General features: G+C 43.8%; 1 protein-coding gene across 1 annotated transcript; it reads left to right on the forward strand.

The window, feature by feature from the left end:
* The first annotated feature begins 2822 nt into the window (after positions 1-2822).
* Positions 2823-52217, forward strand: LOC138961857 (AT-rich interactive domain-containing protein 2-like). Its single transcript, XM_070333531.1, has 21 exons — positions 2823-3346; positions 3450-3543; positions 14086-14183; positions 14782-14933; positions 15304-15522; positions 16555-16625; positions 16961-17033; positions 18292-18371; positions 18915-18991; positions 20296-20377; positions 22228-22324; positions 23039-23248; positions 23763-23939; positions 28033-28111; positions 32087-32221; positions 32733-32860; positions 42255-45651; positions 46209-46344; positions 46870-47058; positions 48144-48235; positions 49037-52217. Exons 1-21 carry the CDS (start codon positions 3255-3257, stop codon positions 49140-49142), a joined length of 5784 nt encoding a protein of 1927 aa, XP_070189632.1. The 5' UTR covers positions 2823-3254; the 3' UTR covers positions 49143-52217.
* Positions 52218-72089: the final 19872 nt, after the last annotated feature.

Here is a 72089-nt window from a genome sequence, read left to right on the forward strand (position 1 = left end):
TGAAAACGGTCATACACGTAAACATCCACTCGTGTAAAAACACGAGTGAACGTGGGAGTTTCAGACCATGAACGAAGGAGAAGAAGAGATCTGGCCAGCTTTTTACATGGGGTTATCTGGTAAGACCATCCCTCCAAAGGGTGACATACCAACAATCAATACCGTGAGTGTTTCCTCGGCCGGTGAGTTGGATTTTGTTTTTGAATGAATTTATTATTTAAAAAGTGGGGCGGGGATGTAGCTGAGTCGGTAGCGCGCTGGATTTGTATCCAGTTGGCCGCTGTCAGCGTGAGTTCGTCCCCACGTTCGGCGAGAGATTTATTTCTCAGAGTCAGAGTCAACTTTGTGTGCAGACTCTCCTCGGTGTCCGAACACCCCCGTGTGTACACGCAAGCACAAGACCAAGTGCGCACGAAAAAGATCCTGTAATCCATGTCAGAGTCGTTCGGTGGGTTATAGAAACACGAAAATACCCAGCATGCTTCCTCCGAAAGCGGCGTATGGCTGCCTAAATGGCGGGGTAAAAACGGTCATACACGTAAAAGCCGTGGGAGTTTCAGCCCATGAACGAACAAACAAACAAAAATTGTTTAAAAAGTAACAAGTGACTGTTACGAAATTAATTCATAAAAAATCCCCAATGTGCACAAAGGGCATTCATGCCGCTGTTCCTTTTGGTGCGTGACAAAATGAAGGGATGGTCTTATCCCTTGTAACTTGAAATCCTTGTAAAATCCTTGCCAGATCAGTCTGAGATGGAGAGCCAAACTGTTTACAGGAGCCGGGAATAGTGTTCCTTTCAAATGACTCACCCAACTACATCATTGTTGGCCAAAAACAAAAACACCACCTTATGAATCAATCTTGGTTTTCACGTTCTGGGGGATGGTCACAGGCGGGGGGGGGGGGGGGGGGGGGATGATGGCTCTCTTGGTGGCCATGTCGAAGGATGGGTAATGGTCTGCGCTATCAGGCATCCCGGCGTGCACTGACCAAACAAGACATCTGCCACCCTGGGTCGAACTGGTGTATTCGGTATGAACTGACTAATATGTTCACTTTTGTATTTAAAAAAAAAGAGTTGATATTGTGTCAGCTCTTTTGTTTTTTATGTTGGGAGCGTGACAAGAGCAACTTGATGGATTGCTATAACTCGGCTTGCATCGTTATAACGACGTCAAAATTTTCCGAGCAATCATGTTGGTTCGAGCAATAGAGCATGATCAGAGTTTTGTACAATAAAGGTTTGATGCCACGTGTATTATTGATGCTCCTTGCACACACACACACACGGCACACTGCACACTAACTACACACACACACACACTCAGTGACAGACACTGACACGCACGCGCACACACACACACACTGACACACACACACACACACACACACACACACACACACACACTGAGTGACGGACACACTGACACGCACGCGCGCGCACACACACACACTGCACTGACAAACACACACTCAGTGACTGTCGGACACGCACGCGCGCACACACACACAATTATATCACAATAAAACATGAGCCTAAAAGAAGTACTGAAAGACCCGCCGTGTACGGCACTGACTACCGTAGGCAGGCTAGGATGCACGTACGGTAGACGCGATGCAGTGCTTTAGCGTAGCGAAAATTTCGATTGTATGAAGCAAGTCAGTTGTAGGCCACACCACACTTCTTGTCTGTGTGTACGGGGAGTGAGTGAGTGAGGTGTTCGTTCATTCACAACCAGCCTTTCCATGCCGGTCGGCACTCATTGACTGACGAGGGAGTGTGTGGCTGCCGTGGCTATTTTCAGCGCAGTGTGCGGTGTCGCGTGGAACCACCATAGTGGGACGGGAATCACCCTCTGTGACGTCATTCAAACAGCTGGCAGCGTCTGCCGAGTTGCTGCGACGACGGTTTTAAACGCTTGTTTTTCACTGCGTGTATCACAACATACAGTCTAGTCCTCGCAGACATTACTTCAGAAGTTTTACTCGGAACAGTTTACGCGGCGTTATTTTTCATTCAAAACTGAGCCGTCGGTTTATCAGAAGTTCACCACAGAACAAAACACATACAAACCTAGCACACTAAACAAAGCCAAGAACACGCAGCTGTTGTTTTGCTAATCAGTCTCATTTTCCTCTGCTCTCTAACCAAACTCCCCCCTCCCCCCCTCCAGCCCCTCGACTGAGTCAGTTGTATTCACTGATTCGCTCGTCAGTCAGCCTAAATATGAATACATATTAACTTGAATGTCGACATTTGCATTTTTTCTAGTTTCTTTTTCTATTTGGTTACTGTAAAACTGTCCTTGTTATTTTAAGTTCGCGGAAAGTGACTTTTCGGTGTATGTCAACTATTCACTGATTCAGGCACCTAGTCTTTGCCTGTTCATATAGTATGCCACGTCAAGAAAACACGTCTGGTCGACTAAGAAGAGAAAAATGTATCTTAACCACTTTAGAAAAGCATGCACATGTATCACATGAGAACAATATTTGGGCCGCAAAACCTGCGTCCAAAGGCAAAGCCAAAGGTATGCTCTCTGCACTCCATACACTTTACACCATGGCGGGGGTGGGTGGGGTTTCCCTGACTGGGTTATCGTTCTTGACGCCACACCAACAAAAGAATGCCACATTTTTGAGCGTTTTTATCCCTTATCCATCAGAGGAAACATTGCAAAAAGACGAAATAATTTCGGGGTTATCAAAGTAATTGGCGTTTAGATGATGTGGTTGGACAAGTATGCATTTTAAGAGGATGATGGGCAGATTTTGATGACGCACACAGTTCAAAGCAACCTGAGCGGCCGCCATCTTGCTTGGGCTGTCTCGGCGCATTGACTCCATAGCGGGGACCCCTCTAGTAACCAATTGCAGGCATGATCATTATGCTTTTTGTTACGATTTTTCCTGATTTTCTTCGCGTATGGACAATGATGTCGGCGTTTGGGTGATTCTGGATCGAGTTTGGGTACCAAACTGGACTACCATTGTGGTTGTGTATTCTAGTAGCAGCCAGGATCGACAGAACTTGTGGATATTTTGAGCTCATTTTGATGCACGGAGAGCGGTCAGTCTTTTGCTGCAGCTTGCTTGATGTGGAATCCCCCAAATACTGAGGATTTACCCCGCTCTCCGTGCGCCCTTGCTGCAGTTATTGATGTCGCGTAGGTCAGAGTGAAGTTACGCGTCAAGTAATTGTTGATACGACAGACTTGTGTTTTGTTTCTTCGAAATCTGTCTTGTTCAAAATGGCCAACGTTTTGAACAAAGACCCGTTCACATACGCGGAGGACCGTCGGAGTTTCCTACAGGATTTGCAGCGTTTTCACACGTCTCGGGGGTAAGTTACACCCTAAACCAAATACTTTTCGCTGATTTAGTGTATATATTGGTATATTAACACGGTCTTTTGTGATTTGACACTCTGTTTTTGTTCTTTTCAGGACTCCTTTTGATCGCATACCACAGATCGCGGGAAGAGAGATTGATCTCTATCGTTTGTACAGACGCGTAATAGACCTGGGAGGGTGGCAAAAGGTGAGCAAATTTGGAGAGAATCTGATGTATTTTCAAGTTTTAGATGACATTTTAGACAGTCTATGCATTTTGTGTGGAGTTCGACGTGTGCAACTTCATTTTCAGCCGTCTGGATTGAGTTGACTTGTTGGGAGGTTTCTCGACAGCGGCATGGGGCTCGCTTGGGTTGCGTGGCTCCGGTTCTCGGGTTTGCGCTTGATGCCGGTGTTTACGCTTTCGAGGTAATCCCATTCAGCGCTACACGTGCTTCTATCGGGTCAGGATGTAAACAGAGATCGTCTCCGTAGAGTTAATTCCACTCTTTGCGCTCTTTTGTTATCTTGTTGTAAATGGGGTCATAGGGTTAGTGCCTCCATATTTGGTCATTGTAGTGTTGTGCTTTGGCCAGAACAGGCTCAAGTCTTGGAACTGAGCCTGAGTGAGTTATTTGAACGATGTTGTGTTTTGGTCACTAAATAACATGAACTCTTGGTTTACAGGGAATGTGTGCCTTAGCACATGTTTCATTAATTTATTTGGTTATAAGGTTTATGTAATGCTGTCTGTGAAGGTCAAGGTCGGCAAAAATTCACTTGAGGAACCAAAAAGCGTTCAGACACAAATGTATAGATTATTATTCGTAACAAACCGTGGGAGATTTTATATCTGGATAGACACCAGCTGGTGGCAAATGGCTCTGATATTGTATCCCTTTCCAAGCATCTGATCTGCTGTCACCAAAATCGCACGGTCGCGCATCAGGCCGGGGTATGAAAGATGGGTAGCTGGAATCGGTGCATACATTTCCAGTTTGATGCATCCAATTTTGCCCCAATCGTCATGTTTGGGGCGGGGGAGAGGTGGCGATCGGGTAGCATCGTACTGTTAGGGAGTTCGTTTTCTTCGGTGGTAGAGCAGCCCAAATTTTTATGAGGGTAACCTCACAGGACTAGATGATACAATTTCCAAATAGTCGTTTTCCAGAAATAATGGTAAAGGTTTTTAATGTGCTGTGGTACTGGTAGAGTTGACCTCCTTCAAGTTGAGGCAAGATGTGAACACCCTCGTAGACATAGCATCACAGTGATCAGTGAGCTCCAAAATGTAAGTTTTCGAACCAAAGACTCATCATATCAAAGCACCATATGACCCCCTTTTCTTTAAAAACAAAATGCACGTTGGTGCTCACGATCACTGCCCACACGATTGTTTGGCTGCAGATTGAATGGTCAGCCAAGACATGTGGTATTTTTTAATTTACATGTTAGTTATTATGTTCGCAGTCTGTTGAGCTCGGACATGCGTAAGGGTGTCAACTGTCTTATTTAGCAGGCACCTCACAAAATGCACATCAGACTTTTTCAGAGCACAGTTGTCACTGGGACTCTGACAATGGCTTGACTCAACATAATTATCACTCACAGTCACAGTATTTGCCTCCATTTTCTGCAGCTCATTTAGACTTTGACAATCATTTTTGAACATTTGTTATTGTCTGTTGGCAGTGTGTGTGAAGAAGTGTTTAGTTTCATCATCATGGGCCAAATAGACGATTTTCGAAAATAACTCTTTCAGGGTTTCCAGTGATCTGTACCTCAGACAAGCTTTTGACAACATCCGGAGCATGTTCCACGCATCCGATTGGCTTTGCTCCCGATGTGTTTGTAATACAGCGCGCACACGATATGATACCTTTTCTTTTAAAAAAACCCAGCGTTGAAGAGTTCGTCGGAATTCACAATTTGTTGAGGATATGTTAGCTGGCACGTAGTCATCGTTTACAACTTGTTTTGATTGAGGTCACGTGGGTTTGAGTCGAGTTTAGGAAAACACATATATGCCTTGCGAACACTTCCAGTGATCAGCAAGCCATTGGGTGCGATTCGTGGCTCCAATGTAATATTTAATAAAGAAAATGGTATCATATTTAGCGCATGCTGCGTAGCATTCACATCAGAGTTATCGCGGGAATAAAGCTGATCAGAAGCATGAAATATGCTCCAAATGTTGTGAAAAGCTTGTCCGAGGTTACAGCCAAGGGGCTCTTACTTCGTTACTCTTCCAGACCGCTAAAAATCCTCACAAGAGTTATTTCTGGAAAATGTCTATTGCGTGAGGCTCATAATATCATATGCTGTGTAACGCACACACTTTCTCTTTTAAGTCCTTCTTTCTCACACATACTCATGGGTGGGATTCTTACGGAAATCCGGATTCGTAGTGTCTGTGGTGACGTAATTATACACATTTTTCTGCGTCTGGGGGCCCCCATACCACTCTCTCCCCCCCCCCCCCCCCCTTAAAATTCTTCAGGATTCATGACATTTTTCAGTCCCACCCAAGCACACTGCCACTACACAGTTGTGGTAGACTGGGATGACACGCTGGAATTTAGTGCTTGTACTAGTTGTAGGGCTGTGACAGACACCTTTATTTCTGATCCACATTATTCAATCATTGATTCATTCCATGGGCGGGGAAATAGCTCAGTCGCTAGCGCGCTGGATTTGTATCCAGTTGGCCGCTGTCAGCGTGAGTTCGTCCCCACGTTCGGCGAGAGATTTATTTCTCAGAGTCAACTTTGTGTGTAGACTCTCCTCGGTGTCTGAACACCCCCGTGTGTACACGCAAGCACAAGACCAAGTGCGCACGAAAAAGATCCTGTAATCCATGTCAGAGTTCGGTGGGTTATAGAAACACGAAAATACCCAGCATGCTTCCCCCAAAAGCGGCGTATGGCTGCCTAAATGGCGGGGTAAAAGCGGTCATACACGTAAAATTCCACTCGTGCAAAAAACACGTAGTGTACGTGGGAGTTTCAGCCCACGAACGCAGAAGAAGAAGAAGATTCATTTCATGACTACTGGTTTGTTCAGCACCAGGTAAACAGTCATCTTAGACATTTGTCCAGGGACAATGATCAGGGGTCTCACATTATTGCAACATTTTGCGGAAAGATATTGTACATTTATTTGTAGTTTTCAGTTGCCGCAGCAGTAATTTGAGTAAGTTCTGTGAACATTGCAAAAGTCAAAGAAGGGGTTATGCATTGCGTTATTTAATCTGTAGCTGAACCTAATGCATAACTGATAAGTGTACATGCACTGCTGCAGCGATGTCTGTCAAGCTTGAACTTCTTTTGGAGGGATAATAATAATAAATAGCTTTTCTACAGCGCGAGTTCCTACAATTGGCTCCGGGCGCTTTACAATTTCATTCTAAAAGTAAAACAAAAGAGCTAAAATTTAACAAGTATACAAATAAAAGATAAAACACAACAAAAACATCAAGCAAACTGGGCTTACATGACAAAAGATAGTTACACGCACATACACACACACACACACACACACACACAAGTGAGACTGCAGTAAACATTCAGTATTTCAGGATTAACAGCACTAAAAGCATCATCACGCACTCACACACACACAGACAGACAGTCAACCCTTTGAAAAAGAGACCATACTGCACATACAGGGTAGACAGGTCAAATGCAGATACAATGTTGTGGAAAGTCTAGAGGAGGTCATGTAAAGGCTATACGGAACAGGTATGTTTTGAGACTGAGAAAGAAATTATCCTTTGGAAAAGCAGACTGGGAGTGATAGTTATTTTACCTTCACAGGACTGAACTTGCATAAAAGAAGTATGGTTATCAGCATCCGTTTATATCATAATTAATTTTGATCTGTGAATACAATTGCATAGCATTAGCATACACAGTACGCTGTACTAGAAGTAGAACATGTCGTCTGCATATTTTCGCTTCCCGTAGAGCTTTAAGCCTATTTTTGTGCTACAATCATGTGTCCCTCACTTCCAGGCCACACACTGTATTTTGGCGAGATCAGATTACCCCATAAACACCCGTGATCTAAGAGCGAAACCTATACACATAATACAGTAAATGAGTAATACACTCCCTGTCTTATGATAATGCTACTGCTTTTATACATTTTTTTTCCTCTGTATATCCAAGCATACTCCCAGGCTTTGTTCACAGATCTTTTCACAACTATCTATCGCCAAGAGAGAGAGAGAGCGAATGGAGAACAGGAGCCACCCCGGGGTGTCCTAAAGATCAGCACATGTCTCTGAATCAGACTAGTACTAGTACTAGTACATGTAGTAGGTTTTCTTCATGGTGTGTGACTTATCCTGTCCATTCCCCACAGACAGAAAGCATGGAGCATTTTCTTTGAGTTTTAAGGTTTTCAAAGCTGTTAGTTTACTGTGTTGAGCAACCTGAGAAGGTGCATTTGGTGACAGGCTGAGCTGTGGCACTGACAAACTGATGTAGGCGGATCAATTATGAACTTATCAGATTGGAGGTGTTGGGGTTTTTGGAGCGGTTTGTGTGTAGAAGTAGAAGAGAATTATTTTGGAACATATAATTGTTTTAAGCGTGTTTTATTCATTTTCTTTGATACAACAACAAACAATAACAACATTAAGAACGTTAACAAGCAGACTGCTTATGACATGTACACTTTCTAAAATGATAATCAATACACATTCAGATAACAGAAAATGGCGAACAAGTGGATATTATATAAGTGGAACATATAATTGTGTATGATTTGGGAGTTTTCTGCACAGTATGTGCATGTCCTTATACAACAAGAGGCGAAGCCTTCAAGGCTCCCGTAAGAAATCGACAAACAGTAACACAAACTCATTCACTCCGTCACAGATACTCACACACAGTAAGCAATATATGTGACACGGTGCAAGAGTGGGAGACACTAGATCTAGATCTGTCTGTCTGTAGCCTACTTACGGGGACACGACTGCCAGATCGACACTGCGCTTTCGACAGCGCTTCCTCGCGCACACACTGGAAACACGCTGTGCAGATCAACCTGTAGGAAATCTCCTTTGGTATCTTCTTTATCTATTTTTCTGGGGCTACGAAACCGAACAATGTGAAATCGTCTTCCCCGAATCGGCGATCTGCAGCTGGGTGAGAACTGTATCTATGTATACCACAATCCTTCACGCGATCTGACTTAACCTTGACCCCTGACCTGGTCTACATACCACACACAACACAAACCAGTCACCTGTTTTTACCCCCCCAAAACCCCCCACCACCCGTTTTCTTTGGATACACACTTTAACTACATACGTGCCGACGAAATGTTGATCATTGCTTCAATACTTTGAAGCTGTTGCTTGGAATATGGATAATAACCAGGTAAAATTAGTATTTCGGTGTTCAGTCAAATCTTAAAGTTTCTATCACACACATACACACGCACAGACAGAATAAAGTTAGCATCGCATAGGCTACACTAACGTGAGCCAACAATTACACATTACACAGAGAACAAACCATACATGAACTTGTGATTGTTTGGTCACTCGTTCCCCTGACATTATTATTATTATTAATTGTTAAGATATGTTCACCCAGCAAACATGACAAAAACCACAGCTGCACTTGACGACCCAATCGCAGCGTTTATTGTCTGTGCACATGTTGGGAACATAAAAATACAGCAGTCATAGCTGTGTAGGACAGTCAGTCTAAGACTGAGGTATAGCATTCATGTAAATTCTGTTATTAAAGTTATATTACTTACAAACCTTTAGAAATTAAATCAGAGGATCATGAGACCGACTGCTTGTTGGGAAGATTTGTGTGAGCCCAATGAAGCTTAGGCATACATGGAGTTCTCGGAACTGTGGTCAGAATCCTCTGGGGTTTTCCCCATTGCACTGTCATGGTTGCCAATCTGGGTCTTGCAGTATCAGAGATTTATAACTGAGGAAAATGTCATGACTGACTGACTATTAGGGTTTAACGTCCTCTTAGTCTTAGACCAACTGGTCTATATTGGGACAGGTATTGGTAATACGCTGAAGATATGGTGTGATACTTTGATTCGAACAAGCCCGCTGTGGCTGTCTTCTTCGATACACCAGCTTTGGGTTTGTCTCGTCAAAGTATCGAAAATACGATCATGATAATCAGAGACGAGAGATGATGCATGCGTGTCTTCGTGTTTTCCAAGCCCTGAGACTTTCGCTGTGAGCGTGGGATCTTTTTCGTGCGCATGTGTGCACACGGGGGTGTTCGGACACCGAAGAGAGTCTGCACAAAGTTGACTCCGAGAAATAAATCTCTCGCCGAACGTGGGGATCGAACCCACGCTGATAGTGACCAACTGGCTACAAAGCCAGCGCGCTACCAACTGAGCTACGTCCCCGCCCCAAAAATGTCATGCTTGCAAAACAGAAAATCGTAGTTATTCAGACATCATTTTTGTATTATTTAGTGGATGTCTTACTCTTAATTATGTCACACATTGGTGCCCAAACTAAAAAAACACAGAAGGGGAGGAAAAGTATAAAATATGCGCGTAAGTACTTAGTTTTTTTACTCACATGCGAAGCAAAAGTGAGTCTATGTACTCACCCGAGTCGTCCGTCCGTCCGTCCGGAAAACTTTAACGTTGGATATTTCTTGGACGCTATTCAGTCTATCAGTACCAAATTTGGCAAGATGGTGTATGATGACAAGGCCCCAAAAAACATACATAGCATCTTGACCTTGCTTCAAGGTCAAGGTCGCAGGGGCCATAAATGTTGTCTAAAAATCAGCAAAACTTTAACGTTGGATATTTCTTGGACACTATTCAGTCTATCAGTACCAAATTTGGCAGGATGGTGTATGATGACAAGGCCCCAAAAAACATACATAGCATCTTGACCTTGCTTCAAGGTCAAGGTCGCAGGGGCCATATATGTGGTCTAAAAACCAGCTATTTTTCACATTTTTCACATTTTCTCTGAAGTTTTTGAGATTTAATACCTCACCTATATATGATATATAGGGCAAAGTAAGCCCCATCTTTTGATACCAGTTTGGTTTACCTTGCTTCAAGGTCAAGGTCACAGGAGCTCTTCAAAGTTGGATTGTATACATATTTTGAAGTGACCTTGACCCTGAACTATGGAAGATAACTGTTTCAAACTTAAAAATTATGTGGGGCACATGTTATGCTTTCATCATGAGACACATTTGGTCACATATGATCAAGGTCAAGGTCACTTTGACCCTTATGAAATGTGACCAAAATAAGGTAGTGAACCACTAAAAGTGACCATATCTCATGGTAGAAAGAGCCAATAAGCACCATTGTACTTCCTATGTCTTGAATTAACAGCTTTGTGTTGCATGACCTTGGATGACCTTGACCTTGGGTCAAGGTCACATGTATTTTGGTAGGAAACATGTGTAAAGCAGTTCTTAGTGTATGATGTCATTGCTAGGTTTAGCTGAAGGTTAAGGTCATGTAAAGGTCAAGGTCAAGCATGTGAGTCGTATGGGCTTTGCCCTTCTTGTTTTATTTTTTTTTAATTTGTTTTATTAACTAAGAGCTTTAAATTATACAGTACTGGGAAAAGCTTAAGCATTACCAGACTAAAAGAAGGCATTGGGACCTAATGTCTTGCTCTCAAAATACAGTTAACACTACACAGACTATTGGTGAAAGCAGTTATACCTAGACAAGTCTTGCAACTATACATGATTTAGGGAGGAGCATTTGGTGGGCTAGGGAAAGAGTTTGTCAATACCAGGAAATTCAGCCACAGTAGGAGGAAGAGCCACCACTGGCACGGTATGGGGGGATTTCTAAGTTTTGAAGAACATGTTTGTGTGCACATTGATGTTTTGAAACCAGAAATATATCTCTTGACACTCATCTAGAGGAGCTCCAGACTGCACAACTTCTGGCTCCATTGACTATGCAGTGTGTGTTTTGAATCAAAACCATACATGTATGCTCTGAGTCTGATGCTTTGACGAAAGTGTTCATAATCATTGAAAAGAACTCCATGAAGCTCCTACAGAGCTGCTCTGAATGATTAGTTCCTGTGCCTGTAGTATTGTTGTTGCATGACTTGTGGTGGTGTGTGCCCAGGCTTGCCCTCAATGTAGGTCACGCTTAGGTCTCTGCATTGTTGTGGTGGAAAAGTGAGCCCTAAAGGAAGCTGGATTACACCCAGTGGCCATAGGACTGGGTGGCCGAGTGGTAACCACTTGCCCTCGGAGTTCGACCCTGGGTCAGGGCGAGTTCGACCCTGGGTCAGGGCTTTAGCAATTTTCTCCCCCCTTTCCTAACCTAGGTGGTGGCTTCAAGTGCTAGTCTTTCGGATGAGACGAAAAACCGAGGTCCCTTCGTGTACACTACATTGGGGTGTGCACGTTAAAGATCCCACGATTGACAAAAGGGTCTTTCCTGGCAAAATTGTATAGGCATAGATACAAAATGTCCACCAAAATACCCGTGTGACTTGGAATAATAGGCCGTGAAAAGTAGGATATGCGCCGAAATGGCTGCGATCTGCTGGCCGATGTGAATGCGTGATGTATTGTGTAAAAAAATTCCATCTCACACGGCATAAATAAATCCCTGCTCCTTGAATATGTGTGCGATATAAATTGCATAAAATAAAAATATAAAAAAATCCCTGCGCTTAGAACTGTACCCACGGAATACGCGCGATATAAGCCTCTTATTGATTGATTGATTGATAAATTGGGCGCATTACACACACATTACCATTAGGCTTACAGTCACGGACGGACACGGGTCAACTTTATGTGCAGACCCAGAGACGGAAGCCATGTCCCACCCCCGTGTCATCACAATGGCACGTAAAAGACCTTGGTCATTCTGCCATAAGTGCAGGTGGCTGAATACACTTAAACACGCAGACACCTGGGTAGCGCGACTCCGTTGCTGCTAGCTTTCCACTGGGAGGAAGTGACCCGAATTTCCCAGCGATGGGACAATAAAGTAATGAAAATGAAATGAAAATGAAATGAAATGAAACTGGCCTTAACTGGTGACAACTGACATGCTTAGATGTGCGCTAACCTTTTTTTCTCAAGCCCCTAGTGAAACTACAGAAGCATTGTGATTGAATTTGTTATAATTAAATTGTGGTTCTGAATCGAACATATATAATAATAGGTTTGAAGTGGCTTTGGTGCTTAAAACTAGTCTCAAGAAAAAGATACTAACTAGGATTGCACACATGCCCTGCATCCAGATTGCCATTTTCAGTGGTACTTTCCAGACCACCGAGTTGTGTTACAATATATATAACTTACATACACACATGTACTGTAATGTAGTTACAATTTACTTACATTATTGCTGAAAAATTGGTTGACAATATGTGTGCTTCATTTTTCTTTTCTTGCTTGAGATCTTAAGATGTTGGTTAGTTTTTACTGGGGGTTCTTTCTGTGACACTCACAAGTTCAGACCTGTTTACCCTTACTATTTTGGAGTAATTTATTACTATTTTTTAGGCTTTTGTGGGGAAATAGACTCCATTTGAGTTCAGACTACGATTTTCAAATGTGCTTCAACTGAGGTTTGTGTTACTAATGTTGTTGTTTGTAACCACTGGGTTACTTGGTCATCAGATTACTATTTTTGTTACTTGACCATTACTCTTGTCAAGTTTTGGGGGTAAACAGGTCTGCAAGTTCAGAAGTTGTCTTGTACAGTGGAACTCTCCTTTAAAGGCCTTGACAAATCTTGAACAAAAAATCAGGTCTTAAAATGGAGGGAGTCTGAAGATGGGGGATAAATACACATGGGCTAGATCAGAAAATCTGAGAAAACAGGGTTGTAAATTGGGGATTCTTAAAAGGGGGGTTTCACATTAGGCCAAAAAGAAAAATATGTCTGTTTCTGGTAACCCGACCGACCCTATTTTTAAGCGCCGACCCTAAAGTTGTTTTTTTCACTTTTCGCACACAAAAAAACCAAAAAAACCGGGAGGTAATCGGTCGATGAGACTTCACAATCGAAGAGACTTACCTCCCGTTTCCGTCGTCACGCGAAAAAAACATGGCGGTCAATGACGCCGGGAATCCCTCTGAAAACGTAAGAAAAAGGTATATAAAAAAAAAACTAACAAAAAAACGAACGACCGACCCTATTTTTTCCGGCGATGTTACCGGAAACAGACACATTTTTCTTTTTGGCCTTACCTGTTATTGAGAAGGCATTCTGGATGGTTACATTTTGTCGACTAAACTAGTATTTTTTATATACTGTATTGCCAAATTTACTTTCGTCTTGACATTTTTTGACACAGCTGCTTACCACACAAACCTCACCCTTCTTTTACTTGCGGGCGAAAAGCTCTTGAAAGCATCTTTCTTACAATAAAAAGGTTCTCTCACTTGACACAAAGGTTTTGATACAGTTTTGTTGAATGGGTTACTTTGAGAGATGTGTTCTACAGTATTTACTCTTCAGGTGCACTGTGTGGGCGTTTCAGGTGAACAATGACCTGTTGTGGGAGTTTGGAAGCAGTATGTTTTGTTGAATGAGTTACTTTGAGAGATGCATTGTATAAATGTGTATGCGTGTTCACTCATGAGGTGCACTGTGTGTGTTTCAGGTGAACAATGACCTGTTGTGGGAGTTTGGAAGCAGTATGTTTTGTTGAATGAGTTACTTTGAGAGATGCATTGTATAAATGTGTATGCGTGTTCACTCATGAGGTGCACTGTGTGTGTTTCAGGTGAACAATGACCTGTTGTGGGAAGACATACAGGAGGAGTTCAAGATACCTGTGGCCTGTACTAATGGTGCACAGGCCCTCAAGTACATCTACTTCAGGTACGTGCTCACCTTTCATTCTCACACTTGTCAAACCGTTGATCAACTGGAGGAAATCAGTGGCAGGTTTACAAAGGGTAGTTTGGGGGAGGAGTTCATGGTAAATTAAGAACTCTAAGGTGCTCTTTTACTTTTGTTTGAAAATGTACCTTGCAGCCATTTTGTTTGAGGGTGGGGGTGTTGTTGAACATAGTTTGTAAGCATTGAAATAGTTTCCCCAAAATGAAAATCAGTTGATTGGTGTGAATTAAAGTCGTAGACTATAGTGAATTCATAACAAGTGCAGTCTATCTATGTTGTTTATATGAGCTGGTAAACGTCCCTGAACATTGAAATCATGCAAAGGGATGTATGAGGAAAACCCTGTGCATGAGAAGTGTGATGTTCACAAGCAAATATTACTGCAGAAAGAAGCAAGGAAAAGGGATGGGATGTGGTCTAACTCTAAGAGAGAAGAAGATGAAACAGAGAAGCTGCATACAAAGTATAATTATGTTAATGCTGTGAAATAGTTCTCACCGGATGTCAGTTGCCAGCAGTTTATTTTTTAACAAGAGCATTGGAGATCCTTCCCTAACCACGTGTATCTATATTACAGATACCTGAACATCTACGAGAAGGTGAACTTCCTGGGCGTGGACCCAGACAGCAGTAGGGACGACCAGGAGGATGGACCGGCCAGGAAGAAAGTCTGCCTGCCTGTGGAGTCCATCCCCCTCACCTACAACTACAACCACCACAAGATACCAGGTCAGTCATCTGCTGTCATGTTGCTCCATATTGTAGTGTCTTGGTCTTCTTCTTGCTTAGCCTACTCTGTGTGTGTGAATGCGCATGTGTTGCTCTGTTGAAGTTTTTCTTTGAGTATAGGTGTGGTTTTCTTGAACAAGTTGAAGTGTGTGGAATGGTTTGATTGAACCTGTTCTCTGGATGTGTGTGTGTGGTTTCTTTACTGTAGTTATGACCTTCACTTTAAAATTTGTGAGGCGTTAGAAATGTACATTTTAACAGCACCCAAAGAAAACAAACAACGGTCAAAGTTCTCTTATCTTGTGTTCCTTTATGATTATTTTGGGATAATTTAATCTAAAAAGTGTTTTCCTTTTTCGTTCCCAACCAGACACTCAGCGAGCAGCCAGCAAGCTGTCCACAGACCTTGCACGCTTCAGCGACTATGAGAAGCTGGAAATGTCGCTGAGGTGTGGTTTGCCGAACGAGGTGGATTTTGCTGTGAACGTGTGTCTACTGCTGTCCAACGAAGGCAGACACGTGCTGAAGCTGAACAAGTCCCTCCACCTTCTCCCCCTGCTCATGGCAAACATCGGTATCTTCGACGAAGGTCAGTGTCTTTTGCTGTGGTATAAATGTCTGTCTCAACGTGCATGCATTTTTGTGGAGTGATAAACCATGGGTTTTGCTCAATCTTTTTCTTGATCATGTTTCTATTAGATTATCAAAGATTATCACACATTCGGCTAATGTGCTTGTTGAAGAGCAGTAAGTATTACTTGTGTTACATGCAGGGATGTCGTTAGGCATCGGACATTGACCGATTAAGAGGCTCAAATGTCCGATTCACATAGCCGCATGGCGGTCAGATGTCCTATCGTTTTGAACTGAGCGCTGGCATTGTCCGATAAGAACTCAATTCCTTCGGACAGCGCGATATTCGTTAATGTTCCTTTCAAGATACACATTTTCAAAAAGCGACCAAGCACTCTCGCGTACAGGTGCACTGAAGTTGTGCAATGTGGATCTTGCGTTTGGGTGACACCCGTCTGCAGCACATTAAAATAAGGAGTATGGGAGACAACTCCAACTGACTAAGTCTTGCGTCTGCTTTTGCTTTGACGCTCTGTGCTACATTAGGGTCAAAAACAGGGGGGAACACGGCGAGCGTCATTCTTGAAAATGAAAAAATTCTGACGTCCTATTGAAATTTCTGAAAGCGGTCAAATGTCCTATTGATGCTGAAGAGCTAGGACATTTGTCCTATAGGTATGAATTTGTAGCAACATCCCTGACGTGTATTATTTTGTGGCTAACGGGGACAAAGTGTACGCTTCAGAAGAATTAGTGTAGTGTATGAGACATTTGCATGTGCGTCATGAAGTTGTATTAGCAAAACATTATCAGCTTGATTTTGTCCAGAGTTTGTCAATGAACAATATGAGTAAAATGTAATGTGTTTGTAGATGTTTGCCACTAGATTGAGACATTGTTTGCAATGCTGGTAGTGTATGCATCTTTATTTTGTTCAAATACAAGGTAGAAACAATATTGGACATGTCTGTGGGTTTAACAGGTGTGTATCTTGGTGCTATATACTGCTTTTGTTTTGTTTTGTTTAACTCATGGTTTGTGTTTGCAGGCCCCGGTTCCATGGAGGATGTTATGCTTCACAGCTGGACACTGGGCGAGTCCAAGAGAGATTTTCTCAGGGTCAGTATTGATTGTGTACTGTTTTGGTATCTTGTCTTTTGGTTTTGTTTCTGACATTGTGAAAGGGGTACATCAGTTTTGTTTGTTGAGATTTGGGGGGGGGGGGGGGAAAGTGGGTATGAAACATGTGCTTATTGCGTCTCAGTATGCTCAGATTGTTTCTATTTCTATTTCTAGCGCCAGTGTTGAGAATTGCACTTAAATGAGAATGTTTGTTCTCGCGAAGCTTTCAATTTGTTTTCTTATTTGTAAGCTTTTATTTCTACAGCCTTTACATGAAATTTATTGGATGTTTCTGAAGAGATGTGATTCAAATAACTATTCTTGTATTTCAGTTTTGGCACGACACAGTGAATGATGACGCAGTTCGGCTGAGTATTTTTACCAGAAGTGGTGTCTACAAAAGAGGTGAGAAAACCCTTATGGCTTTTCTTTTTAAATATTTACCGGGTTCGTACAGAGTCCTTGAACCCTGGAAAACTCCTTGAAAATTGGAAAACCTTTTCCAGGCCTTGAAAAGTGCTTGAAAATAGAGTTTTGTTAAATAGTCATTGAAAAGTACTTGATTTTTCCAAATTGTTGCCCATACATTTCGTCAGCAGCTTGTCTTATTTAAAAAAAATGCAACCCCCTTTTTTTTCGTCAAATACAGTACACACATTTTGGGAGAATAAAAGATCGAGTGAAAACGAAAGTAGACGAACTAACTATTACTAGTCACCCGTAGTTGCTTCCCTTCCCGGAAGTTGGCAAGGCAAACAACTACGGAATGACTAATAGTTTGCAGACTTGAAAAACTGAAGGTAAGCTTGGTGCTTTGCATTAATTTGAGGAAAATCATGTCCTTGAAAAGCATTTATTTGGTCCTGGAAATGTCCTTGAAAACTCATTGAATTGTATCAGCTCTGCCCTGCAGGAACCCTGTGTTTATCTATATGCAGTTTTTGTCACACGTTCGTGTTTAATGTGTTGTTAGTGCATGATGTCTGAAGTTAAAAGTAGATCTTTTCATAGTTGGCAAGACTTTATGTCGCATTAACAGCATGCACAATGTTTTCTCATGGTGTACCTCTGAAGCAAGGTATCATTTGCTGCAGACGCATTTCATGATAGTTGATTTCGTTGCATACAATTTCAACCATTGTCAAAACTCTTCAGAGGTCTTCACAAATTTCAGCCTTTCAAACTATAAGTGTAATGTCAGTTTCTAGCAGAAAATGACGAGAAAAGTGACATTGGGTCTGAAGAAAAGTACTCAACTTGCTTGTCAAGAGAGGTACAGTGGAACCCCCCTTTTAAGACTCCCTCCTATTTAAGACTCCCTCCTATTTAAGACCCTGTTTTCTGACTTTCTGGTCATAACCTCTGTAAATTTACCCCCATTTTAAGACTATTTAAGACTCCCTCCTATTTAAGACCCTGTTTTCTGACTTTCTGGTCATAACCTCTGTAAATTTACCCCCATTTTAAGACTCCCTCCTATTTAAGACCCTGTTTTCTGACTTTCTGGTCATAACCTCTTTAAAATTACCCCCCTTTTAAGACTCCCTCCTTTTTAAGACCCGGTTTTCTCTGATTTTTGTAGATCTTAAAAGGGGGGTTCCTCTGTATTGACTGGCTGTGTGTAAGTGCTCAAGTGACCTCTTTGCGTTGTGTCAACTTTCAGAGGAGATGCTGGGGAGCGAGGTGCTCCACTTGGGGCGAGAGCTGGGCGTCAAGGACCCGGAGGGCCAGAGAGTCACACAGGCAAGAGACTTTGTGTGCAACAGTGGGGAAAGCCTACACTATTTTATAGTCTTCCTTTCAATCTTTCTTTTAAGGTGTAGAGCAATGCCAAAAGACTTAACTGTTTGAAGGAGTCTTCCTTTCAATCTTTCATTTCAATGTTTTAATTAAGACTGACATGGTCCGATACCCTTTTTAGTGTCATTTACATTTGAGTTGTGCATCGTATTAGTAACCATCTTACATTTTTGTTTTGTGAGCCTTTGTGCAGATGCTGGTGGTAGTACTTGCTTTTCTTAAAGAGGGGGGCTAGTACTTACCTATTAAAGAGAAGGATGAGCACTTACCTTTTTTAAGAGGGGGGTTAAGCACTTACTTTTCTTTAAGAGGGGGGTTAAGCACTTACTTTTCTTAAAGAGGGGGGTTTCTAGTAGAACCCACCAGCATGAATTTTCCAGATCATTACAAAAAATGCACTGTATACAAGACCTAGATAATAGGGAAGTAAACCATGGTAACCTTATGTTTGGATGAATTGTTATTGGTGATGTGTTGTGTCCCCAGCTTGCAATGCTGATCAGAAACCTGTCGTTTGAAGACGTCAACCAGCAGCTCCTGGCCTCCAGCCCTCTGGTGTTTAGGTGAGTCAGGCCTTTCTCCCTCTTCCTGCACACCGTTCTGCGTCAACAGGCAGCAAGAAGTCATAGTTATAGACCAATTCTGGAAATAACTTAGGTTTGTATGGGTTGTGGAAAGAGTGAATACCCTTGCTTTTAGTGAGACCAACAATTCACAGGTCAGTCACTAGCGAGGTGTGTGTCTAAAACAGGTGGACAAGGGGCACATGTGCTTTGTTTGTCTCAGTAAGAGCAAGGATGTTCACTCTTTCACAACCGGCACGGTTGGCCTAGTGGTAAGGCGTCCGCCCCGTGATCGGGAGGTCGTGGGTTCGAATCCCGGCCGGGTCATACCTAAGACTTTAAAATTGGCAATCTGGTGGCTGCTCCGCCTGGCGTCTGGCATTATGGGGTTAGTGCTAGGACGGGTTGGTCCGGTGTCAGAATAATGTGACTGGGTGAGACATGAAGCCTGTGCTGCGACTTCTGTCTTGTGTGTGGCGCACGTTATATGTCAAAGCAGCACCGCCCTGATATGGCCCTTCGTGGTCGGCTGGGCGTTAAGCAAACAAACAAACAAAGAAACAAACACTCTTTCACAACCCATACAAACCCGGCAGAGTTATTTCCGAACATTTTCTATGTATTGGTCAGTGGCTTTATTACTTTTCTACAGAAACTCTGTTTTGGAAGATGTAGGGGTTTAGAGGCGACACCTGGGCCGAGGTGCACGAGAAAGTTACCAACCAGCCGCGGTGTGGGATTGGTTTCAACGAATCAGACCCCGCGGTTTGTTCTCTCCCGTTTGGGGGGCACCAACTTTTGGTTCATGCACCTCAGCACTGATGTCTTTTCTGTATTCCTGTGTGGTATGGCAGTATTGTTTGTGTGCGAGGTGGTGTTTTTTTTTGTCGTGTGTCGGTTAGTGTGTGCTTTGCACGGTTGTCTATATGGTAAGATGAGCCTTCTGCGTGTAGACCTCCAAAAATCTTGAAAATAAGACTGACGGAAAAGAAGGCTTAACCCCTTGACTTCCGGAAGAATTTTGTTGAAGAATTAATTAAAAAATCGCAACATGCATGGTATAACACTTACACCAAACCGAAGAAAAAGTTATCCAGGGGAGGAAATAATCTTGTTACACTTTAAAGATCAATAAATAGCTGTGTATCCCTTAAATAGCTGTGTATCCCTTGTCAGAGTATTGATTTTTTCATCATGGCAAAAAACCCAATGTTCCCCATTCATACTTTGGCAGTCAAGGGGTTAAAAGAGAGGAAAATGAAGAGCAAATGTGATATGTTGAAGTGTTGTTGTGTGTCTGGCAGGTTCCTGATGCTGTGTGTGCACAACTCTTACGGCAGTCTACGGCAGCTGGCGCTCGACACCCTGGGAAACCTGGCTGCGCAGGTGGGTGGCAAAGATGCAATTTGACAAAACAAACATTTGTGGAAAATATTGTAGCGTGTTATCTGGCCTGTGTTAAAAACAGTCTTTTGGGGGTGCAAGCCTTGTAGCGTGTTATCTGGCCTGTGTTAAAAACAGTCTTTTGGGGGTGCAAGCCATGTGTACTGTACATCAGGTTCCTCCTCTGTCAACATGCCATGTCTGTGTTATGCTTGACTGTTGTTTGTACCCCCTACTGAGGCACATTGATGTAATACAAAGGGATTGGTTATGGACTTTACCCTACAGGTAATCATCAGTGCCAACACTTCTGTTCTACAGACGTGCAGGATGTTTATTTAAAATGCATCTCTCAGCTTGAAGAATCGTATTGATGGTCAGATTTGTTATTCTGTTTCTTGTGGATTGACCAACAAAGCCACTTTGTCCTTGATTTCATGATGACTAACTTTTTGTCATGCACTTTGTGTTTCAAGGGAGTTAAGAGAACTGTTAATTTTCTGTTGTCAGAACTTGCATGAGTGTTATTTCCCTTTTACCAGCTGCAGAATTTGATGTTCAATAGATGAGGCAGTTACTTAACTGGTGACAGCTGCTAAGGCATAAAAAGTGGTCATTTTCAATGACAATAGGGTTTTGATTGGCCGGAAATCACCCGCACTGTGTTCCCTGGCTGTCAGAGAAGAGTCACTTTCCTAGCAAAGCCTGCAAAATCCAATTTAAAAAAAAAAGTTCTAGGCTAGGGAGGAAAGAGAGGGTCGGTCAGGGAATCAGAAACAAGGATGTTTTAAAGAATGTTTGCCTAATGTATTAGATGACTAGAGGAATACCCGGCTTTGCCGGGGTGAATCGCGAGACAGAGGCAGACAGCGTGGCGGTTCACCACATTCACCTTTGAAGGCGAAGTCCTGTCAAACGGGATTGAGAATTTTAGAGCTTATTTCTTAGCCCTATATTATCTGTTGTGGCTCTCAAATGCCAGAACATACAGACAGACAAAAGCCGCTAGACCCCATCACAAACAGAATTCTAAAATCCACAGGTGTTGCCCACAAACACACACAAACACACACACACACACACAGAGAAGCCGTGTTTATATATATGTATCTATATCTATAAATATATAGAGATAGGTGACAGTGTATTTTTCGTGTGGCTATAAATTGATTCGACCTTTTCACTTTGACAGTAAGAACAACTTACGGGTGCAAGGGAAGCGTTCTGGACAGCGCAGTGACATTCTAAAAATAGTAACGTAGAAACGGGAATATGGATTGAAGCCACACGAAGGAAGGGAGATAAACGCAAAACACTGGAGAAGATAAGGAAGAGTTACTGGGAATGGTGAAATGAACAGAAAAACCAAAATCGGTTCAGCGCTGCGCGCTGAGAGCACGTGTTGAAATATCTCATCGATGATATTGTGTCCGGGGTGTAGCTGAATACGGTGTCCAAATTTGAAAAAGATCCACCGAGAACTTTGGCGTTGTGATGTGGTCTAGCGGCTTTGGTGTGTCGGTATGGGGGCCCGGGTAGCTCAGGTGGAACCAAAATCGGTTCAGCGCTGCGCGCTGAGAGCACGTGTTGAAATATCTCATCGATGAGGTTGTGTCCGGGGTGTAGCTGAATACGGTGTCCAAATTTGAAAAAGATCCACCGAGAACTTTGGCCGTGCATCGCGAACAGACAGACAGACACACAGACACTAGTCGTATATATATATAGATAGAAGATAGATAAGCAATAAATGGTTCAGCTCGCTCGGTGAGAAAAATAGCAGTGTATGGGAAAACCCAACAGAGGGTGATGATGTTGGTTACGGTGAATAACTTGAATACCTTGTGTGACAGATGGTGCTACAACCAGTGGAGACGACCACCACCAAGACGCTGGTCAACCTCATCAAGAAGTCCGTGGTGGAGGAGGACAAGTTTGTTGTTGTCAGAGGTAAGCTGCCGAGCTCAACATATCTCTCTTTCGGGACACTTCCCGTGATTAATTTTTTTTCAAGGTTGGTTACAAAATGTCATGTGTTTTTAAAGTGCTGTAGAGTTTACATCAAAGTTTACATCTCTGAAACAGTAGATACCATGCTTCTTCAGGCTTGTTCAATGACTCCCCTAATATATGCACTGACTGAACACACACACACACACACACACACACACACACACACACACACACACCCCACACACCCCCCCCCCTGCCCTTTAATCCACCAACCTCCCCCCCCCCCCCCCTTCCTCTCCTCTGAGATTTTTTCTCAGAACTTCTTTTGTGACAAAACGCATGTAATGAAAAAATTGAAAGAAAGGAGAGAAACAAAAATTAATTTTAACATGGTGACACTGCCAGGATAGTGTAAGATAGATTCTTTGTACACACCAACCTTTCCCCGTCCCACCCCCAGGCCTGGAGATGGTGAGCAAGCTGTGTGGAGAAGAACGAGGCCATCCTGTGCGAGTGTCTGGAGCAGGACACGTGTTGTGTATCATGTAATTTGACTCTCCTCTGTTTCCCCGTCCCACCCCCAGGTCTGGAGATGGTGAGCAAGCTGTTTCAGGTGGAGAAGAACGAGGCCATCCTGTGCGAGTGTCTGGAGCAGGACACGCGTTGTGTATCATGTAATTTGACTCCTCTGTTTTCCCGTCCCACCCCCAGGTCTGGAGATGGTGAGCAAGCTGTGTCAGGTGGAGAAGAACGAGGCCATCCTGTGCGAGTGTCTGGAGCAGGACACGTATTGCAGCATGGTGGAGCTGCTGACCGTGCATGACATCCAGCTGATCGTCCACGTGCTGGAGGCCCTCTACCAGTTGTCAGAGCTAGGGGAGACCACCAGCAACATGATCGCCCGCGTCAAGAATGCTGTCGGTGAGTGTTGTGCTTGGGCCATAGGTTGTGTAGCTTTGTGTTCTGGGTTTGTTTGCTTTTTTTGTGTATGTGTGTGATACAGTGAAAGAACTGTTCTCATGTTTGTTTATATTTGAGTTTGAATGTGTTCAAACTTAAATTTTCAGTGGTATTTGAGTCAGGCCGCAGAGGCAAAAGAACATAAATTGAAAAAGGATCCTTGTGAATTCAGTCTCCTTTAAACAGGAGCATGGTTTTTGCTGGTTTGTTCTCAATCATCTGACCAAATGATTGCTGGCCCTGCTACATTAGAGTCTGCATTCATGTGGAAGAGGCAAATTTAAGACTTCAAACTTCAAGGGAGGCATTTCATTTCTGCTTATAGGTTCATTCACAAAAGGAGCCCTACAATATTTAATGAAGGACATTTTAGACTTGACAGTTGAAAGGAGGCATTAGATTTCTCCTTGTAGTTTTGTTCGCATATGGAGCCCTTCAAAAATGAATGTAATTATTTTCATCCTTGGTTGTGCAGACTTGTTGGTGAACCTGATCACGGTGGAGGCCCAGTCGTACGGCCCCAACTCTCTGATCGGCATCAAGGTGGTGGAGTACGTGCCCCCGCCCGACGTCAACGCTGCCCCGTCATCATCAGCTACACCACAACCGTCACGCACCGTCATACAGTCCATCGCTCCCGGTCACTCGCCTGGTCAGTTGCTTTTACGCTTGTTGGTGATGTTTTGCGTGTAGCAGTATGGTTTATGGTGCCAGTGAGCTTTGTTCCACTGGTTCGAAAGGATTCAAATTGACTCCGTCTCACTTTCAGGGGTGGGACTTTTCCGCGAATCCGCGGACACAACTTACGAATTCCGCTGGAGTAATCTGTTTTTCCGCGTCCCATTTCATCACAGTATCTATAACTTGTTGACTGAATGATATGGAGAGAAGTGAAGATAGAACAGAACACTGGAGGCTTGAGAGTTAAGTTGTGCTGACTGAAAACTCCTGATAACTAATAGTAATTTTGAGCTTCAATGCATTTGGGCGTCACTTGTATCATACTTTTGCCAGTATTGGGTTATGGATACATGGTTCATTGCGTAAGTATGCACCATTACAATCTTACCATGGTTGTGTGAAAGGTTTTTTTTTTGTTTTGTTGGGTGGTGTCAGTGTGGAGAATGTCTTTTTTACCCGATCCAAACGAGTTGAATTTTAGTCTGGGGCGGGGATGTAGCTCAGTCGGTAGCGCGCTGGATTTGTATCCAGTTGGCCGCTGTCAGCGTGAGTTCGTCCCCACGTTCGGCGAGAGATTTATTTCTCAGAGTCAATTTTGTGTGCGGACTCTCCTCGGTGTCCGAACACCCCCGTGTGTACACGCAAGCACAAGACCAAGTGCGCACGAAAAAGACCTTTAATCCATGTCAGAGTTCGGTGGGTTATAGAAACACAAAAATACCCAGCATGCTTCCTCCGAAAACGGCGTATGGCTGCCTAAATGGCGGGGTAAAAAACGGTCATACACGTAAAATTCCACTCGTGCAAAAAACACCAGTGTACGTGGGAGTTTCAGCAGAAGAAGAAGAAGAATTTTAGTCACAGAATGCACCAGATTGCACAGATTTTAATGTACTGTTTAAAACAAAATCGGGGGAGCATTCCCCCGAACCCCCCTAGAAAAAATGGATTTCCTCTTTTTTCATCACAAGAGAGTCCCACCCCTGCACTTTAGTGAGAGAGAGTGTTTTTGTGTGTGTGTGAAATTCATAACTAAACAGCACTGGAACTGGGGGGCAAGCGACACATTTTCTTTTCATGTTGATGGAATAGGGCAGAAGAGACTAAACTGCCCATTCTTGTTGAGTCTGATTATTTATTCCCCGTCTCAGAACTGAGAAAGTTAATGCAGAACGTTTGACTATATTTCATTCTCATCTGTTCGAATTTGGCAAAGAGACCAATGTGCCTATTCGATAGATAGATAGATAATTTATTGCCAAGTGTACAATACATGAATGAACATAAAAAATACACGAGGAAAGCAGCTTGCTGTGTGATAAAAACAAAAATAAATAGCATTCATACATCACTGGCGCATAGCATCATACATACATGGGTAAGACAATTTGGTATCACAGTAACTAATACATACACTATACAGACATGGTGAGAACTATGAAACTCTAAGAGCTATCGGAACCACAATAAAAGTACGCAGAATAAGATAGGACCCCCCCCCCCCCCCCACTATCAACTACTGTAAGAACTGAACATGTTCCATACTGATAAAATGTACCTCTAAAACAGCACATAAAAATAAACTCTTCCAACACATCACAGTGGTTAAAGAACGACTAAAACTACTAAAACATACTAGATGTGTATTCCGGTAATATAACCAGCTGCTAAAACATAGTCTGGCTTCATCGCGTCACAGTGGTGTCACCATGCTAAAACCCACTCTATATATCACAGTATGTCATGTCAGCTACTAAAATCATACTCCTAGAGCATCCTAAAACGTGTCACAGTCTGTAGAGTTCATTTACCGGTTATTAAAAGCCAGGACAGCCTGGGGGTAGAAACTGTTTCTGAGTCTTGCCGTACGGCATCTGAGGGTTCTGAGCCTGCGCCCCGAGAGCAGAGGCTGGAAGAGATGACCAGCCGGGTGTGTGGGATCCTGCATGATGGACCTACATTTCCTCATCATGCGCAGGATGTGAAGGGAGTCTATAGAGGGGAGATCTCTGCCAATGATCCTGCTGGCAGCCCTAACGACCTTCTCCAGTTTTTCTTTCTCAAACTGGCAGGAGCTGCTGTACCAAACCGTGATAGAAAAGGTAAGGAGACTCTCTACAGCAGCCCTGTAGAACTGGGACATGATGGAGGAGGACACTTTGAACTTCCTCAGCTGTCTCAGGAAGTAGAGACGCTGATGGGCCTTCTTTACTGAAAGGTCAGTATGAACAGCCCAGCTAAGGTCATTGGAGATGGTCACCCCTAGAAATTTGAAGGAATCAACCTGCTCTACGTTCTCACCGCTGATGGTGAGTGGTAAGAGGGGAGTCTTTTTCTTCCTACGGTCAAAGACCATCTCCTTGGTTTTGGTGACGTTAAGGTCAAGGTCATTAGCCACACACCAGCCCGACACTCTCGCAACCTCCGCTCGGTACCCCGACTCATCACCGACACTGATCAGGCCTTCCAGAGTAGTGTCATCGGAGAACTTCAGGATGACTACTGAGGGGTCATGGCTCACGTTGTCGTTGGTGAAGAGGGAGAACAACAGTGGGGAGAGAACACACCCCTGTGGGGCACCAATGTTCAAGGTGATTGAGCTAGAAGTACTGCTGCCTACTCTTACAACCTGAGGCCTATCCAACAAAAAATCTAGAACCCACTTACAAAGGGATTCCTCGACGCACATGCCAGTGAGCTTGGAGAACAGTTTATGTGGAACAATGGTGTTAAAGGCAGAGCTATAGTCAATGAAAAGAACTCTAGCATAGCTACCAGACTTCTCCAGGTGCTCAACAATATGATGTAGACCTAAGGCTACTGCATCGTCCACGGAACGGTTGGCCCGATATGCAAACTGGTGAGGGTCAAGACTAGCATCAGTGGCTACCTTCAAGCGCTGGAGCACTAAACGCTCCAAACACTTCATCACGACTGAAGTCAATGCCACAGGGCGGTAGTCGTTGAGACCAGAAACGTTAGCCTTCTTCGGTACAGGCACCACAATGGAGCGCTTGAAGCATTTAGGAACATGGCACTGTTCTAGCGACTTGTTGAAAATGTCCGTGAAGACTGGAGCAAGTTGGTCTGCACACGTCTTCAGAGTCTGAGGAGTGATCCCATCTGGGCCTGCAGCCTTCCTGGGGTTCTGAGCCAAAAACAGTTTACGAACCTCGCTCACTTGGATAGGAAGTGGGCCCAGAGGGAGGGACGTTAGTGAAGGTGGAGACGTACATCCATCTGAGGGTGAAGGGGGGCCGTAGACGTCAGTCATCGCAGGGGGTGAAGGTGGTAGACCCCAGCCAGCCGGTGATGGGGAGCGGCCGTCAGCGACGTCTGTCGACGCAGAAGGTGGTAGACCCCAGCCCGCCAGTGAAGGAGGGCGGCAGCCAGCGACGTCTGTCATCGTAGAGGAAGGCCAGCTGCCCCCCGCCAACGAGCGAGGAAGACAGCCAGCGACGTCTGTCATCGCAGGGGGTGGAGGTGGAAGACCCCAGCCAGCCGGTGATGGAGAGCGGCCGTCAGCGACGTCTGTCATCGTAGATGAAGGGGTCGGAGGCGAGCAGCCAGGGACGTCAGCAGTCTGGCCTCCAGAGGATGGGCCATGGTGTCGCCTATCAAACCGCGCATAGAACTCGTTCAGTTTGTTTGGTAGGTCAGGGTCATCACTCACAGAACTAGCCTTCGACTTGTACTGAGTTATAGTTTGCAAGCCTTGCCACACAGAACGCGCATCATTTGATGCAAATTTCTCTTCTAATTTGTCTTTGAATACAGACTTGGCAGTTTGTATTGCCTTACGAAGGTCATATTTAGCTTTGCGTAGCATGTCTGCATCTCCGCTCCTGAATGCAGATTCTTTGGCTATGATACTGTCTCTAACCTCCCGTGTGAACCACGGCTTATCGTTCTGACTGATGGTGACTGACTTTGAGGGAACCACACTGTCAACACAGAAGTTCACATAGTCCGTTACTGTTTCAGTGAGCTCATATTGATTCATGTCAATACTGATTATGTACTTGTCTCAGAAGGTTAATGCATATCATGTTGCTGTGTTTCAGGTTTCCCTGTCCAGCACTCCTCCCATCTATCACCCGCAGAACAGGCCAGAGCGGACGTTGAAACCACCGCCTCGAATTGGTAAGTTGCCTTGCTTTTAGTTTGACCTCCTTATGTTGAGTGCTTATTGGGAGTAGCAAGAGGAGAAGAAACAAACAGAAATTGGCATTAAATTACATATTCTTACTCCGCATCATATGCTTTGACCTAGTCTGAGATGCTTATCGTCTGAAAAAATCGCTTGCCGTCAAATTAACACTATTGTGACTAGCACTGCCACGGCGTTTACGTCCTGCCTGCCCAAGCTTGCCACCAAGAAACTTCCCAAAAATCAGTAACTGTAAAGAAATCTGTCTAGCAAGCTTGAATTAAGTCCAATCACCACCAAATTGTGTGTACTAATTCAAAAATGGATGCCCAGTTCAGTCGTGCTATTTATAAGTTTGTCACGCGATTTGTTTTAGCAAAGGGGGGTGAAAGGGGGGTGAAAGGGGGATAATTTGTGTTTTTTAACGTTTTTTTGTGTGTGTTTTATTTTCTACTGCTTTTTTTAAAAGTTATTTTTTAACAGAAAGTATTATAAATAATGTTATAACCAAACAAGGTGTAAAACCTATGAATTAGCTGAAATATTGTTAACATTGTACACAGAAATAAGGAGACAGTACAAAGAAAAAAACAAGCAAATCACGCATTCACTCACAGCATCCTGACTCAAATGAAACAAAACTGTAGATCTAACACTCACCAAATGATGTCTAGGTAATCCATATTGAATATAAGTCACATTTTCACAACAAAGTACCAACTGTACACCTATGAACAATTCCAAAAGGATTTGAAGGCTCCAGCCATCCATTGTTATCAGTGCTGCCACGCCCCCATAGCTCCTGCACGATTCCGAGATACATGTTCGTCTAGCAGTATCACCGCCAACCACGTGTAGTTTGCCGACTCGTACTAGCAACAACGGGACTGTTTCTTCCTCACTTTCACTGCTTGTATCGCTTTCGTGAGGCGAAAACGATACGTCCGAATCATGCTCTACGGGATCCTCTAGGTCCAACATCCGAAGAATCTCCTCCCGAGACAAGGCTCGCCTTTGATTCATTTTTTTTCCTCAAAAACGCACACAAATCAGGCGGATTTGCAAATGGCAGAAGGGGACGCCAAGTGTATCAAGGGAAACAACTCAATTTATTTGCAAGCTTCAAAAACCGGGAAGCAATCACGAGTCGTGTACCTTGTATGTCTAATACTAAAATAGTCGCTTCCCGTCCGTGGGCGTTGCAGCGCTATTACTAATATAGTCGCATCCCGTCACGAAAGTGTTAAGGGAAGCAACCCTTTAGAAAAACACTGACTCAGTGAGTTAGTCAGTTGGTTAGTCTATGTGGGTTGTCCCCCTTGCCGTAGGTCGCGCTATCGCCAACATCCCGCGTGATCATACGTGGACATATCATACGACTTTTTCAGCTCTGCGGATCAGGTCGTCGGATTTTTCGCTCCTGTGATTTTTTGCCTTTTGCCTTTGAGCTTGAGGTTTACCGGTCACCTGCCGTCTTCCTATTTCACCTGTTGGGTCAGATCTTTCTTGTTTGGTTTTGATTTTGACTTTGGTTTTCGACCACATTTTACGTTCCTGGGTTCGAACCCCGGCTGGGTCATACCTAAGACTTTAAAATTGGCAATCTAGTGGCTGCTCCGCCTGGCGTCTGGCATTATGGGGTTAGTGCTAGGACTGGTTGGTCCGGTGTCAGAATAATGTGACTGGGTGACACATGAAGCCTGTGCTGCGACTTCTGTCTTGTGTGTGGCGCACGTTATATGTCAAAGCAGCACCGCCCTGATATGGCCCTTCGTGGTCGGCTGGGCGTTAAGCAAACAAACAAACAAATTCACAAGGCAGGTCTGCTGCCTTTCTCAAGGTGAGACGTTCTGCAATCTCTTCTACTTTGAAGCAGATTGGTTGCTCCATCAATGGTGGAGTTATTTCGGGTGTCATCAAGGGCGCTGCTCTGAATGAAGCCCGAGACCGCACTCCAGTCCCCTTAATGGGACCTGTTCTTGGTCCTTGAATTTTTGCGTTCTCCTGACTTTGGGCCGTTGCAAACAGCAAGTCTGACCAATTTGACTAGAAAAGCGCCCCTTCTCCTGTTGCTTGCTCCTGCACGTAGAGGCAGCGAGGTTCATGCTATTTCCGGTCGCCCGGAAGATATCAGTTATCACTCATGAGGCTGATGGCTCTATTTCTCTCAGGTTTCGCCCAGGCTTCCTGGCCAAAAAAACAGAGACCAGATCAGCCTTCACCGGTCCTGTCTATCAGACCGCTTAGCCAGATCCTAGCAGCAGATGACCCTGATATGGTTAACTGCCCGGTTAGAGCTCTTGACCTTTACCTTCGGTGTACACAGCCCATTAAAGCTAAGAATCAAAAGCTACTGTTCATTTCAGTGAACACCAAAAGAGGAAAAGATATTTCCAAACTTACTCTGACTCGGTGGATCTCTTCGCTCATCAGACAGGCATATGAATGGTCTCTCACCAAGATAAAAAGAGGGGGGGGGGGGGGTGCGCTCTGTTCTCCCTCTGACCAAGGCTCGGGTGCACGAGTCTAGAGCTTGGGCTTCCTCCTTAGCTGTTCTTCGCTCCCGAAGATTGGAGGAAGTGCTTCACACTGCCTATTGTAAGTCTGATGATGTTTTCATCAACTTTTATTTGCGAGACATCGCCGGCATGTGCCAAGATGGGTCCCGTTCTCTTCCTGCCCTGGTAGCAGCGGGACAGGTTCTAGCCAGAGCTTAAACTAGGGGCCTAAAGTATGCTATAGGTTTCCTGCACCAGGTTTTTGCTATCTGCATATATGTGATTCGGAGTAAGAATGTAATTTAATTGAAAATTTTAATAATAAATTTTCATTTGATTAATATACTTACCTGAATCACATAGGTAATTCCCTCCCTACCATCCCCGCACTATAGTTTCTATGTATATTTTAAAGTCGTATGATATGTCCACGTGTGATCACGCGGGATGTTGGCGATAGCGCCACCTACGGCAAGGGGGACAACCCACGTAGACTAACCAACTGACTAACTCACCGAGTCAGTGTTTTTCTAAAAGGGTTGCTTCCCTTAATTTGACGGCAAGCGATTTTTTCAGACGATAAGCATCTCAGACTAGGTCAATGCATTATGTGATTCGGGTGAGTATATTAATCAAATGAAAATTTATTATTAAAATGTTCGAGTATTGAGTATTCAGATCAATTAGGGACTGCAACTCGCGCATCGGTTTACACAGTCACAGCCGGCGCTTTTCCAGTGCCAACTGAATTATCCTCTCAGGCACAGATCCCTGGCCCAATGGGACCGACGGATGAGGACGAGTATTTATCTCCTCCGTGATTGTTGAGGATGATAGATGTTCCGAATCCAACGGGTCGTGCCTATTCAGGACTAGCACTGGCTATACGCTACAAATGGGATCGTGTAGATAGTTTGTTTTGATAGGTTCAGGGGATGATATGGGAGAGAACTGTGTCCAGCAACTTTATGAACGCTGTATTCAGCATCAGTGTTGTGTTGTTCCCCTTTGGCTGATTTTGCTCCAAGGCAGTACAGCTACAGCATTTACCTACAACTGAGCTGGCACATTCCATGATCAGATAGTCGCTGAATGCACATGAGTTGAACAAGGGAAAAAAAGCTTTTGTGTGTAGTCTAGCTATATAATAATAATAATAATAATAATAATAATAATAATAATAATAATACGAATATTTGTAACGCGCACATATCTCACCAACAGGCGACTCAAGGCGCACACACACTCATTCACACACACGGAGACTTAAAGTCACTAACACACACACACCATCAACCATTTAAATATGTACATATACTGTGGATAGTAAGACTTTGTTCTCAAAGTCTTCTCATTAAGGAATTAAAATACATCCTTAATCACCATTGACTTCAAAGAAGAGCATCCCTTTGAAATATCCTTTATTTTGATTCCTGGGTAAAATGTGTGATACATGTATTGACTGTGCAGGCTTCAAGGCACGTTTGAGGGCAAGAAAGGCAGCTGTATAACTCAGGCTGACCTGTTTGCCGACTACCAGCAGTTCTGTCGCAAGTTTGGAGTCGCTGACTCCCTCTCCACGTCAGACTTTGTCACAATTGTCAAGTAAGTACTTGCTTGCCTTGTGATGCTGTATGGAAATCAGAAACTGGTAGAATGTTGACATTCTAAATCAAGAATAAAAAACCCAAGAAAGGTTACATTTTTAAAAATTTAATTCAGGACAAAGCAAAACATCCACAAGAAGCTTTTCAAGTATTGAGTATTCAGAAATTGTACTGAAATGTGACATTGTTTCCTAGAACGATGTAATGCTCATTAGTATGTTGGGAGTCTACCATGGGATAAAATAATACATTCTTGATGATGAAAATGATACAGTTTGGTCTTGCTGAAAAGACAGACACAGAAGAATAGTGGAGATGCAGGGGATAAGAGGGGGGAAGAGAGAGAGAGGCGCAGAGAACAGACAGAGAGAGAACGAGAGAGAGAGAAAGTGAGAGAGTGGGAAAGAAAGAGAGAGACAAAGAGAGAGACAATATGGCAGGGGGATGTGGAGACATCAGAGAGAAAAACTGCATCCTTACAAATACATTGTTTCCATGGCTACTTACAGGTCAGCAATCCCACACACCACGGTGACAGAAGTGGACAAGGGTGGCGGTGAAAAGGAGCCGGTGGTGAGGGGGGTGTGCCGGCGAGCCATTCCCAGACCCTTTGCTATCCTGGCAGGTTCCGACAGAGGTGAGTTATCTTTTCATTTCAGTCTTTTCTCCACCTCTTCTCTTGCATCTGCCTAGAGTGTTAATGCTGAAATGCGTGTCTGGGTGCCAGCAGGTATCCCCTCCTTTGTGAAGATTCTTCTTGTTCTTGTTCTTCTTCTTGTTCTTCTTCTTGTTCTTCTTCTTCTTGTTCTTCTTCTTGTTCTTCTTCTTGTTCTTCTTCTTCTTGTTCTTCTTGTTCTTCTTCTTCTTGTTCTTCTTCTTCTTGTTCTTCTTCTTGTTCTTCTTCTTGTTCTTCTTCTTCTTGTTCTTCTTCTTGTTCTTCTTCTTGTTGAACATTCTTCTTCTTGTTCTTCTTGTTCTTCTTCTTCTTGTTCTTCTTGTTCTTGTTCTTCTTCTTGTTCTTCTTCATGTTCTTCTTCATGTTCTTCTTCTTCTTCTTCTTCTTCTTCTTCTTTTTGAACTTCTTCTTCGTTTGACGGTTCTTTATGAAGCAATGCAGTGTTGTTCTCAGGCCTTGGTTTTAGGTCACTGGTGCATATTTTTTTGGGTCTGCCGCATTTGTCTGACCCTTGCCAGACGACCATCCAAAAGGACATTTGGCCCTCATCTATTTTCAGTCCAGGTAGAACTGACCTATTGTTATTACTGGAAATGCTTCAAAAGGTTACCGTCCGATTCAGTCCATAAGGCTTTGTGTTTCTTCTGCTAATCGTCTTTTGCTGGGTGCGATCTTCTGTTGATGCTTGTTATGGACAGAGTGCATCAGAGAGAGAGAATGTGGAATAAAAAAAACAATAGACAGAGAGAAGACAGTGGATAAAGTGGTAACCCAATAGCACAATAGCATATTTAATAAAATCCAAAAACAAAGCGACTGCCAACGTTCCAAAATTCAGAATAAAAAAACAAGAACGGTAGGTTGTTGAAAAAAGACACGTTCCAACAACCTACCTTTCTTGTTGTTTGATTCAGCATATTTCATAGTTTTCACTTGACACAAGGCTTTATGCTGTGCTTGCAAGCAAAGATAACTAATGCACCAAGGATTGTGTCTTTGTGTTGTTTCTGCTGCTATCATATTCTTGACTGTTCTGAACAAGTTGCTGCTCCGTCTAACCTGCTTCAAGTACAATTGACTGATGTAAACAAGCAGACACTTTTTGATACAATACAATACAATAACTTTATTAATCTCTAAAAGAGAAATTGCATTGCTGAGCGTTTGTGTCTGTAATAATAACATACATAAAACATTCAAAATAAACATTTGTTCTTTGTCCTGAGAAAATACAGCACATTGGTTATCACATAAGAAAGTATATTAAAAATAAATTAACATGCATTCACCATCAACAATGCACAAACGAAAGTCAGCACCTTGCCGGTTATCACATATTGTCATTGATATCTGTTTTCTCTTTTTCAACAACAACCATCTTACGCAAACACAAGTCATCATCAATCAAATTTTCCCCACATACTTTTGAGATCAATTCTATTGGATATATTAGCTACTGAAGACATTGTTACACATGGCAAGGAAGTTCATACTCTTGAACTTTAAGATTTATGCACAGGTTAATTGGGTACATGGGCATACGCTAGCTAGTCGAGATAAATGCCTGGCTTCTGTTAAATTATTGTCTTAGCTTACAGTTCATATTTATCATTGCCAAGATCTGTTGGGTTGCGATCGCGTGCAGAGAATGTGGAATAAAAAAAACAATAGACGGAATCAACTGACCTTTGACGATGTGTAATGTAGTAGGAAGGCGCATGTTGAAAAAATGTCAAGCCCATTTATTCGCTACTTTAGCTTTTGTTTAAGAGATTAATTGTCTTGGAAATTACAAAACTTTTGCTTGTTTTCTGTGCATTGTGGTAAGAAGCTGTGCGAATCGTCACATTTAGTAAAGTAGGTCATTTCAACAGTACCAAAGGTCAAGTCTTCAGGATGCACTGACCTTTTCTCTCAGCTGTATTACGTTACCTGTCAGGTGGAAATGCATGAAGATCGTCAGCTTGATGAATCATCAGAATGGCAATTAGCATTACCAAAGCTCTTTGAACAAAACACATAATGATGTGAGATGGGTTTGTGTGTGTGTGCACAAACTATTGTTACGGAAGTGGACAGATTTAAGTTTCTTTTTACTGCTTTTCTTCTCGAGTGGTTAATATATTCATACACAAACAAGCCCATAAAAAAACAATCGTCCTTCGTCCTTTCAAGACGGATTTGAATATGTATGAATTTCCTCTTACATCAGATCGAATAACGAGCAGAACTTCATTTGAAACTATCTATACCTCTTTAGTTCTTGTTATGTAGAACACTTCTTGTCAACCCTGCGGCGTGACATTTGAGAAGGGAATTCATTGTTATGTAACCGAGTGCCGACACACTACGATCACCTCGGAAGGCGAAGTGCAATCAAACAGGATTGAAAATGTTAGGGCCAATTTCTTAGCCCTATAAAAACTGTTATGCAAACCCGAAGGTTTCCATGAACATACAATCGGAAACCACCAGACCCCATCACAAACAGAATTCCACAATCCACCGGTGTTGACTTAAAGGCCAACAACTCGAGTGCAGAGTCTGCTGTGAAAGGAGCGGTAGCCTCCCCTGTCACAATCGCCCCCGTTTGAATGAACTTCGTCCCGAAGTTCCGAACCGGGGGACCACTGTCCATCCCAAGTTCGCAGTATGGGAACAGCACGAAAATGTTCAGTGGTCATATTATGCCATTACCTGAACATATCATGCCGAGTCCCATCCCTGCTCGCAAGCGCCAGATGTAACCGAGTGCCGACACACTACGATCACCTCGGGAGGCGAAGTGCAATCAAACAGGAATGAAAATGTTAGGGCTAATTTCTTAGCCCTATAAAAACTGTTATGCAAACCCGAAGGTTTCCATGAACATACAATCGGAGACCACCAGACCCCATCACAAACAGAATTCCACAATCCACTGGTGTTGACTTAAAGGCCAACAACTCGGGTGCAGAGTCTGCTGTGAAAGGAGGGGTAGCCTCCCCTGTCACAGTTATACAGTGGAATCCCTTCAATAAGACTGCCAAAAATGTGAGAAAATATGCCTTTAAATGGGGATAAAAATTAGCAGAAATTAAAAGCAAGGTTGAATGGAGGTACGTGTACATTTAAAAACACCATGAACCAAAGATATGAAAAGCAAAGTCGAAAAAGGGAGAGAGTCTTACGTTTAACTCTGTTTTAAGAGATGTGTGTGTGTGTGTGTGTGTCACTGTATGTGTGTCACTGTGTGTGTGTGGGTGGAGGGGGGGGTTCGTAAATAAGGGGTTTCACTGTATGCATGTTAAGTTCGGATTATGAGGAATCCTCATGCTTCTAACACCAGGAAGGTGTGGCTTTCTGCTTTGTACTAAAATGTCACACAGAATTGATTTTGCTGTCATACCTGTTTTTCCATTTACTGCAATGGTGACAACTGTGATATGTGAGCCTATTATTTATCTAGCTCATTACACTTGTTGTTAAAGTTCATTGCCTTACTTTTGAACGACCTTGATGTTCTTCTTCTTCTTCCAATTTATGAACTGAGTCCTTTTGGACGTTTCAAGTTTAGCAACGTGTTTTTTTTCTCTCTTTGGAAATGTCCTCTTTTTTTTCTTCTGATGTAATGTTTTGTATGTTTTCTGTTCTTCACAATGAATTTGTGTAATGTCAATTGTGTATGACTTGCCGTTCTTTTCAGCAATTTTAACAGAAAAATGACATCTCATGACACCTGTGTTTGTAGAAGATGACATACACATGCTCACAAGTGCTCTCAAAGATGCACACCAATGGCCATAGGGAAAATTGTTTAGTATTGTCCCTCCCAATCGTCCCTCCCAACCACCAATTTAAAGATTCACTCCTGTCAACACTTTGGTCCTTTACTTCCCAGCATGATTTATAGCTACCTTCCTGACAATGTAAAAGATTGTGTAAATCACCACAAGTCGATCCAGGCTTTTACATGGGGTAGCAGCAAATTTCACTTGGACAGAGAGGAAAATGATACTGCTCGCTGCGCACAGTGGAACTTGTTTTCCTGAGTTCTCTTTACAGATCAATACAGGTGTCAGTTACAACAATAATTCTGCATCAACGAAAACACAAATGTCAATTCAGCATCAACAACATCAAGATTGTCAATTTAGCATCAACAAAACGTCATTCGCCATCAACATTTTCCAGTACCATTCTGCAGAAAGAAGCTAGGCTATAGATTGTTGGTATGTGTGTAAGTAAAAGGGTACTCTAATGTGTAAAAGCCTGGATCAGTGAACGGTGATTGACAAGATGATTTGCATGAGAAGGAAGTTACTTGTAAAGTACACTGTGTTGCTGCCCCCCCCCCCCCCCCCTCCCCTTTGATCAAAGTGCATGATGTACACATACAGTTGCCCTGTCAATGCCTGTGTCCGGTGCATGTAGTACTGTGCAGTCTGTTGTTACAATGTTGTGGCTTAGCTTTTGGTTTCATGGGTAAGGCTGGGGTGCAAGTCGGTGTTGTTGTTCTGCATAAATATGGCTGTTATGTGTTGTTTTGTGAGGTAAAATCAGTGTCTTCAGCATGTGAATGCAAATATTTTGGCTGCCCTAATTTTCTGTCTTAACAATGCCTTGTACTTTTGAATACAATTTCATGCAAAAAACAACAAAATAAGGGAGCTTGCAGTTTGAGTATGACGCTTAAACTGTGTTTTATCTGGAAGGGTAAAATTTGTATGAGTGTTCAAGCTTTGCGTACTTAAATTCTTGACATCATTAACAAACTTAAAGTCAGTTATAGCAGTGAAAAACACAATATATTAAGGTATCCATGAGAAATGGCATGGAAGATGCAATTACTTGAATAGGGTCTGTAGCAAATTCTGGAGAGATAAATATCACAATATGTTGACAAATCTCACCTGCTTTTCTACTGTGGAAAATTCTGGAGAGATAAATATCACAAGATATTGACAAATCTCACCTGCTTTTCTACTGTGGAAAATTCTGGAGAGATAAATATCACAAGATATTGACAAATCTCACCTGCTTTTCTGCTGTGGAAGTCATCTGCCGTTGTACATGGGAACAGTAGACATCTCTCGCCCACATGAAAGTATAAACTCATAAAACATGTATTACTCTCACGCCCACCAACCACACAGGCTGGTCATATACATTTGTCATCATTTTCACGAGTTTTCATTCACAAACACCTGGTAAATAAATCTCATGTTCCCCATGCAATAACTTGAGGTGGTGAATGGGTTTGAGCTTTCATGTGAAACGTGGATTGTCAAAATAAAAGCCAATCAGGCTGATTGTTGATGTGTGGAACCATCGTGGCTTTGGATTTGTGTTTCTGAGGACAACGATTGTAAGCATTCACTCTCAAAGACCCAATCAATGTTGATAATTACCGTGGCGACTCATGGTCAATTTGCAACTTATCTCTGTAATCGCAAAATCCACAACAAAAAGTCATAAACACTTAAAAGAAAAGAAATATGCTCAACACTTACTGAATTCACAGGTATGATCTCAGCTCTGTACATTTTCAGACTGGAAGAAAAGCGTCAACAAGCTACGTTTGACGTCACATACAAGTTTGACGTGTTATCTCGTGCTACTGTGACGATGCTTTGTGGCCCGGAGTTGGATTCTAAAAATTCGTCTCCCTGTGGGTTATTGTGCATTTTGTTGCACAACCAAAATGATGACAAAAACGATGTTTGGTAGCTTGTTGTCAGACCAGCACTTTGTTGTTGGTCCTCGGGGAGCATATCGCCTTTTGTCTCATATTTATCAATCGCGGCCTTCGGCCTTGGTCGGTAAAAATGAAACAAAAGACGATATGGTCCCCTTGGACCAACAAAAAAGCAGGTCTGTCAACAAGCCACCAAACATCTTATAATATTCACTACTGAGAATGATAGTCAATAGGACCTGTCATAAAGCTACGCTTAGTTACAGGAACAGCTTCTGGATTCTCACTCCGTCAAATGTACTTAATTTATGGCAGCTTATAAAACCAGGATTTTTTTTTGCTCTGAACCAATGACCTGTGGGTGTGGACGTTTTTATGTAAATCATTGGACGAATTTATTTAGAGAGAACAAAACAATCTGTAAATCATTGGACCATTTTTTTTTTTTAGAGAGAACAAAACAATATGTAAATTGGTATTGTAAACCATTGGAGGGAGATAGAACCAAACGATATCTGACTTTTTTGCTAAATGTTTCTCTAGCAGCCGTTGACAGTTAGGAATTGTGAAGAAAACTGGAAGTCCGGCCCCTCTCGATTTAGCATTTTTATGTACGTGTTTGTGCCTGGTACCTTCAAGACTTGTAGGTCAGTTTAATGTCGTGTCTTGAATTGGAAATGCCACACGGTTTGGGAGTGGGTCTTAGGGAGAGTTTAGTGTCGCATTCCTCTCCAAAGCCATCTTAGAAGATGAATAGGATTCTTAGGAGTCGCACTAACTAGGGAACGACTGCTGATGGAAAGGCTAACAGTAACATCAGCGATACAGGCAATCTGTGGCCTCCCTGCCAGATATTTTGTTTCCTCTTTTCCATGGTTACAAAAACAAGTGGTATTTTACTAGTGAAGGGTAGGTTAGGTTAAGTTACAGACAGTCATAAGAATGGTAATTAAGATAGATAAACAAAATCTGATCATAAAACTAAATGTCAGAAAGAAATGTGTTTTTTTCTCTCTAAATGTCAGAAAGAATAATGGTTTTTTTCTTCCTGAATTGTTTTTTGTGTAGTTTGCATTCCACTACAGCACTGTCATTTGACATACCGGTACTTAGCAGGATAATTTGAGTGTTAAACCAAGTGGAAGCACTTTAGTGTTGGTTAGCAGTACTGGTTCAAGCCAATAAGTAGGAAAACAACAGCAGGGAAAGGTGATGGAACTGTTTAAAGTAAAACTGCAGCCTTAAATGATTATCACTATTGCTAGCGAGTATATCAAAGTGAATGGTTATTTGACATCAGTCTTCTGTGATGCAAAGCAGCTTGATGACAAAAACTTGACCTTAAAATTGCCAACTGTAGCAGGAGCTTGTCTGCATGGATAACTGTCAGTGTCTGTGACTTGTCAGCATCCTTTTTTCTTGGAACTTGGTACACTTATACAGTGAGAACCCCCCCTTGTAACTTTAAGACCTCCACAAATCTGAGAAAATCAGGTCTTAAAAAGGAGGGAGTCTGAAAATGGGGGTACATTTACAAAGGCTATGAACAGAAAGTCTGCGGAAAGAGTGTCTTAAAAGGGAGGGAGACTTAAATTGGGGGGTCTTAAAAGGGGGGTTCCACTGTAATCCAGAGTTTATCGTCATTCTTTTTGCCTGTGTCACTTTTTGTGTGCCCCTCCCATGTTTTCATTGTTTTGTGTCTTTCACTCAGACTCTCACCTTTCCTTTTCACTCACTGGTAACAAATACTGAACAGTGAAAGGCATTGGTTGGTGTTTCCCTCATTGGTTGGTGTTTCCCTCATTGGTTGGTGTTTACCTCAGTGTTTTGTGTCTTTCACTCAGACTCTCACCTTTCCTTTTCACTCACTGGTAACAAATACTGAACAGTGAAAGGCATTGGTTGGTGTTTCCCTCATTGGTTGGTGTTTCCCTCATTGGTTGGTGTTTACCTCAGTGGTTGGTGTCTTTCACTCAGACTCTCACCTTTCCTTTTCACTCACTCGTAACAAATACTGAACAGTGGAAGGCATTGGTTGGTGTTTCCCTCATTGGTTGGTGTTTCCCTCATTGGTTGGTGTCTTTCACTCAGACTCTCACCTTTCCTTTTCACTCACTGGTAACAAATACTGAACAGTGAAAGGCATTGGTTGGTGTTTCCCTCATTGGTTGGTGTTTCCCTCATTGGTTGGTGTTTCCCTCATTGGTTGATGTTTCCCTCATTGGTTGGTGTTTCCCTCATTGGTTGGTGTTTCCCTCATTGGTTGGTGTTTCCCACATTCTTTCCTACCTTGGTTCCGAGTTTTTCTTAATTTAATTCCTACTGATACGTATTGTGACATTTATCTTCTGTGTATCTTTCCTCGGTTTTCCACAAAAATACTCATGGTTGAAATATACTCATTTGAAAGTGCCCTTGCCTGTCAAGTTTAGTCTCCTCAGTTGTCATCCAGCTTGATTTGATAAGAATTTGACAGTATGCAGGCTAAAGTTAAAGCAAAATTTGACATCCATCAATGATCATAAGCTGATTACAAAAATTTAATTCACAGCGACCACTTTTGGTTTATTTCCATTAATCTTCAGGTTTTCATCTCGTTAATAAATTTGAGACTTGCTTTTGAAAGTTTGTTGCTGATGCATAGTATCTGATGCTTGAAGATTATTAAAGCTGAGAAAGACATTATAATTCATTTAAGTTATGTATGAGTAGTATACTCATGTGGAATTTGAATTGACGATAGCATGGAGGATTCTGTAATTGAGGGTGAAACAGCGGAGTATGAGACTGCAATGGCAAAGGCACTTTTTCTCATGTTACCTGGTAATTGGATGTTGTGTTTGATGTGTAGTAATGCTAGAATGTTGTACAACAATGGAACCCACTTACGGCAAAGTACAGGGTGACCCAAAAAAAAGAGTACCCAAACAAAACGTCATAAATTGAACAAAAATAAAGCAATCTTCATAAAATTTATTTACACACACAAGTAGCCTCTGCATGATTTGCACAGAAAATTTTAGCGTTCTAGCTTGTCTTTCAGGAAAGTTATGCTCATTCTACAGAACATGCTCCAAATGGCCTCCGCGCCGATTCAGGCAAACTTGAACTCGCCGCGCAAAGTTATCAATCACCCGCACACACTCCTGTTGCGAGATTCCGCGAATGGTTGTTGTGATGGCTCGCTTGAGTTCTGCGATTGTCTGTGGGTTGTTCCTGTAGACGTTGTCTTTCAGGAACCCCCAAAGATAGAAATCTGGGGGATTTAAATCCGGGGGAGGCCATTTGGAGCATGTTCTGTAGAATGAGCATAACTTTCCTGAAAGACAAGCTAGAACGCTAACATTTTCTGTTGAAATCATGCAGAGGCTACTTGTGTGTGTAAATAAATTTTATGAAGATTGCTTTATTTTTGTTCAATTTATGACGTTTTGTTTAGGTACTCTTTTTTTTGGCTCACCCTGTACTAGACATGACCAGAATTGCCTCCAGTTGGATTTTATGATGAAGAAAACTTGGAAAACTGCACAGAAAAAAGAAGACCAAATTTGTCAAGAGAACTGTGGGTATCTGAGCTGTGTTAAAGAGAGGTTTGCCTGGAAGTGGTTTCCCTTGTCTTGTGTTGCTGTTTGATGTTGTGGCCTTCTAGCACCAGTGTTTTTCCTTGTGTTCTTTCAGTGTATAAACCCTCTGGGTGTAGTGTGCCTGCCAACTCACTGCGGGGCCCGGTGCCTGCTAGCTGGCCGCTAGGGTCTGACCCCACAGTACCCACACACACACCCACACTGCGTCAGCGCCTCATGGAGCCACCGCGGATGTCTTTACAACACCAGCTTGTCAATTACGCAGGTGCCACCGGTGCTGGGGCCCCTCCTTCCTCCAGGCCGCCCACGCCCAAAGCTCAACCCCTGGCTCCCAAACAACCAGGGGGAGTGAAGAAACGGCTGCTTCCAGCTACACCACCGCCAGCTCAACCGTCCGGACCTGGCCCCGGAGGTGCCGCGACTGGCGCCATGCAGCCACGCCCTGTCCTGATGGCCAACGTCATCCACCACCCGCGGCCCGTGGCGTCGCTGCAGCAGCAGTTCCAGGTGGCCGGAGCTCCTCAGGTGGCGTCCAGCATGATCCAGCCGACTAACGGGGACCATCACGTCACGGTGCAGGCGTCCACCAATCCCCTGCTCAAACCTGGCCCTCTCCCACACAGCTCCACCACCCTCGTGCCGTTGTCGGCCCCTCTGACTGTGGCCGCGTCTGCAGGGATGGCCGCTGCTCACACGTCTTTGTCAGCCGCCGGCACCTCCCCCGGACAGCAGTTCCCCCTCATCCACCAAGCTCTGCAGGGGGAGGGGGCGCCTCCCGGGGTAAAGCCGGCGGCGGGGGAGCAGGGCAACGACACCAACCTGATAAAGAGCTTGCTGGCCAAGAAGGTGTGTCAGAACATGGTGCGGCAGGGCACCTCCACCCCCTCCCACAGCCCCCCTCCCCACGACCTGGATCCAGCCTCCATGACTGATACACAACACCACCAACCAGAGCAGCTGACCTCCACACCAAACCCGTCACAACCTCTGGTCGTCCAGTACCAGCATCAGCTGTCGCACCAAGCGCAGGGCCAGCAGCCACCTAACCAGGCTGTCATGGTCAACCAGCAGGCGATCCACGGTCAGCCACAGGTGCTACAGCAACAACAGCTAGCCCCTCCTCAGCCTGGTCAGCCTCAAGTCCTGTCTCACGCTGTCCAGCCGGCCGTGCAGAGCCAGCTCCAGGCACACTTACAGCAGCCCCTGGGACAGCAACACCAAGTGCAACAAGCTCATATGCAACAACAACCGCAACAGGTCCAACTTCAGCAACTGCAGCAACAACAGCAGGTCCAGGTTCAGCACCAGCAAGTTCAAATCCAACAGCAACAACATCCACAGCAAGTGCAGCTCCAAGCCCAGCAGCAGCAGGTTCAGATCCAGCAGCACCAGCAACAGGGCGTGGGCCAGCACGGCCAGCCACAGGTGCTACAGGCACAGCCGCACCTACAGCAAGTGCTGCACCTGCAGCAAGGTCAACAGGTGGTGCTGCACCAGCAACAAGGACAGCAACAGCCGCAGCAGATCCACATCCAGCCACGAGTGTCTGGGCTGCAGCCGCAGCAGATTGTGCTGCAAACCAACGCGCAGCACCTGCGCCCCCAGCAGCAGATCATCCTGCAGCAGCACCAGCAGCACATGGTGATCCAGGGCCAGCAGGGCCTGCAGCACATCCTGCACCAGCCCGTGCAGCAGCTGCACATCCAGCCCTCACAGCAACTACAGCTGCAGGGCCACCAGGGCCAGCCCCTGAGGATCCAGTCCCAGTCCCAGCAGCCCATGGTCATCCAGCTGCCCGTCTACCAGCTGCCCCACATGGCTCAGTCCCCCATGGTGGCAGTCTGCGCCACCTCCCTCCCCTCCTCCTACGTGCAGACCTCGACCGGTACCGTCATGCCATACCGGGCCATCATCCCCCACCCCTCTCCCTCCCCCTCCCCCTCAAGCCTGGCCGGTCAGGTGGTGCAGGTGAGTGAGGCCGGACAGGGGGTGGCGGTCAACACCGACCAGGAGGGTGAGCAGAGTGTGTGTGCAGACAGTGCTAGAGGCTCGGTCAGGTCGCAAGGTGTCAGTGCCTTGCAGAGTGCGTTAACCGCTCCGTCCCAGGAAGGGGAGGGCAGAACTGTGGCCTCCCTGCCTCTCAAAGACTCCTTAGCGGGTAAAGGTGTTACGCCCTCTGTGGTCCCGGCAGCTCCCCCAGTGCAGACTTTGTTGTCAGCAGGTCTGCATACATCCAGGGCGCCAATTTCAGCACTGTCCTCGTTATCCTCATCCACATCGTCATCCACAGTGTTACATCATCAGGCAGCAGCCTCGTCATTGCCATCGTCTCAAACATCGCGTCCATCCAACCTCGTGACGTCATCGTCGCCCATGTCCATCACCCAGGCCATTCTGTCGGGGCAGGACCTGCACAAAGCGACAGGCAGCAGTCACCCAGAATCTCACCCCCCGCACACAGCCAGAGACAACGGCCACGTCAACGGCAACAACAATCTCACCATGCCCGGCAACAAAGAGTGCAATGGACTGAGCGAAGCCGGCAGGGCCGATCTTCTGCCTCAAGGCGGGCGGGGAGAGGTCAACGGGATTCTGGGATCTCCAGATTCCATGTCCAGCATGGACCTTCCCCCTTCGCCTATGGAGGGGGTAGTAAGGTCACACCTGCCAAACGGACTGGCAGAGGCCAACGTCGGCAGCATGAAGGAGAGTGCTGCGCAGCGGTCCAAGGAACTGCTGCACAGCATGGCGGAGAAAGCGGGCAAGCTGAACGGCGTGGTGCATCACCTGGAGAACGGGGACGTCAAGTTCAAAGCGGAGGAGTGGCGAGTGCCTCAGCAAGGGGAGAGAGTGCGCTCAGAGCACAGTGACATGGAGGTGAACACGGACAAGAAAGCGGATATGTGTCAGGTCAACGGGCTGAACAGCCTGGGTGGTGGGGTGGGGATGAAGGAGAACCACGCAGCCAACATCCCCCTCCCCCACCGCGACCGGGAACAGGTGCTGTTGAAACAGACCAGCATGGAGGAGGTCAGCCTAGACTCCACGGACAGCAAACTGGTCGCCAACGGCAACAGGGCCGGTAGTGACTCTGTGATGGGCAGGCCTCTGTTTTCCCCGGACGGTTCGCACGACAGTGATCTGAGTTGTGACAGTTTTGCCTCCTCCCTGGCTGACTCGGTGAGCAGCGACAAACATTCCATGTCCCTCTCCAAGTCCTCTTCCACCGCCCCCTCCCCCTCCCCCTCCTCCTTATTCCCCGAAGTGCCCCTGGTTCTCGCCGGCACCATCCCCATGGCGGAAGCCGTCAACAAACGTAACAAGAAGAAATCAGCAGCAGCGGCCGCAGCGAAAGCTAAGGCGGAGAAAGCGCCGTCCAAGTCCAAGAAGCGGAAAGGGGCGGGTAACGGTGCGTCTGAGACACCTACGCCTCCCCCACCCGCCACGCCCATTCCTATGAAGTACATGTGTGAATGGGCTGGGTGTCGAAGGTGAGTTTTACTTTGTGTGTTCACCGGTTTGGGTGGTAGTTATCTTAGTGTGTCGAAACGAGAGTGTGTCATTTGAGTGCGTGTGTGTGTGTGTATATGTGTGTGGGAACAAGTGTGTGTCATTTGAGTGTGTGTGTGTGTGTGTGTGTGGGAACAAGTGTGTTTCATTTGAGTGTGTGTGTGTATGTGTGAGAGAGAGAGGCAGAGAGAGAGAGAGAGAGTTTTTATGGTGTACCTGTTGGAACACTACCAGGTGTTGCGTGCAAAAGCCAAGAGGTTCAATAGAGAAACTACAGGTGAGGTAATACATTGTAGCTCAAATGTTCTTAACTATAAAACTATTCTCATCAGTAGGTTGAATGTCGAGAGAACTGTGCATGCTATTCTTTGCAGGATACTTCACTTGATAATCCTTCCTTTTTTTGTAAGTGTGTGGATGCATGAGTTATTATTTGTTCCTCTTAGATAAATTAAGCTTTACTTAGTAACACTGACTTGAACAATTAGGACAGAAAAACATGAGCAATGATTTTTTGACATTGTTGTTTGTATTTCAGGTGTTTCAACAGTGCACGCCTAGTGTTTATCCATGTGACCAAGACCCACGTCCCTACATTACCCGAGTCCGTCTGTCAGTGGCTAGGCTGTGAGCCGCTCCGCAGAAAACGCTGGTCCCTTGTCACACACATACAGGTCAGTGGCTGTTTGATGAATGGGTTTTGATGTTCTCAAGTACAGCCATGTCCATTTGTTCGCATGGATGTGGTCTTATGATGACTGTATTGGTAAACTCAATATTTGGTAAAGAAAGAACCAAAAAGCTACAATGATCACTGAATGAAGTGACTGTCAACATTATAGGAGAAAGACAGAAAGATAAAGAAGAGAGAATAAAATGATTCTGTGATCATCGTTTCTTCAGCTTCATTCCTGAGTGAAAAAAAGAAATGTAAATATCTTCTTCTTCAATGTTCGACTGTGGTGTAAGCGGATATCTGTTTGACTTGTCTGGTTAGGATTAACACACACACATACATGCACGCACGCACGCACGCACGCACGCACGCACGCACGCACGCACGCACGCACACACACACACACACACACACACACACACACACACACACACACACACACACACACACACACACACACACACACACACACACCTGATGATCTATGAAGCACCTAATGAGATTGACCGTGTTGTGTGTGCAGGATCACCACTGTTCAGAGGGAGCCCAGAGGCAAGCGTGTCAGCGTCGCTTCCATGCAGCACAGACAGCAGCGGCTTCGCCCCACGCCCCCGTCACCCTTCAGCAGGCCCCCGCTCTCGTCTATCCCCCCGACGCCGCCATGCAGGCCATCAAACGATTCCACATCAAGCCCCCCTTCCCTGAGTTTGCTGTAAGTTTGTTGTCAGCCTGTGCTGTTTTATGCGTTTGTCTGCATCAGTAGATTTATTTTCATCACAAGCTTCTACATGGCATTGGGTAGGTGATTCAGAGACTGCCATTTCAGTTAGAATATGCATTATTTTATGCACTTTTGGTGCTCACAAAATCTGCTCAACTGTTCAAATTGCTGCAGAGTTGGGCAAAAAAACAAACTGTTGCTGAACGAAAGTCACGATTTAAAAAGAGGATCAAGGGAACCGGAACAATTTGCTGTGACATACATGTGTGGATTCGTGAAAACTTGGCTGATGCAAGAAAGCTGTGGATAATGTTTTCTGTGTTTCATAAGAACACTTGTTATTATTGCAGTTGTTTTCTATGTGTCACAAGAACACTTGTTATTATTGCCGTTGTTTTCTATGTGTCACAAGAACAGTTGTTATTATTGCAGTTGTTTTCTATGTGTCACAAGAACACTTGTTATTATTGCAGTTGTTTTCTATGTGTCACAAGAACAGTTGTTATTGTTGCCGTTGTTTTCTATGTGTCACAAGAACACTTGTTATTATTGCCGTTGTTTTCTATGTGTCACAAGAACAGTTGTTATTATTGCAGTTGTTTTCTATGTGTCACAAGAACAGTTGTTATTGTTGCCGTTGTTTTCTGTGTTTCATAAGAACACTTGTTATTATTGCAGTTGTTTTCTATGTGTCACAAGAACACTTGTTATTATTGCCGTTGTTTTCTATGTGTCACAAGAACAGTTGTTATTATTGCAGTTGTTTTCTATGTCATCAGAAGCAGTGATTTGTGTTGTTCTGCCGACCCTAAAACTTTTTTATAACAAAAAATATCAACTTTTGGCACATTTTGCGAACGATACCAAGACTGAAGGAAGTAACCTCCTTTAAACTCGACTAAATCTTTTAAAAAAAGACAAAAAAAGACGACCTACCGACCCTATCTTGTTTGGTCACGTTACCCTAAACCAACATGTATTTTTGTTTGGCCTTATGCAGAACAGTGTGTAAATACAACATTGTGAATGTAATAATGATGAAGTAGTTGACAGAGAATGTGATTGTGTGTGTGCAGGAGCAGAGGGAGGGCCCGGTCACCAAGCACATACGACTGACCTCAGCCCTCATCCTTAGGAACCTAGCGCGCTACTCTTCTCACGGCAGGAGGTCAGTTGGCCTGGATCAACTTTGACACACATTTTTACTGTGGAAAACACTACTTTTAACTACTTTGTGCACTTTGAAACAGATTTTTACTTTAGAGAACACTACTCTTGACTAGTGTGAACTTTGAAATCAGGCCCGAAAGTGGCGAGTAGAAACATGTAACTGGCGAGTAGAATTGTTCATCTACTCGCAAAGTTGTTGAAACAAATTGTTTGTTTGGCTAGTAAAGTTTGCCCTCTAGCTAGTAAATTTTCGGAATCACAGTGCACCATTTTTTTGACTTTCAGGACTGGAAACCGATTTTTAATTTACTTTAGAAAACACTACTTTTAACAACTTTGTGAACTTGGAAAAAAAATTTTACTTTAGAAAAAACAACTTTTAACAACTGTGTGAACTTTAAAACAGATTTTTACTTTAGAGAACACTTCTGTTAAATATTGTTTAGTGTTAATGATATTTATGGCATACAATGTGTGATCTTATACTCTGTTCTGGCCTCTGGGTGGTCAGACACTGGCTACTTTTGTTTCATTCTTTAGTTTTGATACACAAAACTTAAATGCATTTAAAAAAAAAAAAAAATGTAATATGCTTGTTTTGAAATTAATTTAGATTTTGTGAGGGACCTCATTGACATGCTTTTAGCCTGTTCAAAGTAAAAATCTGTTTCCAAATATTGATGAAACATTTACCAAAACAGGTTTCTGTTGTGTTTTCTTTTTGTTTTGTTCAAAAGTGTGTGTAATTTCCTGGACATGCGAACTCATGTAGTAACAGGACCTACCTGTGTGTGTGCAGTCTGATCAAGCACTGCGAGCGACAGGTGAGCTACGTCACCATGAGCGCTGTTGAGTCCTCCACCGCGCTGGCCGGCTGTCTCTGGGAAATCCTCCATGACACCTGAAACTGTTGCCTCCTCCATCTAGGCCCACGCTTACACCTCCATACCTACCTGCGGTTCCTCTCATGGACTGGGATTATCCCCCCAGCAATACATTGTTTTCACCAAACTGTGGAGACAAATCGTGGCTGCTGGCTTGATCAGCGGTGCTACCCAATCCGCAAAGTACACGTGTTGTCATGGATGTGTTTTATTTTTCATGTGCTGCTGGAACCTTGGCTCAAAGACAACTCTTTCCTTCCACTGCGTCAACCGTTTTGTGTTTTTCATGTTTCATTCTCTCATTCGTTGTTGCTGTCACAAAGAAGTCGCCGGATGCTCTTCGTTTCTGATGACGACGCGGAAAAGGTCTGACACAGCCAAAGAATCAAAGCGTGGGTGAATCAAACTGTCAAAACTGCACGGGAGTTGCGAGATCATCGCCAGTGTTGTGCAATGATGTCATCCATAAGGGAGAAGCAGAACGGTACATCCCCCTCCCCTCCCCCACAAACTCCCTCCCTCCATCACTTCCCATTACCCCATCTCCCACGCCCTATCCCCCCTCCCTCCCTCTCCTTGCATTGATTGCACAGAACAATACGAAACCACGCCAGCAAGTGCAGAGTTGCAACAGCTTTAGACTTGACACAGAGTACAGCTGTGAAATACTGTCCAACCAAACACAAAAACAGTGTAAATTCCAGCAATACAGTGTCCTTGTTTTTCTTTTCTCACGAAAGTTGTACTGTTCTCATCGTTATCTGTTCCACTAGAAAAGCTACGAAGCTGCTTCAAAAAGCTACGAAGCTGCTTCACAGGAATTTCTTGTTCTGCTTATCCTTCGTTTTGGTGCCTGCCTGCTGTTTCTGTCCCTAACTGTGTGTTGTGTTAGTCACAGCTGAAATGATTGGTTGAACTGAGGTTCGTGACGTGTAAACTTGTTGATATCACCATTAAATCTGATTCTTGTGTTTTGAAAGGCGGGGAAGAGGGGTGGATTCTCAGTTAATGTTACATTTTTCTTTTCTGTCTGGTAGATTACTTATGACTTGGTGCTTATATACTTTGTGCGCTGAAAATGTGCTGCAATTTGAGGCAAAGACATACGCTTTGTTTGATAAATGGCATAATTTTATAAATTATTTCTCAATATGAATGAAATGACAAAGAATTGAAAATAGGGGCATCAATCCTGTATGAGCCATTTGCAGTCCTAGTGTGTTTTCTCTTACCTTTTCTTCCAGTGCTGTGGGAAAGGAGGGCCAGAAAAGGTTTAAGGCTTGCAGTTGACTCAGAATTTGTCGCACAAACTCCAGCACACCAGCTAACCCTGCGTCCAAAATGTACAGTCGTTCTGTTTCCCCTTCTCTTCTCTACATCTGTGAGTGAGTGTCACTCTCTGGTATTTATATTATGTACAGTTTCTGTGTTCTGACTTGGACTTGAAAGAGAGCAAATAACAGCATCTTGAAGCCTTTATAACATTGTATTTATTTTGGACTTTGTTTGTCTGCCCCGATCTGGTGTACTCTTAAATGTCTACACAATTTGAAATGAAAATCCAGTCTGTGAGTCTGACAAACATGAATCTGATATTTCCCCAACCACACGGAAGCTGGAAATTGTATTTTCACTTCGTTTTTGTCCTTTGAAATGAATGTATAAATTGATAATAATGTGAACTGAAGAAGAGAATTGCTGCCTTTTCATTTTTTTTCTGTTTTGTCACGATGTTTTCAACTGGTTATAGACAGGGATCATTTATGTGGATGTGTTTTCTATTTTCGCTGATTGAGATGCGTGAATGTTGGCGGCAGTGTTAAATTTGTGTATATAATGTAAATGATGGCGCTGTTAAAAGTGTAAATGCAGGGAACGTGTGGCAATGATTGTCTTCACTGAGGCAGCACTTTTAAAAAGGCAGTGCATGGCGTATAAATTGCAAAAAAAAAATTGCCCGAGTTTACAGTGCACTGGGTTATTAGTATTTCTCGTTTTTATTATCTGTAGTGTACACAGCACATAAAAGGAGTCAGCAATGTTGATACTCACCCACTTGTGTTAGCAAAATGCATAGGGTAAGGCTTTAGCAACTTTTTTTTTTTTATGGAAAAGGTTAAACTGCTGCAGAAGTCCTGGAGACAATAGGGTAGGTCTGAATGTCTGGCATTAATTCTGCAGTGTCTAGCTATCACAGAAACACACGTTTCCTGATTGCTGTTATTTGTTTCTCTTTTGGATTCATTGTTTTATCAATGGGTTGATATATTCAGTTATAAGTGCAATGAAAGGTTTCATTATATTTTTGTGTTTTGCATTCTTCTTTTACTTATTTAATTTTATTTAGGGGCATCTGTATTTGCTATTTGTTCTTTTTTTTTTATCCATTTTGTTTGTGAAGGATATTGTTTGACAAAAATTCCATTTGCAAGTTAAACTATTGAAGTTGTGCGCTCAAGAGGAAACAGAGTGTGTGACCTGTGTCTCATTGCAAGGAATAGTTTTTGGCATCAGCAACCAGGAAAACACCATCACTTCTTTAGCATTGATGAAAACTTTGCCGGCATTTTGGCATATCGCAGGGCTGTTGTTTTCATAGTGGGGGAAAGATGACACCAAGGATGGCCTTTCACTTTCCAACAATTCCCAAAACTTTTTTGACAATTTCAGCAAAACTGCCAAAGAAAATAAATGCTAGCAATATCTCTGTATGTAAACCCTGTTTGAAGGGAAACTATGTTCTGTGAAGTATCTATTCAATGCGCCTCTAAACGCATGCAAGCGTTTTCTGCCAAACTGCAAAGCATAGTATGAACATTCAAAACGCTTGATATTTTTGTGGGCATAAATATTTGCTGGAATTTGCCCAATGACCACAAGAACAAGTGATACAGATCTGAAGAAGAACAACACGACTTGAAATGAAACGAATGAATTGTACTTGTCCACAACATGGTCTCCTTTCATTCGAGTGTGACCCCTCACTTGGTTGACCCAATGATCAGCATGTGTTTAGCATATTATCATTGACTTTATGCATAATTTTTTCAAAGCTTCTTGGTTTTGATGTGTATTCTTTCTGGGGGAGGGGGGGGGGGGGGGGGCATTTCTGCTGTTTCCACTTAAAGATTTCAGTGCTGCGTCTGATCTGAGACTTCGGAATCGGCATTTGATTTAAAGTTTAAGTGTTGTCACACTAAGCAAGTTGCTTTTAGTCTCTCCTCTGTACTTTAAGCTTCAGGATGGATAGATGTTGATTTTCCCCAGCTTTAGAAAGACCTGTACATCTGGTGCTTGGACCAACTCGGCACTAAAGCTTCAAGATAAATAGACGTTGGTTTTCCCTGGCTTTATTTATTCAGAAATGTCTAGTGTTTGGACCAAGAAAAACATCCATCGAAGAATGAACATGATGAATTAGGCTTGAAATAATGATCCTAATTGTGATGTCTTATTAGAGTCCTTCAAGCATAGTCAGGCATGGGAATTGTCCGCGAAATCGCGGATTTCCGCGAAAAGGAAACTATGTTTTAGTGAAAATAAAAAATTGTACGCGGCAAAAAAAGGGTAAATTAAATTATATGTATACTATTGTCTCTCTATCCATTATTTGCTTACACGAGAACTATCGAAATATTGGTATAAAATGCTAAAATTCGGTTTCCTGGTCCTCCCAACGGGGCTCTGCCCCTGTACCCCTCCGGAGTCCCCCTGCGGGTTAGGGGGAAGAATTTACCCGATGCTCCCCAGCATGTCGTAAGAGGCGACTAACGGATTCTGTTTCTCCTTTTACCCTTGTTAAGTGTTTCTTGTATAGAATATAGTCAATTTTTGTAAAGATTTTAGTCAAACAGTATGTAAGAAATGTTAAGTCCTTTGTACTGGAAACTTGCATTCTCCCAGTAAGGTAATATATTGTACTACGTTGCAAGCCCCTGGAGCAAATTTTTGATTAGTGCTTTTGTGAACAAGAAACAATTGACAAGTGGCTCTATCCCATCTCCCCCCTTTCCTCGTCGCGATATAACCTTCGTGGTTGAAAACGACGTTAAACACCAAATAAAGAAAAAAAAAACTCCGGAGCCTAGGCAGCCCCTGGACCCCCGGGCTATTTTCAGAGTTTTTGTCTATTTTGGAATTACCATGCCTGATAGTAGAAAACAACAACTAGGTTTCTTTGCCATTTGAGGGCATGCCTGTTGTTGCATAGTGCCAGTGAAAGTGCAAACATAAATGTGGTCCGCTTATTGCACTCCTTTTACGAGGACAAGTCCTTCCTAACTAGGTCAAGTCCTGGAACCGCCCTACTTTTAAATGGCAGCTAGGGAGGCCGGAGTGGAGTGAGCGTTTCATTTGTGTTATTTCAAGGACAAAATACCTATCGCAAAATGTTAAATAGGAACTTTGGTAACTTAAAATAATACTAATAAAACAGCAGCTTTGCAATCACCCCCTATCTTGCAGACTTTTTTCAATTCCTACAGAGTTGATAGGGGGGTGGGGAGGATGGGCAAATGGAAGCAAAGGGGATCTTTAGAGTGGGGGGGTGGGGGGTAGGGAGGGGGGGGGGGGGGGGTAAGAACCAGTGTAATAATGATTGCTGTATATTGTACAAAATGCTTTTCTCCTTTGCTTGTATAATAGAAAGTGTGAGAAGCAAGACTGCGCGGATGTGAATGTGTTTTTCTGATCAAATCATTCCGGTACAAAGACGAAAATGTGAGAAGCTGGCATAACTGAGGCATAAGAATGAAAGTGATGTAACTGTTCAATCACAATCAGCATGTGTTTCATTCCTTTCTTTCTTTTTCTACTTTCAGTGTGCATATAACCCCCCGCGGGTTAGGGGGAAGAATTTACCCGATGCTCCCCAGCATGTCGTAAGAGGCGACTAATGGATTCTGTTTCTCCTTTTACCCTTGTTAAGTGTTTCTTGTATAGAATATAGTCAATTTTTGTAAAGATTTTAGTCAAGCAGTATATTATAAGAAATGTTAAGTCCTTTGTACTGGAAACTTGCATTCTCTTCGTTGCAAGCCCCTGGAGCAAATTTTTCATTAGTGCTTTTGTGAACAAGAAACAATTGACAAGTGGCTCTATCCCATCTCCCCCCTTCCCCCGTCTCGATATAACCTTCGTGGTTGAAAACGACGTTAAACACCAAATAAACAAACAAGTGTGCATATAACTGTATTTATGGTGTTGTGTCTGGCCGCGTTTGAGCAAAACATGGTTAATTTTTTAATTCATTTCCCCCCCAAATGAAAGATGATATGGACTGTGGTTGTTGATTGATGGCTGAATGACTTTGAACACATTGTGGCATTGTTCAATTATTATTGTTTTTAAGAAGTAAAACATTTGTGCTAAATTTTAACTTTGTGTCGCTGAGATTGTGTGTGTGTGTGTGTGTGTGTTCATATGTCTGTGTTCACATGTGTATTTTAACAGCACTTCGAACAAGCAAAGCAGATCTCAACAGTCCCCTGTCTCACCACAGAACTTTTATTGGAGTTGATGAGTAAACTTCCAGCAACTATCTCATCTGCACAAAGCTGTACTGCCAATGATGTGTGAAACCTACAATTTATCGAAAAGATTGGAAAGTATACTTTCTGTATAGCATTTCTGTTGTGTGTGTTATATGAAGTCTTATAACGCGCGCGTATCTCCAGACTCGGACTCAAGGCGCAGGGATCTATTTATGCCGTGTGAGATGGAATTTTTTACACAATGCATCACGCATTCACATCGACCAGCAGATCGCAGCCATTTCGGCGCATATCCTACTTTTCACGGCCTATTATTCCAAGTCACACGGGTATTTTGGTGGACATTTTTTATCTATGCCTATACAATTTGCCAGGAAAGATCCTTTTGTCAATCGTGGGATCTTTAACGTGCACACCCCAATGTAGTGTACACGATGGGACCTCGGTTTTTCGTCTCATCTGAAAGACTAGCACTTGAACCTACCACCTAGGTTAGGAAAGGGGGGAGAAAATTGCTAACGCCCTGACCCAGGGTCGAACTCGCAACCTCTCGCTTCCGAGCGCAAGTGCGTTATCACTCGGCCACCCAGTCCTTTTGTGTGTGTGCGTGTGCATGTTTTTTTGTCCCCCAACCCCCGAAGTCTTCACTGCTAAAACCAGCCAGATAACTGAAACCTTGCAAGCTTCCAATACATGTATTAACAACTGATTTTTAACTGACGGTTTTTGTGCTACAAGAAAGGTGTGTATTAAAGAGTTTCCCATCGTACCGCCCAGAGGCCCCAAAGAAGCCAACCAACACAGGGCTAATGACGTCTTTACGCGGATGCTTTTCACAAGAATTCACCGCATTATTCCAGATTTGGGTGAAAAGTCATGTAATAATTGGAGGTGGGAGTTGTCTCCCGCGGCTGCTTTTATCGCCAGGAATCGCCTACGAGTCTCAGTTGCGACAGTTACTAAGTTATAAATATATTCTTCGAAAAGAGTTATAGACCGGTCAAGAAAATATGCTCCTACGGTGCATTATTTCTTCAGTGTGTCAGCTTCTGATTTTAAACACAAACTGGTGCACACCTTGCTTTTTTTTATAATTTTTTTTTAACTTTGTAAACGATCGGTCCCGTTTCCCCAAAAAGAAGATTCCTTTCACACGTGTGTTTAGCATGGTGCAATAAAAATGTCAACCACAAATGTTTCTATACTAGTTCCAACTCGTAATAAAAACAACTTGACTAGCCACTGAGGTACCCAGAAACCGATGATGATCCTGGCTACCACCCTGAGCAGTTGAAGCCGTTTTTAGCGGGTAATGAGACAAAAACCTCTACGCATTGCTTTCAAGCTTTCAGTGATACGTGCTAATAAACCATGTCGTAAAATACACACGGGAATCTTAAAATCATTTGACACATAAGTAACGGATGAGAAGGTGATGTATGACTTGAATATTTTGAAAAGTCGTTTGATTCTTGTACATTATTATTAACCAAATCACTTAATAGGATAAGGCTTTCTCTACACCTGAGAGCATTCCTGAAATCAACAGCTTAGCCCCCCCCCCCAAAAAAAAGTCTGTTTACAGTATTCCGACCGACCCTATTTTTTCGCGCGTCCCTAGACTTTTTTTGGCATTTGGGGTGGAAAAATTAAAAAAAAAAAGTCTTTGTTTTTTGGCAAAATAACTTAAAAATATGGTTTTTGTGGGAAAAAAAAATCCCGACCTACCGACCCTATTTTTTTTGCCTATGTTACCGTAAACAGACTATTTTTGAGTCACTTGAGAAAAAGTGACTCTATGTAATCGGTCAGTGTTAGTCTGTCCGGCCAGCCGGCCGTCCGGCCGGCCGTCCGTAGACACCACCTTAACGTTGGACTTTTCTCGGAAACTATCAAAGCGATCGGGCTCATATTTTGTTTAGTCGTGACCTCCAATGACCTCTACACTTTAACGATGGTTTCGTTGACCTTTGACCTTTTTCAAGGTCACAGGTCAGCGTCAAAGGAAAAATTAGACATTTTATATCTTTGACAAAGTTCATCGGATGTGATTGAAACTTTGTAGGATTATTCTTTACATCAAAGTATTTACATCTGTAGCCTTTTACGAACGTTATCAGAAAAACAAGGGAGATAACTAGCCTTTTCTGTTCGGCAACACACAACTTAACGTTGGGCTTTTCTCGGAAACTATAAAAGTGACCGGGCTCAAATTTTATGTGAACGTGACTCATTGTGTTGTGAATAGCAATTTCTTCCTGTCCATCTGATGCCTCATATAATATTCAGAACTGCGAAAGTGACTCGATCGAGCGTTTGCTCTTCTTGTTGTTTGTTTGGCCTTAGATTTTATCTGTGCGGATTTGGATCTGACTCAGCACAGGAAGCAGACCGATTTTTGGTAGTGTATGTAAACTGTGCCAAACAATAATTATTGCAACAGATTTCGCACCCAAATTAAAGCATTATTTCCCGTGTCATTTCATCCAAACTTTACATGCCAGTTAAGGCCGTTCACTTGACTATTTGGATCACCTTTCGGATTAAAGATTTCTTCTACAGGAAACACGTGACCGACGCTCAAATAAGGGTACCCTGAAAATCGACTAGACAAAAACGGAAGAGCCCAATTAAAAATCGACAAAAAATCACAATAGGCACAACTTTGCAAGATGTACATACGAGAAGAAAGCCAAATCAATTATCTACCCAGTTTAGTATTGTCAGGGCCGGACCCAGGGGGGGGGGGGGGGGTTCCAGGGGTTCCGGAACCCCACCCCTGGAAAAAGCATGTACCTTGCTCTGAGTGGTTTTTTTAATTTTTTTTTAAAAATAAATTTTGTGTGTGTCTCAAACAAATTTTATTCAATGTGAAATCCGATGAGAAAAAGGTACCCCCCCCCCCCCCCCCCCCACAATGCTGCTTTTAACCCTCAAAACAAGGCCCAGAATGCACCAGATTGCACAGATTTTAACCGTTTTTCAAAAATTTTCCGGGGGAGCATGCCCCCGGACCCCCCTAGTTCGCGCGCCTGCTTACCAGGCGCGCGCTTGTGGCTTCGCCACTTCGCTGATTTGCCCCCCCAAAAAAGGAGGAACCCCCCCCTTACAACTCATTTGGTCCGGCCCTGGTATTGTTTAGCTAGCTTGCATATTACGTGTGCTATGCTATTCCTACTGATGCAGGTGTCGATCGCATGAGACTTTTTTTCGTAATTTTGTAGGGGTATTGTGAGAAAAAGTGCTGTATTTCAGCAATGATTTGGTTAATTGCTTTGAAACATTCAGAATATTTTACCAACATGCTAAACGTACTTCGAGAAAAATTTGGGATCGAGCATACAAAGCATACACATAACTGCAGAAGCCTATCATAATAGAAGCACCTAACTACTATACCGAGAGGCATAAATTCCGCAAACTGAACTTTAAAAAATCACAAAAAATCAACTCAGTGGTGAATGTTTTCAATGTTTGAATATTTTATTTATTGGCCATTTTAGTGTTTATAAACCTTCGCTTTATTGATTTTGAATAGAACATCATGAAATGACAATTTTTCAAAAAAAGTGACTGAGTCCAAGCGCAATGATTTCGGAAAACGTTCAGTGTTCATCATGTTCAATGCTTTGGCCAGCTCTAAGCATCCCAATCGCTTGCTGTCTCTCTCCTTCATCAAGTCGTGGCATGATTGCGATATCTGATACAGCCAAACAGCCAGTTGCATTTTATAGGGCCATACACTATCTTGTTTACGTTATTGTCTCCCGTTCAGCCCATTGTCTTTATTAGCACAGTGAGCTGTGGCTGGATCAGCAATACTGCAAAGCGCACGCTGACAGCGTGAAACATTTGCTCCGACACTCAAGATGTCAACTACAAATTACAGGTTCAATCTGATTTTCGTTTGAGAGCAAAATCGTTCAATGCACTATTTGCAGAATGTATGCCTTTCAGTATATTACCATCAGTCGACACGCGATGATACATATGCCCTTTGACCTTTCCTTGGGAATATCCATTACTAAAAATAGAATACGGGATTGTGGGAAAGCTGTTCAATGGCACTCATGCACTATATTCGATTTTCAATACACGACTCAAAATCTTTGGGATAAATCAAAATGGAAAAAAAAAATAGAAGTATATAGAGTTAAGAAAACAAGAAAAAGTTGAAAAATTGAGAAACAATGTTTTACAAAAACTTGCCAAGTATAGGACTCGAACTCGAAACCGCCGGATCTACAAGCAAACGTAGTGTACTAACCCGCCATGAACCCTCTTGTCCTAAACCTGTGAAAACAAATACATGAACTGCAACCGCCATTTCTTCCAGGTGCCTGCAGGGGGTTATCGAACGAGCATTTGTCGACTAGTCGGTTCCCCGTTCGTATTTGTGATTTGTACGTTTTCTTGTTAGTCTCATCATTACATGTAGTCGCGGTGTTACCTATAGGGCATTACCACCAAAGCCGAGGTTACTAAAAAGAATATATTGGGAAATTCAGTCTGGGGAAATTGTCCCGCTAGAAGTACTCAATAATTAATTATGCAACTTTGTGATTATTTCGATTCATTACATCATCAAAAACGTTTGGAATGAAGCAAATGAATAAAATACAAGAATTACGAGTTCAGAAAAAAATAAACATAAAATTGCCGTCAAGCGAATCGAATCCGGGACCACAAAAGTAAGGACTAGCACACCGTCAATCGGGCACTCTACCAACTGAGCTATTTTGTCACACTGTAGTCGAGGGAGATTTTAACTTCAAATATTACACTTGAGCTCTCGAGCGTGGTGACGACTCAGTGACTCGAGTCAGTTTCCGAGTCTCTCCGTTCGTATTTGTGTACTGTTCTCCATAGTCTCACTGTTCGTGGCTAGTTCAGTAACTGACCCTACGCTCCCGGTCACTTCGTATAAGTTTGGAATCAATATTAACGGTAGCGATAATTTCAAGCGAGACCGACATTATTGAGACGAAATGCATTGACCAATCGCCGGAAGGCGCATGAAAGGATTTCCCAAAATCCTCTATTCTCGATTACATTCTGAGGAGTTAGTTCGGGAGAACTGTGAACGACGATCTATGGACGGTTTCTTATATAAAGGGAAGCAAGCGGTTAAAAACGGGCGTCGGTAGAGCCAATGAACAGGGATGGGAACTTCTAGTATCATAGACATCTGATAACTGAGATAAAACAACACTGGGCCGCTTACAAGACAAAACATAGTTGCACCAGAGACCGGAGAGTACACAGTCTGTGTACGCCACGGTCTCTGGTCACACACACTCCCACCCACACACACCCGCACATACCCACAATAACCCCGCACATACCCACAATAACCCCGCACATACCCACAATAACCCCGCACATACCCACAATAACCCCGCACATACCCACAATAACCCCGCACATACCCACAATAACCCCGCACATACCCACAATAAGTGACCCCGCACATACCCACAATAACCCCGCACATACCCACAATAACCCCGCACATACCCACAATAACCTCGCACATACCCACAATAACCCCGCACATACCCACACATACCCACACACACCCGCACATACCCACAATAACCCCGCACAACCGGTGGCGCCCATCAATGTTCAGTCAGAAATGTTCATACTCTGCATACACCAATGACTGTGATCTACTGACACTGTTCCCGCGACATTGTGAAACCCAGACACGCCACAGCACTGTTCGGACCCCTGCTGCTGCTAAATGTACGTCTGCTGCTGCCTTTGTTTTCCTGCCACGAACGTACGGTCCTCAGAATAGTAATCATTAATGAAAAGGGCAGCGACTGAGCAACGTTCGAACTATTCCTGTTTCGTGGGGGGGGGGGGGGGGGGGGGGGGGGAGGGGGCAACGCTTTTGTTGAGTTGTGATACTGACCCAGTAACCTCGGTCGCTTTTGATGAGTAGAAACTTTGTAACACTCCATCCAACTGTCGCAATAGACAAGCCGTGAATATTCACATTTCAAGTACGCGTGCCCGCCACATAGTCATGTGCTCAACAATGAAATGAGGTGCGCTTCTAATCCCAAGTTCCAGTGGGGGAAAATGGCGATCATTTATCAAATTCGTATTTGTTCAGAGCTTGTAGCCGTCAAAGTGGGGGAAACAGGAGATAGTTGGTATTTTTATGAAACTCAAAACATTAGTCTTCAGTCGGGCTCTTTGAGAGGCAATCTGCATCTGTATCGTTTGTACACTTTTAACATAAAGAGCAAACGAGGCCACAGACGCGGGCCGAATCACTGAGACTGAAGCAGAAGACTTCTTGCCAAGGCTCGCGATGGTACACTTTATTTGGGAAAAGAAGCTGTACGTTAAATATGTTTATTCGAAAATAAAGCGTCACATATTGGACCTTTCGTACGTTTTTACACAGAGCATACATCATTAAATGAAAACTGCACTTCTACAATCTTTCGTTCATCTCGCAGTAAACCGTATTTGATTGTTTCAAATTACTTCTTACAAAAAGTTAAAATTGTAAATGTTGCACTTTTTCTCTCAATATTCTAGACATTCATGAAATCGAGCCACGATCTTCTTCTTCTTCGTTCATGGGCTTAGACTCCCACCGGTTCACTCATGTTTTTAGCACAAGTGGATTTTTACGTGTATGACCGTTTTTACCCCGCCATTCAGGCAGCATACGCCGATTTCGGGGGAGGCATGCTGGGCATTTTCGTTTTTCTATAACCCACCGAACTCTGACATGGATTACAGGATCTTTTCCGTGCGCACTTGGTCTTGTGCTTGCGTGTACACACGAAGGGGGTTAAGTCACTAGCAGGTCTGCACATAAGTTGACCTTGGAGATCGGAAAAATCTCCACTCTTAACCCACCAGGCGGCAGCGACCGGGATTCGAACTCACGACCTCCAGATTAGGAGGCCGACGTCTTACCACTGCGCCACTGAGCCACGATCGAAAAGTTAAAATTTCTTATTGGCTACTAGGCTGGGAAGCGTTTGGATGTGTGCGAAGTAATTGCTATAAAATTCATTTTAGGTGCAGTTGATTCATTTCAGTGTGCCTGCACACATCTAATCGAGTTGGCCGGGAAAAAACCATGCGATGAGTCCGAAATATCGTACATTTTATTTTAGTTTTCGGAGGGACAGTTTTTCACAAGCTACCCAAGGAAACTATTCAATAACATCACACATAGCTTAATCAGCATGGCGTAAGCAGTTTATTGGTCTCATCTATGTATAGATATATTTGTTTGTTTCCCAGGGGCGCATTTCACTGCTCGCATTATAATGATTGTTAGGCGATTGCAGATTCAGTCTTTGCCTATGTGCCTTGTGAAATTATGTCCATTGAGAACAACGTGGATCGTGCATGTGACTGTTAGGTAATAAGTTTTTTTCCATGTTCAGCTTCACCTACTTACGTTGCGTTTATTTATTAATCTGTGCATTTGTTAGTGGATACGTACATGTATTTCTTTCAAGGTTACCTAACATTATATCAGTGCAATAGGACAAGCAATCATTCAGCTCAGAAGGCCAAACACTGTTATTGCACCATTGCAGTTTGCACTTGGCGTGCAAATGCACCGATCATTCGGTTCACGGTTTCTGATCGATACCCTCAGCCACCTTGGCTGTAGCTGTTCTTACACAGAGGTACGGAAATTTGAACTGAATGCTGCGCAATCATATGGCATTGATCTCCCACCTACTAGTACTACTGTGTATGCCTGCCTGTGCAGAAATCCCCGACGCAATGCAGTCTGTCACAGACGTTGCATTCCATTCTAGCGAGCAACAAACGCAGCACAAAGAGTTGAGCGTGGCAAGGCAGAAGCGAGATCACACAGACATTCAGCTGATCTTGAGATATCTGCTTGATAGGAACCCTTTCACTGTGGATACAGCCCTCCGATCCATTTCAAGCGGAAAAGAAGCTGAAGCTACTGTGAATGCAGAACAAGCAAAAGGCGTAGGAAACAAGATTCTGAGCAGCATGATCGGAAATAATGTTGTGGATTTCACCTTTAAAAAGAAGGATCAAGCTGTAACCATGGCTCTGAAAGCCAAGTCGTCCAATCTGCACGATGATCTAGTACATGTTCACTCCATGCTGTTGTTCCAGAGACTAGTGACAACTGTGAAGAACACCAACGGATGTCTTGAGGACGCCTTTGCCTTTGAGATGTGCAGTGTCCCAGCATCGCTGTTTGATTCGGGTGGTCTGCCAAGACAAGGTACCAATGCTGCACTGGCAACTTACATCTGGACTTCAACAAAGCAGGTAAATGGTGTTATTCCTGATGATGTAACATATGTCATCGATGGTGGCTTGCTGTTGCACCTTCTGTCCTGGTGCCGTGGTTCAACATACAACCAGCTTACTCCGAGTTACGCAGACGTTCTCATTCGTCATTTTGGCAAAGGAACTGTTGTTTTTGATGGATACAGCTGCGGACCTACCACCAAAGATGCAGCCCATTTGCGAAGAACAAGCAGAGCCAATACAGCATGTGCCATCACTTTTGAGGGTGACATGGTCCTGTGCGAACCAAAGGAGCGCTTCCTGACGAATCCAAACAACAAACAGCGGTTCATCAACCTCCTTAGTTCCCGTTTTTCACAGCACGGCTTTGACACTGTCCATACAACTGCTGATGCTGATAGGCTCGTCGTAAAGACTTCTCTGGAATTGGCAAGGAAGGGAAACGTGATTCTGGTTGGCGAGGACACCGATCTGCTCATCCTTCTGTTGTACCATCTTACGCCAGATCACTGCCCCGTCTTCTTCACATCAGTGAGATCATCGACAGCAAAATCAGCTGCAAAAGTGTGGGACATCAGAAAAGTCCAGACTGTTCTTGGATCTCAAGTTTGTGAGAACATCCTGTTTGCGCACGCCTTTGGTGGATGCGATACAATTAGCAGTCCATTCGGGATTGGAAAACCAATGTGTTTAACGAAATTGACCCAGTCAACAGTGTTCGTGCAGCAGGCCCATGTCTTCAGCGCCAGTCCTTGCAGAGACACTTGTGACAGGGGAGGCTACCGCTCCTTTCACAGCAGACTCTGCACCCGAGTTGTTGGCCTTTAAAAGTCAACACCGGTGTATTGTAGAATTCTGTTTGTGATGGGGTCTGGTGGTTTCCGATTGTCTGTATGTTCATGGAAACCTTCGGGTTTGCATAACAGTTTTTATAGGGCTAAGAAATTAGCCCTAACATTTTCAATCCTGTTTGATTGCACTTCGCCTCCCAGGGTGATCGTAGTGTTTCGGCACTCGGTTACATCTGGTGCTTGCGAGCAGGGATGGGACTCGGCATGATATGTTCAGGTAATGGCATAATATGACCACTGAACATTTTCGTGCTGTTCCCATTCTGCGAACTTGGGATGGACAGTGGTCCCCCGGTTCGGAACTTCGGGACGAAGTTCATTCAAACGGGGGCGATTGTGACAGGGGAGGCTTCCGCTCCTTTCACAGCAGACTCTGCACCCGAGTTGTTGGCCTTTAAAAGTCAACACCGGTGTATTGTAGAATTCTGTTTGTGATGGGATCTGGTGGTTTCCGATTGTCTGTATGTTCATGGAAACCTGTTTGATTGCACTTCGCCTCCCGAGGTGATCGTAGTGTTTCGGCACTCGGTTACACACTGATGAGCTGATAGGAGCAGGAGAAAGGGCCTTTGTAGAACTCTATGGGGGGAAGGAAAGAGACACTTTGAACATCCTCCGCTACATCAAGTACATGCAGAAAGTCTCTACATGTACCTCATCGTTTCAGCCCTGCAAACTCCCACCTACATCAGCAGCAGCTAAATTCCATTCCATGAGAACATACTTCCAGGTGCAAGAATGGATGCACTTGCATCAAGAACAGTTCCTCCTGGATCCGATGGACTGGGGATGGGAGATTGTTCAAGGCGCCATGCTTCCTATTCTCATTGACATTGCTGCTGCTCCTGGTGATCTACTCGATGTCATCCAATCCAATCCAATCAATCAATGAGTCTTATATCGCGCATATTCCGTGGGTACAGTTCTAGGCGCTCCGCAGTGATGCCGTGTGAGATGAAATTTTATACGGCCAGTAGATTGCAGCCATTTCGGCGCATATTTACCTTTCACGGCCTATTATTCCAAGTCACACGGGTATAGGGAGACAATTATTAACTGTGCCTAAGCAATTTTGCCAGGAAAGACCCTTTTGTCAATCGTGGGATCTTTAACGTGCACACCCAATGTAGTGTACACGGGGGGAGGTTCGGACACCGAAGAGAGTCTGCACACAAAGTTGACTCTGTGAAATAAATTTCCGCCGAACCTGGGATCGAACTCACGCTGACAGCGGCCAACTGAATACAAATCCAGTGCGCTACCAACTGAGCTATATCCCCGCCCATCCGATGCAATTGCAAGACAGAGTGTCGAACAGCAAGATGTTCATGCCGAAAACACGGCCTCGTGTGTACGTCTGGCTGTAGAGAGTGCAGAGGGGAGAGCTGTGCCAACACTGTGACCGAGGTTGCCTGTGTAGGTACATCAGACGATGAAGACGGGTTTTAGCGTAAGTACGAGGTCATGTTGAATAGAGTGTGCGTGTGCATGTTCACATGTGTAATGCAACAGTAACGGGTAAAGGAGGGAGAATATCAGCACAGTAATTGTCAACTCACATACCTGTCAAACGCGACCCGGGAGACGCGCCCTGTGAAACCACACCGAATGCGCTAGATTTGAGCTTCGGCTACGTTATTTCGCGCTAAATAAATGCAATTGAACCCAAGGGCGGATCAATTTACTTTGGAGGGGGGGGGGGGGGTTACTGACGGCGCCTAAGCCTCTAGGGGGGTCCGGGGGCATGCCCCCCCCGGAATTTGTTTTTATCCAAAGAAGCAAAATAGAGCTATCTGGTGCATCCTGAGCCAATAAATTACCTCTGAAACCTCTTACCAAAATGCTTTTTTTGGGGGGGTGGGGTGGGGGGTTACGTAACCCGTGTAACCCCCCCCCCCCAGATCCGCCCTTGGAACCTATTTATCAACTGAATGTGCTTTTCTTGCATACTATACTGTTCAAAAAAAGAAACGCATAGTTGCTACTTGCCAAATTTGTTTTATTTTTCGAAAAAATTAACAGAAAATCCAATATTTAGATTATTTGTTTGAAATTTGGTATGGACACAGTTGAATGCACACACAGTTCATTTGCATCTTCAAATCAATCAGTCAATCAATACGATTGGGTGCCGAGGCTGTCAAGTCAGTAGGGGGTGTGACTGCCTTGAGCAGCAACAACTGCCCGGCACCTTCTGGGCATGGACTGGATCAGATGCCGGATATCTTGCTGTGGGATGGTGTCCCACTCCTCCTGAAGTGCCTGCAATAGATCGCGGTGATTTGCCGGCGCTTCTTCTCGCCTGCGCACATGTCTGTCCAATTCATCCCAGAGGTGGTCTATCGGGTTCATGTCTGGCGACATGGATGGCCAGGGAAGCACCTGGACATGGTGGTCGGTGAGGAACTGGGTGGTGAGTCGTGCTGTGTGCGGGCGAGCGTTGTCCTGCTGGAATATGGCATCCTGGTCAGCCAGAAGAGGAAGGGCGTGTGGGCGCAGAATTTCCTCCACGTATCGCTGGGCAGTTATGCGCCCTTGGACGTGCACCAGGGTGCTCCTTCCAGCGGTATTGATCGCCCCCCACACCATGACGCCTCCACCACCATGAACGGGTGCCTCATCCACACAGTTGGGCGCGTAACGTTCGTTTACTCTCCGGTAGACCCTCCTCCGACCATCATGTCGCTGGAGCAGGAAGTAGGACTCGTCGCTGAACCACACGTGTCTCCAGTGATTCCGGACGGTCCAGCGAAGGTGCTGGTTGCCCCACTGCACTCGGTTCTGGCGATGGCGGCGGGTGAGGACAGCTCCTCTGTGAGGTCTGCGAGCTCTCAAACCAGCTTCATGCAGGCGGTTCCGCACGGTCTGGTCCGATAATCGGTGTGGCCCGGGGAGAGCCTGGACAGAAGATGAGGCCGACAGGAAACGATTCCGGAGGTGGCGGAGCCGTATGAAGCGGTCGTGAGCAGCAGTTGTCGCCCTTGGTCTTCCCGCTCGTGGCAAGTCAGCAACGGAGCCAGTGGCTTGAAACCTGACCCACAGTCTACTGATGGTGCTCTGGGACACGTGGAAGTGCCTGGCGATTGCACTTTGACTTTGGCCTGCTTGTAAACGACCCAATGCAATTTGGCGGTCTTCTCTGCTCAATCGGGCCATCTTTCGTCGCTGAATTGTCGTCTGATTTCTTTGTGGCGAACAATCCGCTTTTATGGGTTTTGAAAGACATGGTGAGAGCTCAATATTCCCCGAGTTTCACGAGATTACACTGAAGCATGACGAGTGGTCATGCCAAATGAGCAATTTTGACATTGTAGCCACTGATAACGCATGCGTCACGTGCAGAGCTCACTTGTGGCAATGGACGAAAGGTCGACGACCAGATAAACATTTTCTGCAGTTTGGTGGATATCCTTGTAGCCATATAACTAAATTAACCAAATATTACAAGCTATGCGTTTCTTTTTTTGAACAGTATATATGAGTGACATATGGCACATACCTTAAAATAAGACATGTTACAGACGTGAGAGGTGAGGGACGGAGCATATTCGGAATACCGTTATTGCGCAGTTGTCATCATTCTTTAAAAGCTTCAAAAATATAGTTTGCATGGGAAAACGTTGGCCAACTCGGTTTTACCTGATCAATGGATGCATGTAGAGTACAAAAAAGGTGAAATAAATTTTATAGCAATTTGTTCACACAGGAGGTGAAATCTGATGAAATCTGCCTAGCCTATACACGATCTACAGTCTATGACATTCTGTGAAACTCCGCTCACAAGAAAATGGGACACACAAAACAGAAGGAGCCAATACAAAAAAACAGTATGAAAAGTTATTAACGCCAAAGAAGTAGCACTGAGTTTGAAAGGTTCACCCGTCTACTTTCAAGTCTCTGTATGTTTCTGTGCGTGTTAAAAAACAAACGGTCTTTTCCCCTCCCCATCTCTTGTGTCTGTCTCAGTGTCTCTCTCTGTCGGTGTCTCTGTCTGTCTGTCGTCTGTCTGTCTGTCTTTGTCTTAGCCTTTGCCTCTCTCTCTCTCTCTCTCTCTCTCTCTCTCTCTCTCTCTTTTTGACGAGCCGCAGGAGCGGCGAGTCATATGGTCTCGGCTCGAAAGCTGTCTGTGGAGACTGCGTGCTATAATTAGTTGACCTGCTGCGCGAGCAGTCACTGCAGAGTTTTGAGATAACTTTGTAACACGTTTTATTTTATGCTCCTCAAGAATACAACTTTGGGCAACGTGCCACGTAAAACTACACGCAACAAGGATTCAGTAGGTACCAAACATGCCTTGGTCAGAAGTAGAATGTAAATGAATCTGTATAAAGAAGTAGGCTACTTCAAACGACAGCCACAGCCACGGTTGGGTTCACGGCATCAAACCGATGCGACTCTCCGTCATATCATACACGTAATCAATCAAATAGATGACTAATAAACATGTAAACTACATGTATACGTCTATGGTCGGACATAAGAAAGGAGAGCTTCCCCCGGGCCTGTGCATGTGTTGTTCGTTGTGCGTGTGTAAATGTACACAACAAACTGACGACAAAACTGAGACAGACCTCTTTCGCTTCAGTCTTGCAGAATTTAAAGACGAATACAGGCATTGGTAAAAGTATCAAACGTTTCTTTTTATAAATAAGTGGCAGGCTTACAGGAATACAAAGAGGCGCAAGTTGAAAGTAATGGATATATCTCTGGAAGATGCCATCAGTCCAAGTTGTCAAATGAAATCAAAGATGACAGAAACAGAAGTTTTCCATACAAATGTTGGTGTTTCAAAGGAAGTTTGCATTCTTTCAGATAATGATATAGACGAGGTGGCTGTTTGTTATGAAGTTTCAACAAGCCAACATTCAAATGATTTTACTTCATCTACAGATTTTCTAAATTCAGCACTTCATAACTGTCATTATGAACTTGGAATCAGAGAGAGACCGTCTTTCCATTGTCATTCATGCCATAGATTTTTGTTTCAGAATCAATGTTTCACATGGCGTTCACAAGAGAGCATGCGAAGTTTCCGACAGTCTTTAGGATTTGTAAAAAAGGCCGTGTTTTGCTGTACATGCAAAAACTACCTGTCAAAAGGGAAAGTGCCTAACAGATTGCAACAACATTCCTATTTTAAGCTCAGCCACACGCCGACATGGAAGTTCAATGGTACTTTCAAACTTTTTCTTCTCTTCGTCGTATTTGATTTCTTTCTATTTCATAAGTCGAGTGCATATGATTTCGGCTCGTGTTCATCGTGAGATGGACTTAGTTTCTTGTTCGCCCGTGCGCTCTCTCTCTTTTACTCTCTCCTTCTCCATTAAAGATCAATCATTCAATCAGTCGATCAATCGATCCATCAATCTGCCTCCCCCCCTCTGCCTTCACAGAACCGGATGAAAAGATCACTGCATTACTCCGTGCTTCTTGTATACAAGAGGTCAATTCAGCTCAGTTCAACTGTATTCGGTTTTATTTAATTCTATTCACTTCAATTCAATTTCATTCTCCTGTTATGGAGATGAAATCTGGCAATATGCTTTTTTTTCTCTCCGTGGTTACAGGGTCTACTAAAAAATATCAACACTACACAAACATACAGCTGTGTAATTTACACTGAAGACTTCATTTGTTCACATTCACACACACGCACACACACACACACACACACACCAGGGTCACCGGAACTGAGCGAAGGATGAAGAATGACTGAAGTCCACGAACACACCCCCCCCCCCCCCCTAAAGGGGGCAAATCTATTTCGCTAATAGCAAGAATGGAACAGAACACCAGCTGAGACAAAAACTGTGGAACTTATTCCGCTGTTGTACGCTGATTGTAAATCTGACTGTACGGCTGGAGTGGTTTGTGACACCATCAGCACGGCCTGCATTGTTCTTTTCTTCTTGCTTCCATGGTGGTTTCGGTCATCCATTATGGTTATAACTACTAATAGGCTTATTTGATTTGTAACAGCTGTCTCCGTTTAATTGTCGTTTCATCACATTGAGTTTTGATTAGGCTAGCTTTGGAAGATTGCGCTTCCGGTTCAAGTCACATCCCGCCCCCTTCTCTGGCTGTCTCTCTGTCTTTGTTTGTCTCTCTGTCTTTGTCTGTTTGTCTGCCTTTGTCTGTCTGTCTGTCTGTCTAACTCCCTCGCTCTCTCTTTCTCTCTCTTTCTCTCCCTGTATGTCTGTCTCTCTTTCAGTTTCTCTATCTCTCTGTCTCCCTCTCTCTTTCTCTTTATCCCCCCCCCCTCTCTCTCTCTCTCTCTACCCTCAGCATACACGATCGTCATTCTGATAATCATCGGTCCACGCTATCGCTCATGTCTCTTTGACAGGATGGATAATGACTACGAGGAGTAAAGGCCGAAATCTATCAAAACAAGAATACAGAGTTATCTCCCATATGTTTTTCGCTAATGTTTCTGAGAATAGACGAAAGACGAAAGTGATTGCAGATTGGCCGACTTCGACAGTGATCTCCGTTCTGTTCTTCACAGTTATGATAAAGACATCGTTCTAAGGTCAAAACAAGTCGAAATTTTGAGACTGCTGTGGGAAGGAGACCGTGATATTGTTGCATCACTCCCAACTGGTTACGGAAAAAGTATCGTCCGCTCCGTAACCATTTTGGTATAATCACGTGACAAAGTTGATTATCACGTGACACTGTTGCCATATTTAGAGTTGTTTGCACATCCGCGAAAGATAGCTCGCTTGAAACTGTCTTACATAACAATTCCTTTGTAATTCAAAAATTACACAACACCATGAAAAAATCATTATCGACGATTGCTACTGAATCTGCTTATATCGATAACACTTTACGAAAAGCTCTAAATATGTAAAATAAAAAAAAATAAAAAAATAAATCGATTTCCTCTCCAGAGAAGGAAAACAAAGGCATCCTGTCAGGGATAAATGAGACCCGAAGGGAAGGAACTCATTTTGACCTGAGTTCAGGATGACACGATCGTATCAATTTAACGGAAAAATCGTGCTGCAAGCATTTGCCGTCGGTCCCGAACCTACTACTCTAACGGAAACCACCGACATGCGTTTTGTTCATGACGCCGCGCCATCGGACACTGAGCATCTTTTCACTCGCTACGAAATCTCCCTGCACCCGGAAACACATTGACACGAACAGAAACGAATTTGCTCTAAAGACGAATACAGCAGCCTCCGATGACAGCTTTAACTGCAACCCCCCCCCCAAAAAAAAAAAATCTAAACGTGTTATGCCATGACACGAAGAGGATGTCACTGTAAGTTGTGTTCTCTTGGCAGACTTTGTACCAACTTTCTCCCAATTTTCAAACGATTTTAGCCAAGTCAAATCAAAACGCTGCCCATGTGAACAGCGCAAACGCTCAAACTAGTTTTTAAGCTTAGGCCAAAAAAAAAATTGTCTGTTTCTGGTCACCCGACCGACCCTAAATTTCGGCGCCGACCCTAAACTTTTTTTTTCCAAACTCAAATTTTGTTTTGTTTTGTTTTTGGTGGTAAAGGACAGGGTGAGAAAATGAACAACAAAAACGTGTGAAAACGAAAGTCCGCTGACGATTTGTAAATGTGTTGAGTGTCCAGTCTCTTTGCGCGATTTTTAAAGTTAGTTTTATTGGTCTACATTTGGGGTAAAAAAAAACAAAATAAAAAAAAATCCCTACCTACCGACCCTATTTTTTGTAGCCATGTTACCAGAAACAGACAATTTTTTTTTTGGCCTTAAGAAAAGTCTGCGCAAAATCTTCGCTAAGTCACGGCCGAGTAGAGCCGCAGTGCTCAACTGAGTTTTGGAGTCGCTGCTTAATCTGTCCTGAGTCGCTGGGGTCGTTCACATGGCAGACTTTTCGCCGACTTGGCCTCGACGACTCGGGAGCGATTTTCAAACGACAAAAGTTGGGGAAAAGTTAGTTGCAAGTCAGCCATGTGAACGGCACATTGGGATATGCAGGTTATGTATCGAATAAATGTATAACCGAAAGTGACTGAAATCCGTCAACGAGCAATGTATCCTAATCAGGTGAAATTCGTGTCACGACTATTTGACAAATAAACGGAAATAGAAGTCTATACTATAGAGCGATGTGTCTCCCCGTTTTCATACACTCTTGACAGCTTCCTGGTGTGGTCAATTATATTCATATCGATACTAAGACCTACCAGCATGTCCGTTGTCAATTGTCGTCCATTATATATTCTATCCGTCATATCAAAATATCCCAGGCAGATAGGTTGAAGTGCAGATCTTTGTGATGAGGCCGTTAATTGCACAACCAGCTAGCTATATGAAGAGAAAGGCTGTTCATTCGCCTATCATAGTCAGCAAAC

The sequence above is a fragment of the Littorina saxatilis genome, linkage group LG3 (assembly GCF_037325665.1).
Source record: "Littorina saxatilis isolate snail1 linkage group LG3, US_GU_Lsax_2.0, whole genome shotgun sequence".
NCBI lineage: Eukaryota > Metazoa > Mollusca > Gastropoda > Littorinimorpha > Littorinidae > Littorina > Littorina saxatilis.

Coding starts and splice junctions, on each gene's coding strand:
- LOC138961857 (XM_070333531.1), top strand. CDS start 3,255: ATGGCCAACGTTTTGAACAAAGACCCGTTCACATACGCGGAGGACCGT. Junction 22,325..23,038: donor CAAGTTTGTTGTTGTCAGAG/GTAAGCTGCCGA, acceptor TCCCACCCCCAG/GTCTGGAGATGGTGAGCAAG. Junction 32,861..42,254: donor CCTGGCAGGTTCCGACAGAG/GTGAGTTATCTT, acceptor GTGTTCTTTCAG/TGTATAAACCCTCTGGGTGT.